The sequence below is a fragment of the Strongylocentrotus purpuratus genome, unplaced genomic scaffold, assembly GCF_000002235.5.
Source record: "Strongylocentrotus purpuratus isolate Spur 01 unplaced genomic scaffold, Spur_5.0 spur5_scaffold_3, whole genome shotgun sequence".
NCBI classification, from domain to species: Eukaryota; Metazoa; Echinodermata; class Echinoidea; order Camarodonta; family Strongylocentrotidae; genus Strongylocentrotus; species Strongylocentrotus purpuratus.
This window is the reverse complement of record NW_022145609.1, coordinates 20852999-20925087: the sequence shown is the minus strand read 5'-3', so window position 1 is coordinate 20925087 and position 72089 is coordinate 20852999. Positions and strand designations below refer to the sequence as shown.

The 72089-nt window shown below is 36.4% G+C and overlaps 1 protein-coding gene across 7 annotated transcripts; it reads right to left on the bottom strand.

Moving 5' to 3' along the window:
* Positions 1–17615: 17615 nt before the first annotated feature.
* On the bottom strand, positions 17616–65530 carry LOC584365 (ergothioneine biosynthesis protein 1). 7 transcript variants are annotated; one of them, XM_011676218.2, is made up of 19 exons: positions 65291–65526; positions 51160–51291; positions 49175–49239; positions 48771–48883; positions 44325–44393; positions 39653–39793; positions 39112–39238; positions 36294–36411; positions 31530–31693; positions 31072–31153; positions 29591–29738; positions 28882–28974; positions 27256–27420; positions 25813–25975; positions 24662–24927; positions 23922–24119; positions 23304–23382; positions 18462–18567; positions 17616–17913 (listed from the first exon to the last, which is right to left on the bottom strand). In XM_011676218.2, exons 2-19 carry the CDS (start codon positions 51249–51251, stop codon positions 17790–17792), a joined length of 2313 nt encoding a protein of 770 aa, XP_011674520.2. In that variant the 5' UTR covers positions 51252–51291; positions 65291–65526; the 3' UTR covers positions 17616–17789. The 7 variants fall into 7 exon arrangements, with proteins under 7 accessions (XP_011674520.2, XP_011674519.2, XP_011674518.2 ...); XM_011676217.2 differs by having other exon boundaries at positions 51160–51288; positions 65332–65526; XM_011676216.2 differs by having other exon boundaries at positions 65332–65525.
* Positions 65531–72089: the final 6559 nt, after the last annotated feature.

Here is a 72089-nt window from a genome sequence, read left to right as displayed (position 1 = left end):
TTATCGTTTGTGGGATGTTTAATTTCTTAAACTGAATGATTAGTTCTGACACATCCCGGTCGATACATACCAAAATAACTATTATCTCCTATCATTTACCGATATTTTTTTTCTTCTTCTTCTTTTTAATTGACTTTTTTAAAATTATCTCCAATTTTTCCCGAACAAGTACTAATCTTTTTCTCTAATTGGCTGCTTTCATTCAAAACAAGTTGTAATTAACGAAGTTTTGAAGCATTGTTCTGATGCGAATATATCTATGAATTTATATCCTCTTTCCAGTGAGCTGGTTTAGCTTTCACATCCGCTCGCCATGCACATGGAGACATGCGTACATTAACGAGACTATGACATCACTCACTCCTCTATACTCGTCACGCATTCTCTAAGTGGATCTTAATTTAGTCTCAAATTATCGGATACACACTCTTTGCCATCAGCGACGAAAAAGAAACGGAAGAAAGAAGAAGGAAAAAAAACCTGTAGACCCAGTCATACACGAAAATAACTCATGCGAAGTCAATAATTTTTTTCGGCTCAGAAGTGTTTTTAATTTGTTGCTGGGAGGCCGAGCGGTCTTATCCAAATATTGACAGAGTTATGCCCGACGCATCAATCAGAGTAAGATCAGAGGTGTTTTGTTGGATCATCATGGGTGCTTTGCTTGGAAGATGAATGGTATATTGATCTCTTATCGGGGTGGAGGAGGATGGATGGGGATGATTGAAGTTGATCGCAAGGGATGATAATGATAGGCATATGTCAGGGTTAGAGGCATGTTTGAGTTGGAGGAGAGAGAGAGGGAGAGAAAGGGAGAGAACTCAGAAAGCGAGGGGGAAATGGGAGAGAGAAGAGGGAGGGAGATGCGGAAGGGTAGAAGAGGGAGAGATAGAGAGAGAGAGAGAGAGAGAGAGAGAGAAGGAGGGGGAGAAAGAGATAGGAAGAGGGGGAGAAGGTGGGAGAAGGGGTGGGAATGTAGATGGCAAAAGAGGGGGGAGGGGTTGAAAGGAATAGAAAAAAAGGAGAACTGGCCACAGATAAAATGATGGAAATAGAGTGAGGGAAATAATTAGAAAAAGAGGAGTAGAGAGAGAGAAAGAGAGAGAGAGAGAGAGAGAGAGAGACACACACACACACACACACACACACACACCTGTAGGAAGAACAGAGCCATACAATTAATAGCTCTGAATAGAGCAATCCACCCGTTTTTTAAATATAAAAGATATGTTTTTATCAGGAAAATAAAACCAACCAACCAACCAAATGAGAGAGAGAGAGAGAGAGATAAAGAGATGCGGATTGGAATTCGTCCTACTTCCAAAGCAACACTGAAGGCGTAGCGTACCTCCCCCCCCCCCCCTTCATGCCCTCAATTCAAAGCTACATCATTTTCCCCATCTGCTATATCATTAATATGATTTTAACTTTGGTCGATATCATTTGCTAGGAGGAAAAAAATTGCTTCTCTAAAGAATTTTCGTGTTCGTTTTGAGGCGTTTTTAGAAACAAATGCCTGCACTGTGAAAGAATTATATATATATATAAAAAAATCTAATTTATTTGTTCATAATCATTGGTAATCTTCTTTATTACTATATACTTTTAAAATTGACTAGAAAGTAAATCATTGTAATCTCCAATATGGTTTCATTACCCAGGTCCTTAAGATATCAGTTACAGGAATACTTTTTTTTCGTTTGAGTTGTAATCACGTGATGTTTTGAAAGTATTATTGATTGGTGAGGTCGTGGAGGTGTGAGAACATGAGCATTTTGAGCCCAGCGGGGCTACTTGTACATGTTGCATTTCGCATGATTCCATTGTTTTCTTTTTACGCGGATCTTTTTAGATTGGCGTAACGGATTTCAAAAATGGATAGGTTTTGTTTCGATTTCATTTGTTTTTGTTGCTTTATGTCCTCCCGTTCCATTTCGTCTTTTTTTTTTTTTTATTGTTTCGATTGTGTGTTTAGCGAGTTGACTCAAAGAATTAAGTTGATTATAGTGAACTTATAAAATCGTGTTCTGGTAATTAAACATCATCACTAAAAGCTTTTTTCTTAAGTTCTTTAAATTCAAATCCGATGTTTTCTTCCAACAAGATCATTACGAGATCGTTTCACTGTTGCAGTAGAGCATAAACAGTTTTGAAAAGAGATATAGGAAGACAATCGGCAGCCTAACTTATTATTTTCACAGACTGATATGCAAAATCCCGCGAGTAAATATTAGCGTAATGTATCGAGTTACTAGCTCGAAAATGCAAAATGTCTTATCAATTAAACCAGTTTACCATAACAAAAATATTTACGATATCAACAATTGAATGTCTTCCCTAAAGAGCTGAGAGCTAAATGGGTCTTAATACTGTGTAAAAACGACGAAATTTAATATTCTTCTAGCTCTCACTAGACGGATATGCAACACTTAGGTGCAACGTATTTGTCTAAGAAGAACATGATTGAATGGCATCTCTCTTCACCAAAAAAGTTCAATCGTTCTTCTGTTGCCTACACTCAAGTTACACTATTTATAGAAAATGCTAAATGAGAAGGCAGATGTTTTCACTTGGATTTCTTAAAATGTCACATGAAACCTGGAGCTTAGGAGCATTGGAAGAAAAAAAAATTATGTGATCTATATATTTTTGTGTTTGTGGGGTTTTCTTTCAAGACATGTGAAAATCACAGTGATGCGAAACCAACGGCGTGGTGGAGAGAAAATTCCCTAAAATTCCCTAAAGAGCGCTTGAGTTGACAAAAATGTTAACGTTATTACCCTCCAATCGCTCCATTCCGGAGGACAGTGCGAAAAAACAAGAGATTTCATAATTATCTGCGCTTCGGGGTGACAGGATCTTATTACCCGTCGACGAGATGATTTTTCTGTCAAAAGCGCAGGAGTTTTCTTTCCATCAAAAGCATTGTCGTGTGCCAGCTCTCGTAACTCTCCGAGACGTTTGCGATAAGCAATAAAGACGGTGACATTTGACCCGCTATTTCCGTCTTTTAGGGTGGTGAAGGGGGTCCTCAAATGCGTTGCCATGGTAACCGGAAGATGGGACTTAAGATGAGACAGGTTATATATCATTTGTTTAAGTTTTATAATACTAAATAATCAAGAAAACATCCTGGATTATTATCAGGATTTCCCCCTACTCAAGCTAGTATACTGCATGAGATTAAAAAGCCTAAAACAACGACTGGTGAATAGAATATGAGAGTTGAAGGTTTTCATTTAGGACTTCGTCAACTGTTAACTACTTTATATGTTTTCCATTGTGAATTTTTTGTTAAAAAAGACCAAATCAAATAGATGAATATTAAAGACTAATACTAATGCACTCATTGTTATAACACAATCTCAAAGGCTCTCGAGAAATCAACTCAAGGAAAATGCCAGTACCGTGGTTTACATGTCTATCGCATTTCAAGATTCAATATATTTTATTTAACCTAACTTTAAGAACGTACAAACAATAATACACTATACGGAATGTGGAAAAGACCAGTAGAAAAGCAAATGCTTGTGAGAAATGGCACTGAGAGAGAGAGAAATGAAAAAGACAACATACAGTGTCAGATTTATCAATGGTACAAACTAGATAACACAAGGAAACACAGACACACAAAAAATTACGGGCACACACAAAGAAACAAGGACACACGCACACGCACACACCCACACGCACAAACCATGGACCTACACACATACACACACCCACAAGCCCACACACCCATACATAATCCCACACACCCACATTTACCAATCCTAAGTAACCACAATATTTGATTAAAATTTGATAAAAATCATGTACGGATCAGGCAGTTCATCATTGTCATGTTCGCGCAGGCAATAGGTGATGTACAAGGCAACTGGACTTTTCTTTAGATTTGATTCTTCGAAAGACTTGGCAATTGTGTTCGCTATATTTTCATAACCGAATATTTCCCAAATGTTGACAACTACTCATAATATATTCGGTCATTATTTTTTTCTCGAGTAACATCTTCTCAAAGGAATGGCATTTCACCTTCATAAAAAGCCAATCCTGTCTATAGCGGCGATCGAAGGGTTACTGCAAACACGGCCACTGCAGACAGGTTGTATGCTATATTATTTTTTTCCTTAACGCGAATAATTAGAGAATGTCAGAACTTTACCCATTAATTATCAATTAGGCTATTAGGCAATTAGGGTACACTTCGGGGGGGGGGGGAGGCATCTCCACCGTTCACCTCTTTGCTTAGTTGATGATATTTCAAGCCCTACGAAAATTGACCCTTGCTCTATCTCCATATCTCTCTCTCTCTCTCTCTCTATATATATATATATATATATATATTTCTCTCTTCCTCCCCCTCCTCCCTTCCTCTTTCCCTACCCCTTCTTTCGGCATTCTCCTCCAGGTTTGTTGGCGGCCATAAGCCACCCACTGACCAACCTAGACCTCACACCCCCGGGACCAGACAAGCACCCTCATATTGTGACGTGCATCATTTCCAGGGATCCTTTCATCCAATATGAGGAGGCTGGGAGGGGATGGACGAAGAGAGGATCAGATTACGCTTCTGTTCTTGACCGCCATTATGACATAAAGATGAGCCTATGATTTACTTTATCTTCACATTAGTCGAGATCCATACTCTATTCACAGACCAATAAAGAACACTTTCGTAATGTTACCGAATTTAATGCATACGTCTTCGGGAGGTGCCTCGATACTAATTATGTCATTCACCTGTCACAGATAATTGTCATATAGCTCCTTTTAGTCTCATTTCACGACGCCCCCTATCGTCAGAGTCAGCAGCCATACATGTTAGCCTTTGGAATTGTACCCCCAAAATCGTTAAAAATTCATTTATTTTTTTTGTTTAAACGAAAAGCACATCCACCCGACTTACGTTATCACTAGCTATTTCATTGGAACCCTCATGTCTCATTGACTTTTGAAGTTAATCACCCACCGTAATTTGATCAAAATAGGTTGCAAGCTCGTCATTGCCTATAATAACATGTGAAACAAGTCGACTTTGGACTCAGTTTGCCAAGCGATTTTAAGATTATAGGTCAAGCACACAAGGGATAAGAAGCATGAATTATCATAGATCACTTCTACTTGGTTCATTGTGTCCATTTCATCCAACCCCCCACCGTAATGTTTCCATTTAGTAAAAGCAAACATTTTGCCGAGGTAAGCAAAAACATGAATATTCATGAACGGTCAGACAATACAGCCTTTTAGTACGTAACGTATAGTGAATGGTAATGGGCGATGATCCGTCCAGGAGGTAGAGGTCAGTGGTTTGTGCTGGCAATGTTCCAGCGAGCGAAAATGAGACCATCGGAGCAATATGATTTCAAAACTCAGAATGCATATACAATAGCATATATTACGTGTTGTTAGGTAGAGCAAGCCATAATGTTTGTCTTACCTAGCCACAACTAATGAATTTACATGTTGATACGTTACGGAAATGGCCTATTATCATGAATATGAGTTGACATCCAACTGTATTATTATTGATCGCTTCGTATCGGAGTTGAACCATCTTAAAGAAAAAAATCCAGACCAAATTCATGTTTTATTTATCCAAGATTTTAGCTTGGATTCCATTATTTTCCATGTGGACTTTCATCGCATGTTACGATTCCCTTACTCTGCATTAAAGTAATAGTGAAAATATGTATATGTATAACGGGGTCATCTGCTCAACTGTGATATAGTACTAACACTTTAAATTCATAATCATAATCATTTGACCATTACTCCATCGGATGATTATCCAATATAACAATAATCAACCAACTTTATAAAGCACAGTACTACTGCATAAAATGTTCATTTTATTCCCCTCCTCAATGGCGTAAACCATATCGAACGCTATAGTCCTCGAAGTTGACATCTTCTTTAGATCATAGTTAGGAAATAACCCAGTGGACTCATTCGAATTCCGATTTAAAGGGAAGGTTGAGTTAAAAACAGGCGACAAGAAGATTCGAAAATCGTCTAGAAACTATATATATGGAATATTTTATTATGTTAGGACAGGCACGTACGCAGATTTTTTCAAGGGGGCGGGGGGGGGGGTTAACTTTTATAAATCGGGCCGAAAATTGACTCAATCTTGGTGAAAATCAGGAAGTGAAACGCTTTGCACTCAGAAGTGGATATTAATACTTACATAAATGTGGGCATGACGTATTTGGTTTTGTCTTTTACATTTTATTTGGCGTATGAAGACATGGTAAGAGCAATTCATTTTTATTTTACATAACATCTAATTTATCCTTCTATATAAGAATAAAAGGTGAAAGCTCATTTACCTGTACAAAAACTCACCTTCTCTTTAAGTCAAACCTGCAAAACTACATTCCCTTTATCGAACCTAACGATGCCTTACCCCTACCCCCCCCCCCCACCCTCCCTCCCCTTGCCATCAACCCCAATTTATTAACAAAAATAGTCCAATCGGCCATGGGCCTAGTTCAAGATGAATGTGCTCCTTCAAATCCGAGGTTACCGACGACAGAGCGACGGCGACTTCGCCGAGGCCCCGGGCCAACTCGAGGGTTCGGTACTGGTGTCGATTTTTGTTCTGGCATATGTCACTGTCATTTTTTTGGCAAATGCAAGACATTTGGGGAATGACTCAAACATGGGAAATCTGTCATTCTCCTGACGGGAGGGAATAAATTTTTCTTGTTTCTCCCTGTATAAGCAGATCGATAAAATATGTTGCCCCCGACGACGAGTGCTGAGGAATTTGCTGAGGGCTTTGAGTTATATTTTCTTGTGACGTGTATTGTTCAAGACCCAAATTCATTATAGCGCTGTCCTTCCCTTTTCCCTTTTCTCCCATTTTCTTTTTGGTATCATTATGTGTGCTATGTTCAGTGCAATTTAGGTATTCAGGTCATACAGTCCTGAGAATTTTAAAAAAATCTTTATTTAGCATGTTTGGGAAAAGAGGGAGGGAAGAAAAAGTACAAATAGTTACGAAAAAATAAATCGTAATGTCAATTTCACATTGACGAGTTGTCGATTTAAGGATTCATGTCGGTATAAATGGTAGTGTTTTGACAAATTAAAACAAATTTTACAATAAAACTATTTCTTTTAAATACATTTGGTCATTTTGATGTAGGCCTTGGCACATTAATTTTTATAAACCTTGATCATTTATGGCTATTATCGTCCTAATGTTAACATTTCATCTTTAATAAACTGTTCATCTTTTTCAAAAGGTATATTGGTTTCACTAAGATGTATGATACAATAACATATTTATTATTAATAAATTATTTATGATAAATGGAGCGTGGTCATTATCGAATCACTTTTTTGTTAGAGGTATAATCACTTGATGGACATTGTATGCAGACCTTGCCATAAATGAAAAGAATGTCCAGAACATGAAATGATAAACATAATAGGACTTGTTACGAATGTTAATTGTTAAAATCCTTAAATAATGATGCTTAATAATGTAATAAAGATTAATAATTAGAGACAGGATAAATAACCTAATAACTGCAAAAGGCCCTTTTTGCTTGACTCATTAAGATAAGTGGGAGCCTTTTGATATTAGCACAGCTTATTATCAGTAAGCGAGAGGGTGGCAAGAAAGTGTTAGGTTTCTAGGAAGGGGGATGAGGATTATCAAAGACAGAGTAGTTTCACTGTTTCCTATAAACAAAAACCTGATATAATGCTCAAACGCTCTAAGGTGGTGCGGGGGAAAACGCGAACGAATTATATTTTGATGCTTTGTTAAAAAGGGATGACGAAAAAATAAGTAACCTTGTGAACAAGTACTGATCTGAGTAATATAGCTTATTTGCCGTGTATTTTTCAGATATCGCACCAACAGCTGTGATAAAAGTGGCTTGCATTATGAAGCTCCAAGTACTACGTTTATTTCTAGTACCTTCTGCAATTGAAACCATAATATCAACGTGAAAAATCAATCAGTTATTCATAAATAATATATCCAAAAGTAGGTAAGAAAGTTTGCAAACTCTTCTTGTTGAATGAAGGTATTTCATTAAACGCCTAAAGCTTTATTTATTGAGTCTCAGAGGGAACTTACTTTTTTGTTGAGTATATTTCCCTACATTCATGACAATGAAACTTTGTTTACATCTAATTGAGACCATCCCTCCCCGTCATTAGATTTCCCTACACTACTGCTTGACAGAAATCGTACCAAAACCATACAGATCATACCGAGAAAAATTATCGAATTTTGAACGTCGATATGCCACAATTCAAACTGGGAGAAAACGGTAAATCAAATTTTCTAATAAAATGACATTAGAATGTCATATTTCTGAGGCAGTCTGTGGTAACATGTTTCTGACTCTACTTTCTTTTTGATCAGAATCCGTTTATCTTTTGAATTTCCTTTTCTCGTCTATTTTCAGGTTTATCTTTGGTCATGATTAGATCAAGTCGTCGCAACTTCTTTATGCGTGTGTATATCAGCGTAACATCAGCGGGCAAGGGGTTTCCCCTAAGCAGCACAGATTTCTGATCTGTGGTTTTCTTTTTCTTCTCAGGACCGGTATGAAATGTGACAGGAAAAAAAGCTGCCGGGCTATCAATGCCGGGGGACGGCATTCCAGAGACAGAACTTAGCTGCCGGACCATTAAGGCCGAAGGACGATATATATGCCAAGACATGGCTATGGATTTGAAAGTATGACATCACCCTCTCTCCCCCTCTCTCTCTCTCTCTCTCTCTCTCTCTCTCTTTCTCTCCCACGAGTAAAATCATTTTGTAATATTCAGGCCTATATCTTTTTGCGATAAACATAGAAACTTTTCATTTACGACAGCTTTTAATCACACAGTGAAATCCCAGTCATTAGTTTAAAAACATGATTTGCCTCTCTCTTTCATTCTGAATATTTTTTTTTTTTTCATTAGGCAGCTTTATATATTTTTTTTCTTCAATCTATAGAATACAGCGGCAAATCTCAGCCAACGAGATCAAATTGTAACGAGCGCAAGGTATTATTCAATTTGTGATAAACGTTTTCTTCCTTCTAGCCGATTTTGAAGTCCCTTTCGTATGTCAGCTTTCATTTTATTTCTCGCATCGTGAGCGCTACATCTTCCCTTTCATTTCGTTACAAAATGAGAAATTTAGACTGACGTATTGACGTTCCCTGTCGAAATAAAGTAAGGTAAAATAAAATAATTAAATACCACAAAACTTCGAAGTGCGAAGTATGATGAATGATATAGGTTGCTTTAAAAAGAGGGTCACGAGGCATGTAGTGTCTCTTCCATGTCACGATACCGCAATTTCAAACCCACATGTAGCTTGTGTCTTGCAATGCGTGATAATGAAATCAAACTGGTTTTCAATCAAAAGCCACATCATAGCAAGGCAACCATAGATAGATTGACTCGAGTAAAAGCAGCTCTAAAACCACATAAAAAGTACTTCGGCGAGGAGCGGATAGAGGCAAGGACAGTTGGCATACGGAGAGAAAGAGAGAGAGAGAGAGAGGGAGAGAGAGAGAGAGAGAGCAAGGGGGTCCTTGGGGGGGGGGGGGCAGCCACTATATGAGGCAAAGAAAGTGAGAGCGCGTGCGTAAAAGAATTGTCAAATTGAAGGCCAAATAATTTTGGCCTGTAGTTTCACATATAAGGAAAAGTCGTTTAATTGGGCCGTTAAAAAAAAAAGATGTTGTATTGCCCTTTGCGACCGACCGAAAAATCTTGAAATCTACGGTCGGCTTTTAATTTTGATTTTAACTGTTTTTTAATTTTAGAGAAAAAAATATTAAAGCAAATAAAAACTGAAAAATATCAGCCCAAAGAGGGAGGATAAAGTTTTTTTTTAATTTTTAATTCCGACAGACCGACCGACCGACTCATGTTTTGGCGCCTAAAGGGCAATACAACATTTTTTATTTTAGGCCTTGTCTGTGTAATCATATAACATGTTTAATTAACTGTAAGGGCTTTGCTGTCATACACAGTATTTTTCATCAGCTTTTCTGCAGGGTGAGAGCGAATCGTGGGTGTATATCTTAAGTAAGTAGACTAAAGCATGTCCTTGTTCAGAGTGATCAATTGCCGCGGCATAACCAACCTGGGGGCCCTCTCTTCTTTGAAAACATAATTAAGATAGAACCGTTTATACGACCCCCCCCCCCATAGAAAAGTAGGGAAAAGGTGATATACCCACTGTTCGCCTTTTACAATTTTTAACACGAAATTTTCCTTTAAAAAAAAATTGTTTATATATATTATATAGATAGGTTTTTTTTCTCCTGGATCTCCTGAGACTTCAGAGCGATACGGGGAACATAGATAGGAATATTGGAAAATAATCAGATTTTAAAAGGAGCTGTTTTATGGCCAGATTTTCACCCCCCCCCCCCCCGCCTTTAAAGGTACTATGTCCCATTTGCAGGCCAAAAATGAAAAAGTTAAATTCCAACTGCATTTGAAAGATAATACTTATTTAGAACTTCCCTAAAAAAGGTGGGGCTTGAAAATGTCTTCAAGTGGGAAAATAACGACTATTAGTTGTCAAATCGACTTTAGGGCTATAGAGCCCAAAAGTAATAGTCTTGATTTTCAGACAATTGTACCGAATGGTCATACGTTTTATGCTGCGCAAAGATTTAATCAGTTTAATCTTGGCCATCACAAGAAGTGGGTTATTGATGTAGACAAATGCTCATGTACCCTTTACAACTCTTTTCATGTATGTTGTTACCAAAGAAGGAAAAAAGCCAGTCAGTCACTCAATAGTGTCTGACAGTGAAGTCTAGCAAGTAAACGGGTTTCCTTGCATAATTTGAATATGAGGACGCTGCAAACGTTTAAATTTCACAGATAGGACATACATGACATATTCATAATTCCTGCAAAGTTCTACAGAATTTGAGGTTGGCTGCAAAAGGGACATAGTACCTTTAAGGGCAATGCAGTCAGACAATATATTTTCATCATCTTCCTTTAAGGTTGAGTGATTCTTTCATGAGTTTGTGACGTCAATCCCTCACATTACTTTGTTTATATATGATATGAAATCTAAACATGTAATATAATTATGTTCAAAATATAGTTTCCTCGTAATTTCCTAATAACTATATTTATAGTAATTTGTTTTGCGTCAATTCATAAATATTTAGATTGCTTTAAAAATATTAGCTACTCTCATCATCTTCCTTTAATGTTGAGTGATTCTTTCATGAGTTTGTGACGTCAATCCCTCACATTACTTTGTTTATATATGATATGAAATCTAAACATGTAATATAATTATGTTCAAAATATAGTTTCCTCGTAATTTCCTAATAACTATATTTATAGTAATTTGTTTTGCGTCAATTCATAAACATTTAGATTGCTTTAAAAATATTAGCTACTTATAATTACACATTTTGTGTTCATCAAGTAAAGAAGTCCTATTTTTATGATTTTAAAGGACAAGTCCATTCGAAAAATAACTTACTTCCAAATAAAAGCAGAAAAATCAGACAAACCAATCTAAAAAGGTTTGAGCAAAATCGGATAACTAATAAGAAAATTATGATTTTTTGAAAAGATATGTAAAACTATGGAACCATGAGAATCACAACACAAATAACCAAGATGGTTATCAGTTTGTGACGTCATATCCATATGGTTTAATCCCATTAATTTCCCTTTTTATTCCCCAAAACTTGATTTCCCCATGCCTTTGCCCAGGTTATATGATTTGTATCATATTGCGTGCATGTCGTTTCACAAAATCTTTTATGAATTTTGAAGAATTTATACTAAGTTATACTATATGGTTTAATCCCATTAATTTCCCTTTTTATTCCCCAAAACTTGATTTCCCCATGCCTTGGCCCAGGTCAGGGGCGTAGACAACGGGGGGGGGGGGGGGGGGATGAGGGGGATGCATCCCCACCTCACAAGGTGGGGGGGGGTGGCATGTACAATCATCCCCCCCCCCCCAGGTTTTGGGGAATGATATTTGCTTACTTAATAAGTCATAATGATGATAATAATAGTAATAATAATAATGATAACAATTATAATATTAATAATAATAATTATGATGATGATAATAGTAATCCTCATCATTATTGTAATTGTGTTTATTGTTATTAGCCGCATTCACACGGTGAAAGTCAATTCAGACGGTAAAAAAAGAAAATCTAACAAGTTTTTTGTGGTTATCTTGTGGTTTGGAAACCACAAGATAACCACAAGATTAAACAGGCGCGGATCTACGGGGGGGGGGGGTTAGGGGGTTTAAACCCCCCTTGGGCGGCCCAAAAAACAAACCAAAAAAAAGGGGGAAAAAAAAGGAAAAAAAAAGGAAAAAAGAACGCACGCTGGAGAGAAACCCTTTCAAGTGCAAATATTGTGAGAAGATAGTCAACTCATCTGGTAACTTAACCAAACACATGATAACTCTGGATATAACTGTGTATTTAACTGTTACTTGATTTAAAAAGACGTTATCATGCACTGCTTTTTATGGTCTCCATTGTGTTAATAGATGCCAGGAAAACATCACTTACGGGGTTCAAATAAACACCCCCAAAAAAATCGGGCCAGGTTACATGATATTGCGTGCATGACGTTTCACAAAATCTTTTTTGAATTTTGAAGAATGTATACTATTTCCTGAATATTGTTTATTCATAATTATTGATTTTTATAAAAATAGTATCAAAATTCACATTTTTCATGATTTAACTGGAAAAGATTACTCTATATTAGTGCATCCATACAAAAACGCATTACTATTAATCTAACTTGGATGCTGGTGTGGAGAGATAAGATTCTTAAGGATAAAATAGGAAAAATTTATATCATCAATATAAAGAAAATAATTAGTGGATAGTGAGGACATGATGTCACAGACCCATGAGTGAGGTGCCAATTTGTCTAGTGATTTTCAAAGTTTTTAATGTCATTAAAAATTCATAACTTTCTTATTAGTTATCCGATTTTGCTCAATTTTTTTTTGATTGGTTAGTCCGATTTTTCTGCTTATATTGAAAGTAAGTTATTTTTGGAATGGACTTTGGCTTTAAAGATAAATTCTTACTCTGTATTCGTATCTAAATGCCACATTTTTTTTTTGGGGGGGGGAGGGGAATCGTGTTCTAAGAAGAAAAAGATATAATTAAATAATTCTCACACTTCATGTTCTTTCTTTTATCTTGTTCTGTTATTTCTCTTTACCCTTCTTACTCTCTCTCCCTCTTCCCTTCTCTTGTGACGGATTTTCGGGCGATTGACCCCTGAAACTTTCAAGCCAGCCAAAGAATTCTGCATCCGCCACTGCTCAGCCGTTCCCTCATTCTCTTGGAGCTTCCGAAAACGTAGGACATTAGTATAGGTCCGTTTGCTGCAGAATAATTAACTTATTTTTTCTTCTAAAAACCGAAGCTATTTATGTAATTTTCTAATCAATTTGGCCACATTCTCTTTTCATCTTCACATCATTTTTTGTGTTCTTTTTTTCAATTCTCGTTTTAATAATGCTTCCATCATAATCTCAAACTTTTACAACATATATCATTATCATAAGTTTTTCATACATACATGAACTGTACATGTGCAACATAATATAGATTTTTACCCATCTTCTCTCATCTTAATCTTTATGGTTGGCTCAATATTGGTTATCATATTCATCCATTTCCAATTGAAAAGCTATACGTGTTGACTTTCAGAATAGTGTTGGTTATACTTAGTATTTTTGTGTAATTATATATCTCATCAATTTTATCTTTGAATGCTTTCTCGTAAGCTCCATGTAATAATGGTTTTACTATTGTTATGTTTATGTTTTCCATGTGCTTTTATGGTAAACTGAATATAATTCAGCTCTAGGGCTGTTCAGTGTCTTCAGTATTTTTAATAAACCATTTAATAATAATGACCTTCAAGTGCGATACTCCCTCCACACACACACACACACACACCAAATAAATAATAAGTCAGTTTCACAATGTTCATAGAGCTGCTTGGAGTTTAATGTAGCGAGTCCAACAGCAATCACTATTTCACATGAATCGTCATTTTTCGTTAAATGTGTATTTCTTGTTCTACAGGAGCAGATTCCGGAATATGTGATAGGGAAGAGTTATTTGAGGAACTCCATCAATACGGTTTGTTTCGATTTGAAGGAGAGGCAATGTGAAGAGATGATACACCTCCATTTACACCTGCCTTTAATTTGAGGAAGGGGGAGAGGGAGAGGGAGAGGAAGGGGGAGAGTGAGAGGAAGAGGGAGACGGAATGTTTTGAAATGTTAAATCTATACAAATCTCAAAATGTGCCATTTGGTCAGTGGATTGTGACTGTGACACAGTCACGGACAAGCCTTCCGTTTGTCATGTACGAGCCTCCTTTCTTGAGGCATATCATAAAAGGTCTTCTATAGAGAAAAGACCTGCCCGTGTAGTAATTTTTGTGGGTTGGCACAAATGGGAAAGTTTTGCAACACCTATTATAAAGTAACCATGACATTTCCAATTCAGCCAATTAGAAGTGCCCATACGTACAGTGATTACAACTTTCAAAAATTCAAAACTTTCTTTTTTGCGGGCCCGATTTTGTTCAAACTGTCACCAGCCCGCTTCTCTGATTTATCTGCTTTGTTTTAGAGTAGCTGTCTTTTAAGGTTAGTTTTTTCTTTAATGCATTTATCTTTGTGAATTTTTTTCAAGTCAGAATTCAAATTGCAACCAATACCAACAGGACCAACATGCAATTTGCATTCCAACTATTGAAATCTAATCATTTGTAACAGGTGAATAAAATAATTTGTATGGAGGCACTTCTTCAAGACGCATGCATTGAATTTGGTTTATTACGAAATATGTCCTAATGGGTTACATGTAAACATACACAAAAAGGGTTGGTTAGATGTTGGTCATAAATTATATGCATTTATGATATAATGGTAATAATAAAATGGATGCAGCGCGAGTGACACTGCCTAAATATGATAATACATGTATAATATGTCCATTTATAATATAGCGTAGCGACTGTACGAGTATATTCTACTGCGCCATAATAAGGCGGAAAAGGATTCAAGGAATTCTCTTCCTACCAGGTATGCATTTACTTCACCTGGGTGGAGAGTGGCAAATGTAGATTACTTTGGCAGCCCAGCTACAACCAGGGTCATAATGCCTCAGTGACATGAGCACTATAGAAGAAGCCATTAATGTTATATTGCAGATGTGTGATCTATACTTTCCAACGAGGAGACCAATTTTAGAGCAATTTGGAAACATCTTACCTAAAGCCGTCTGCCGTCTGGTTGCTTACTAACAAGCATTTATGCTTTCTTAGCAGTCAGGTACAATAACCACCCCCACCAGTCTGAACATCTTATAGCTCTTTGGTTTGGGTTAACATTTTACAAAATGGTCAGAACATTCTTTCTGCACAACAGTATATTGTTCATCTATTTGACCTCACATCACACCTATCATCAGTATCTAATATACAAACAAAACACAGGTTCCAAATACAAACATCAAAATAGTGTTACACAAAGCTCCTACTGGCTGTACTAATAACCTTTCTTTTAACCACAATTGCCATCAAAAATCTTAGATTATACTTGTGCATAGCACATGATAAGTATTGTATAATCATTTCTCAATACAAACATTCACACAGAACAAAACATATCGGTTGAAAAAAAAAACTAGCAAAACACCTCACGCTATCCTAGCTTCATTTTTTTATAGCAAAAACTGCTCACTGAATCTGTATACAAGAATTTTAGCGTCAACTTTAGGATTGTTTCCTGGAATAACCTCATCTAGGCATAAGGTAGAATTGACAAATGTCACTGAAATGCATATTAATATTTTGAAGCATAATTATACAAACATCACCTTCTACACATGATTTCTCTTTGAAAAAACGGTACGTAACATAAATGTAAAAAAAGAAAGAATTGCAGTTATTCATCACGCTACATGTATCTTTCATATAAATACTGATCTAGCAAAATATAAAATCCTTTTAAAACAAAGGAATCACTCTGCATTTAGTTTCTACCCGAAATTACATTTTGTAGAAATATATATATATATATATGTATATGATTTTATCAATCTAATTTACTGAGCTGCATACAAAAGGTATAACAAGAGGCATTTTAAGCCCAGTGAAAGCGCTAAACCATCCTATTATTGGTTGATGAAAGATTTCCAACACAGTTCAACGAATTATAATCAACTGGAATACAACTTCTAGATAAAAGTACTGTTGTGTTTCTAAATTTTTGAAATACACACCCTATTTTACCTATGGTAAATTAGAGTATTTCATTATACAATCAAACCTGTCTATAGCGACCGCCCAAGGGAAAAGTGGTCTTCGTAGACAAGTGGTCTTTGTAGACAGATTCCTTCAGTGCATGTTTCAATGAGAAACCATTTTCAAGGGAAACAAAAATGTGGTATTTGTAGACAGGTGGTCACTAAAGCAGGTTTGACTGCAAAAATGCATTTCTTGGAATAAAGTACATCTATGGCTAATTTTCCAAATTGGATCAGCATACATTCTGTATCTCCATGTAATTAGTCATGCTTATATTCATTAAATATTTGACACTCTGAATATATCCACACTCCATACTACTTATGACTTTATGGGGATCGCACAAACATGTTTTCTTTACAAATGTCATCTTCAATTAACTAATGCCCTTGTACCTTCATAACGGATCAAGACAGAGGGCGCTGTTTCAAATTACGCTATGAGCTTCTTTCATTGACAGCGTGCTTGTTGTTGGCCTGTCAGTACTCTTGCTTATTACAGGTCTATACTGAATGGTTTAAAACAAAATTAAGGTTGGCACAAAGGTAAAAAACTTTTTTTTCAACAAAATAATTATATTTCCATAATTATATATATACAAATACATCTACATAGTTTACTTTAAAGGCTATTTGATTGTCAATCGATGAAATATCTAAGAATCGACAAGACTGTAGATAAATTACATGTATGACTGCCGACTGATTTTAGTAGAAAATGCATAACAACGAGGTAATGATTAGAAAGATAGATTGGCATTGAAATAAACACTTGGTGTTAATAGAGAGAACAGAAACTTGGGAAAAAGAAATACAAAGGCTACAAGCATGAGAGAACTCTTGAAAAGAAACGACAAGGGTTATATGAATTTTGAATGCATACTTCAAAAAATATAAACAATATAGCTTAGTCCTCCCCATCTAAACCTATGGCTTAACTCCATGTATATACTGATTAACTTTAACCAACAGTAAACAAATTCCATTCTTTTCTTTTTCAATGAAAAGGTAAGAAATCCATTTAAAGGCCCACTGCACTACTTGTAGCTACTTGCGCCCTCTATATAACAAACAATGCTTAATCGGTGACCATTGGTCCCCCATGATCCTTTTTTTCTTATGTTAACTGAGAGCTGAGTTGATGAGATAACCACCTGTCCATTGACCTTGTAGGGCGGTCTAATCCCTCCTGTAAACTATGGCAGATAAGCTTTAATATGAACATGCATGATTGATTATCCTGTAAACATTAATATCCACCTTACAATATGTACAAGATTAATAACATCATAGAATCTGAGAATAATGCAGATCATTCACAAAAGTACCTCTTCTAAATTATCAAGGTGAGGACTCTGAGGAGCATGAACATTTTCTTTGGTGAATTTGGAACAATCGTTCCAATGGTGCACGGATCCAGCTGCCAGCTTACTGTAAGGACGGGGTAGCGGGCGTGGTCTAGGCAGACTGGACATCTTCTCTGGTCTTCAGACACCACACGGTGGCCCAGGTTTCCTTGTCCGCTTCGGTCAGCCAGTAGTCCAAGCCATAGTGCACGGCTAACGTCTCGAGGTAACGCAACCTGAAGAAAAAAGAAACAACCATGATTTGACTTTATCACCTCTGAGAACTGTATCCCACAACTACAATAGGTCATAGGTAACACTCTGTTATGTTATGTATCCCACTATTGATTCATCTATTGGTCCGTGTATATGTGACATGTCACTACAAAACCCAGCCATTCACAATGTTTGCTACTGAAGATTGCAATATGGCCACACACACAAAAAATTCTTAAGATGTTATCCCATTCGTAATCTGCGAGACCTACAATGTATGCAAAGAAATCTGCTATACAAAATGGCGTCTCTACAGATGGAATCCACTTGCACACATTAACAGTTGCTATGTCTGGCAACACTCTGGCATATTTAACAGTTGTCAAGGGAATCCTTTCTTCAAGAAGTTTGCATGAAATTATGAAACAGGCCTATAGCACTCAGATTATGCATAATGCTGTGGAAGGAAAGTCAGGGTGTTAAAAAAGGTCACTGATTAGGCATTGTTTGCTATATTGAGGGCGAAAGTAGCTATAAGCAGTGCAGTGGGGCTTTAAAAGAGACTTACTTATCTCCGACCATCGGTTCGAGTTTCTCTCTTGTCCAGTCGCCGAGTCCAGAGATGACTACAATGCCGTTAGGATTAAGAATCTCCCAAAGTCTGATCAGCCAGGCTATTAAGTAGAAAAACATTGATTCAAACATGCATTAGACATTGTGAAGTGCATGATCGGATCCATGCATGATCATGACGTGCTCATTGCATGCTGAATACGCTTTCATTTTGTACTAACCAAATGATTGTCATATCCCATGACCACCACATGGTTATGAAATGAAATACAAGAAGAAAAAGAACATTGCACTTGTTCCCAATGGAGAAAGAAGAAAGGGGATCGAAGAGTAAAGCAACAACTGATATTGGCTCGCAACGTAACTTCATTTTCAAATAGTTCACATTTATTTTTTCATGGGAATTAAACACAACAGATTCCAATAGTATGCTGTCTTTTTTTCCACAAAAATATCAGATTTTTCTTTCGATAATTTGAGGTTCAGGCTGTTATCTCCTCTGTATTGAATCATATCTAAGACTGTAAAATGTTCTGCATATACACATCCGCATGTTGCAGTGTTAAATGGTCATCTAAATCCATGTTTTACGTCAGAGCATAAACATCAATTGTTGCTTCACTATAAGATTGCAGCTTTGTCAGTAGCCTCTGGAATTCCCAGAGACAATCGACTAGGTTCATCAAAATGGCCCAGAACATCTGAAAATAATTTCCTTTCTTCTCAATGGCAACTTCTGAAACATGAACAAAACTCTGGAGTTGCCAATTCGAGGATTAATGGATTAACAGAAGAAAAAAATGTGGCAAAAGGAAAACACACGAAGTCGGTTGATAGTTTCCTGTGTTTTCCCTTTAATTAAGTATGAAATAAAATAATAGGGATTTAAAGATACCATTAAACACTTTTTTGAAAGGCTGACCACGGTTTCAGGAGATCTAATTCAACAAGCTCCAGGGCCAAGGCGTTTTTTTTTTTTTTTTAATTTTTGAAGAAAAAAACGTTCTGGATAGTTTGCAGTAGACGTCTAGTGTACCCTCGAATGTGCATTCGGCCAACATGAATTTCCAATAACAATATATTTCTGATCATACAGTGTTTATATGTTTAATAGTATCTTAGAAAGGATCCTTACTAGAATAAATGCATATAAACATGCAGGTTAAAAAAAGAAATAGGTATATAAAACATCAAAAATAAAATAAAACTGAAGAAAAAATTGAAATATTTCTTACCCTTTACCAAGCTCCATCAGTTTAGATGAGATTTTTTTTAATTTTTTAATTTTTATTATTATTATTATTATTTAAACAAATTTAGTTTTAAATTATTATTATTTATTCTGTGCTGACCCTTTTGAAACTTAAACAAAGTTTTTCAAAGGGTATCAAACTTTGTCTTGGTATTCTTTTCTCTTTTTTTCTTTCTCTCTTTAAATGTTGCAGTTCACTCCTCTTTAAAAAAAACGCTTTACTTTCTTTGGCATAAAAATGCACATTTTAAATATTGAACAAGTGGTATTTGTTGTCACAAGTTACATACAGCTGATGTTTTTATTCATAGACGAATTCATTGACCATTAAATTATTAAATAATGAATGTAATAAATTGTGTTTTTCACAAGACAAAATTTGACCAGCACAGATAGATGCAATATGGAAATGCTTTGAATAAAATAAAAACTTTAGTGTAAATCTTTTATTGAATTGAATGTAATGAATTCAAGCTTTGTTTTTCTTACTTCCCATATAGGAAGTTTATATTGCTTATTGAATACGTTTCCTATGAACACATCCAGACAGTACTACCGAACGTTATTGTGTTGCTGCTGTCGGCAATGCATCTTACAGCCAGTTCATTGAAGTGAACATTATCTATAAAAGAGACTATAACTAAATCAAACTCATCTTGGATGTGCTCATAGTACAAACCAGAGAACTTGGTTTCCCATGATCCTAATGTCTGTGTAAATGTATGATTTTTCTATTTTCATGTCATGAATTTCCATTTAAGCGTTTTTAGTTGGAACATTATTCTAGTATTGATATTTCTTTTATATCTGCATTTCCAGATTGCATTTTCATGATGATTTTAACCTTGATCTAATGTTTAAGAACTATTTTAGAGGGACGTTTAGACTTGCAGAGATGAAAGATATCCTTCACGCCATTGTCACGTCTTGCTCAGCGACTGTCAGGATCATTTGCCAGAACCCACTTCAAAACAGTTTGTATCCCCATGAAACAAACATGTATACCCTTCCTATCATTGGGTTTTTCCATTACAAAAATCCAGGAGGCTTATGAAAGAAACATAAGCCAATGAAATTCCAAGAAAATGAATGAAAATGAAACTGTGTTCTTCCTTTGCAAGTTACTTCTTTTTCCCTAATAGTAATATTTCAATATGTACACTCAAGGTTATAAAAGTGTCCTTAAAAGATCATTTTCAATTTTTGTTTCACATTTATACTATTTCCATCCCTTTCACATGACGTAAACAACTTTAAATACCCCTAATGCAAATAGCCTGGATGTAGAACAGATCTATATAAGTATATATAACTATAGAAGTATATATAACTATAGAAGTATATGGGTATAATCTAGCAATAATATATCTACATGTATATACGCTATGAAACCTACACCTAAAAAATCATTGCATGATTAAAAACATGGATTTTGGCATTAGGTTTCCGGGTAATATGTAAAATACGAAGAAAAACAAATACAATTGCAACATGAACAGGTGACTATTAGGAATTTGCAAACATTTCTTGTCTTGAAAACAGTCCTAATTAACAGCTGCAAAAGATTCGTGTTTTAAAAATTGTATACTTTTTTTCTTCTTCACTGTGTATCCCACCGCTGCTATCCAAATAGTATTCTATTTTTTGTTAAAACTAAAAAGCTAGAAAAGCACAGATAAGAACAGTAACTTGCAAAGGATGTATGATTTTGGTTCATGAGAACTCTGAATGATTTATTCAGCCATGTCTTGGAGTGGGTTCTGGTTTTGTTTAGGGGCACCTATCCTAATTTTTCATTTAAGGAATAATTAGACTTGCAGGGATGATCATGATAGACCGTGCTTTACATACATTTTGACCTGTATAAAATAGAGAGAAAAATCAGGAAAGAAAAGGAACAATTGAATTAAATGATCTTGTCGATCGGCAAATGAACACGAGTGATCTGAAATATACGCCAGACTACAGAAATGGGGAAAGAGGATACACAAAGATGTAAACACAGATATCATGATGAATGATGAATGAAAACACACTGCATTAAGAAGTATAATCACAATCAAACTTCCCTACAGTATCCAGTATGAAAAAGAACGTCCTTTGATCTTTAAAATGTAACAATTCTTGAATTGAGGAAATGCTAATTTCAATCATTGTGATATATGGCACAAAATTAAAATGCGAGTTGGTTTTGTTCCCATTTCATTATAAACCAATAGCCTGCTTTTCTTTCGAAAACTGGATACTATGACTTTTAAAAAAGGCTAAAATATTATACAAGTAATACTTTTTCCAGTCTCAATAGGAAACAAGTAATTGTTATTACCGGTACTAATTTAATTCTTTACTTATTTTTTTAATAAATATTTATGAAATCAGTAATCTCAGACTTAAATTGTATAAGATTAGAAATTGTCTGGTTTCAATCTAGACTAGGATGATTATTTTCACATTCCAATGATTTTCCACTTCAGATAATTTTAGTTATCAAATTTCAGTTATTCAAACTAATCGCAATTAATCAAATGTGAGCCTTAAATGCTGGCATTTAAGTATAAGTGAAGCTTAGTGCTAAACTCAATGTGTGTCATCCAAGAATAAAGCGTTGGAAATGTACCGTTATATCGAGATTGAAGGATTATCAAGTTGCCTCTGCTGTCATCCATTGGTATTGTGTACAGAGCTTTCACAGGACATTGGTTTAAAATCACACTACTGCATGCACTTCATTTTACACAATACAACAGTCATCTTTGCAGATCACTGACATAGACCATTGTCAGTGTGCAGAATCAAACCTGTTGGACAACCTCACATCTATCATAGAGAACCGAAGTGCCAACGTAATATTCGCTTATCGTCCTGGTTTCACGAAACCGTTATAGGTACAAGTTCACCGACATCCCATTGAAATGCATGAATTAAGTTTAACAGGTGTTTCAATAGGATGTCGGTGAACTTGTACTTATGACTGTTTCATGAAATGCTGCCCAGGTTACTGGTTCTTAACGACTGAGCCTGCAAAATCATTCAAGCAACGGGCTGGAGCAGGGCAAATTTAGTGTTTGGGGCTGGTGTGATCACCACACCATTGTTTAGCACAACATTGTTTGGAACCAGCAAACTTGACAACTTTGGTACTCTATTGGAACCTTACCACACACTCTTACCACAGACGAGATAGACAAAGAAAGACCCATATACTCACATCAATCACTGCAAAGAGAAGATTTTGTGTATGACCCTTCACCTCAGAAACTAATCATATTTCACCAGGAAACCTTCAACAACCAACGTGAAGGTAGGGATGTAAGTTATCAACAGTAATGTGGCGAAATCAACATCAGCCATCGTTGGCTAACATTGAATTGATATATCCATCGAGTGTCCACAATGTACCAACCAAAACAGAAACTTGGTGTTTTTGGGGGGGCGATGAATGAAGAATGGTGACTTGAATTGGCTCTGAGGCTGAGAGTCGATCACACTGGTAATAAAAACTGATAGCAAAGTTTATTGCGATCAATTTTCATAGAAGGATGTGAGAATGAATGAAGCAAAAGAAGCCTCGAGACTCTGTCCTACCTTTCTTGTTCTGTACTCTTTCTAAGCAATGATGTACCACCAGGTCAAACCCACTGACCTCATTGGGGATCCATGTAAACTGCAAGTAAAATATACATCAATGAAGAGGATTTGGACAAAGTTTCTAAGGAAAGGAAATGCATATTATTTGTTTAGGTTTTAAATAGCTTTGTAATAGTCTCTGCGTCAAAATTTGTCTCACAATTGAATGTATTGTGTCAATAGAATTTAAAGACAGCACAAACTATCTTTCATCCTTTATTTTAAGAATTATGAAAAGTCTATGACTAGAAATATTTCTTTAAAAGCTGTTTGGTTTTATTCTGGTTTTCATAACTCTTGTCAAATCTTGATTCTTAGTCAAGATGTCTTTGCCACTCCATACATCCAGGAGAGAAATGGGGACCTGGTAGGAGGACGAAAACCTTGGTGTTCGTAATTGCTATATGCCCTCTCAGTGACCATATGGTAGGAATACTCCCCAGGGAGTGGAGGTGGTACACATTATGCATGCATGAATTTGATGAACAGGGTAATAATACATGTAAATCGCTTAGAGATGGTGTTTCGTAATCGGAGCTATATACGAGGTACATAAATCTGGGTTATTATATTAACCTGTTTCATGGTGATCCTGGAAGGCTGGGTACCCGAGGGTAGTTTTGCAGTGATGGTGCAGCCATTGTGCGTGGACTTCTTGAGGCGTTTGGCGGGTCGTCGACAGTCATCCTTGGGACAGTAGAAAACCTTCTGTTTGTTGGAAAGAATCTCCTCAGCCGACTTCAGAAACACTTCACAGTATTCTAAACCAATCACCTGAATTAAAACAATGTGGCAGAAATTGACAGGTTTTTTTTAAAGAAAGTATACATTCGAGAAGTGTTTTACAAGCAGCATAGGAAAAAAGAGGGGAATTTAATGAGATCGGGCATATCCTATCTTTCAAATAAAAACACCTTCTGTGAAGCGAAACAAAAATAGAAATATATTTCTCACATAAGAGTACACTGTAGACAATGCAGGGAAGTTATGCATCCTCAGTTGCATAAATAATCAGTAATAGTTACAATAATCAATTAGTGATTATTCAATAATCCATTAGATCATGAAAGGAGATATGGGCAATTTCCCATGCATATGCACAATAAGATCTATTTCCAATATCTTAAAATAGTGCATCACTCCAAGGATGAGCTGCGGATGATGGGGAAGGGGATGAATTGTCAAGTTGCCGCTTTATTCCTTATGGATACCAGGACTGTACCTGTGATGAAAGTCCACTGTGGCTGTCTCTGTTTGTTTCACAAGAAGAACCTAGCCTGTAAAGCATTAACCTAGCCCCATAAAGAAGCACCTACCTGCTCAACCTCTCTCGAAAGTTCAAAGGTCAGTCTGCCACACCCGCACCCTACGTCGAGGGCACGGGACACCTTGGTTCCGTGTCTCTCGGCCACGCCCATGCACACTTTCCTCAGGGCCGAGGAGAGATTGATGTCGTCGAGGACGTACTCGTTGAAGAGGCGCTCATCGGCGCAGGTCTGGGTCTCCGTCAGAAGCTGTCGGTTGGTGGTGAGGACGAGCTTCTTGGTCGTGTCTTCCAGGGGTAGAGATACCTCTGATGGTTCATAATAAAAAACAATCTTGAGTTAAGGGTATAGAGAAAATATTTTTCAAGAGATTCTGACTTATAGTCCCTCTAAACTATGTATTATGCAGTAAGTCACTTTGGGGATACCTCTGAGGGTTCATAATAAAAGACAATCTTGAGTTTAGGGTATACAGCGAAAAAGTATTTCAAGAGATTCTGACTTAAGGGTCCTTCGAAACTGTATGTCATGCAGTAAGTCACTTTGGGGATACCTCTGAGGGTTCATAATAAAAGACAATCTTGAGTTTAGGGTATAGAGAAAAAATATTTTTCAAGAGATTCTGACTTAAAGAGACGGTTGAGTTCTGGGAAGAGGTGAAAATAATTTGCGAGCGTTATCATTGTATTACGCAGGTGTGGAAGAACATAAGATAAGAAACATTCCCTGAAATGCATGGCTCTACCAATGCCTTCATATTCTAAATATGGCAAGTAACATCATAAAAATCGGGACAGATTTGTATGCCACATGTTTGTGTAGTCCCATATACATCTTTCTGTGTACAGTGCTTGTAACTTTATCATGACTGGGCCAAATTTCTTATCATTTTGATGATTCCAGAACCTTGCAGTACACACCAATACCTAAATGCTAGATGATCAACCTTTTCTGATCGATTCCACAACGTTTCTTTCACAATGCAATCGCATAACCAGAACTCAACTTTATTTTTCAAGTCCCTCTAAACTAGATGTCATGCAGTAAATCACTTGATTGGTCATAAAGCTCAATATGTACATGCCCAGGACAAAGTATTATATGGGAGAAAAAATCAAATTAAGAATTCTTTCTATGCTTTTACCCCTTTTTTTACATTTTCAACAATCACGTTTACGGATGTCAAATAGAAAACTAAATACCGTGATCCTGTTGAGCTGGGTTGAGCACAAGTCTGACGGGCACATCTTGGTCTGGTGAAGCAGAACGAGCTAATCGGAAGCCTGCATGCTGGAAGAAATGTCTCCTGAAGGCGTAACGAGCAAACTTTGAGGCTTCGTCACCTGTCGACATCCATGACCCACCCTGATAGAGAAAGATAAAGTGACAAGGCAATCAAATCAAGCACAAATGCAAATGTATCACATCTTGGAAAAATTAAAATGCATTAAATGAAGTAGAAATGAAATGCATTAAATCAAGTAAAAATTAAAATCTATCAAATCGGGCACATGCAAGCAAACGTAAATATGTATTAAAAAGGGATGCCAGCTCAACAGGATCATGAAAATCACCTAGCATGAGCTATTTTGTACACAAACTAGATGGAATTCGACTGCGCGCAGTCGAAAATGATGCCTCCGTCATAGAGCAATTTTACAAACCAAAACAGAAGAAATTTTTCGGATTCAAGTTCAATTGTAATCCATTGACAGGTTCTCAGAATATCGTGATTACAAGCAATTTCTCTTATACATATATGACCCTTTGATCTTTGACCTCATGACCCTAAAATCTACTCAGTTCATTGGCTCTGCAAGATGTTAAATAGTAATCCATCTGTCAGTTCTAATGAGAATGCGTTCACAAGCTATTTTTGCATACATAATGAGCCCATGATCTTTGACCTTTGACCTGATGAACCAAGAATCTACTCAGTTCATTGGCTCTGCAATTAACATACATGACCTAATTTTGGCAGGAATCCATCAATCGGTTCTTGAGATAATGCGATCACAAGCTGTTATTGCATACATAATGTGTGCTGTGGCCTTTGACCTTTGACCTCATGTCCACTAAATCTAATCAGTTCATCGGCTCTGCAAGTAACATACATGACCTAAGTTTGGCAGCAATTCATCAATCGGTTCTTGAGATAACGCGATCACGAGCTTTTTTTGCATACCTAATGAGCCCTGTGACCTTTGACCTTTGACCTCGTGACCCCAAAATCTAATCAGTTCATCGGCTCTGCAAGATACATACATGACCAAAGTTTGGCAGGAATCCATCGATCGGTTCTTCAGATAACGCGATCACAAGAACGGGACGTACGTACGTACAGACGTACAGACGTACGTACGGACGGACGGACAACCCGAAAACATAATGCCTCCGGCTACTTCGTAACAGAGGCATAAAAAGCCTAAACTATGGTCTGAAAATAACTCACCAGGGCCTGAAAACTGGCATCCTTGATTAAAGCAAGTAAAAATGAAAATCTATCAAAATCAAATGCAAATAAAAATGCACGGTATAAGATACAAATGAGAATGTATCAAATTTAGCAAAGATGACAAGCAAAAAAAATATCAAACTGAGTGAAAATGAAAGAGTATTAGATCAAGTAATAAAGAAATCCTTACGAGGATGATATTGTGATGGCCATCATAGGTTGGTGAAGAGAAGTCATCATAGAGATGGTGTGTCTCGTTGCCCGGGAAGCCATTGAAGTGATCTTCCACCCATTGCCACACGTTGCCAAAGACATCATGGAAACCCTTCTCATTGGCTGGATACATGTTGACCGGCTGTGAAGGATAGAAAGATACACATGTATTAACCCTTTGACTACTGAATTCTCTCTTTCCCATAGGCACAATACGGGGACCACTCAGTTCCTTCCAGTAGGCAATGAGTTAAGAAGGGCGAATGTAATGTTTGTGGAGGTGTTGTGGTCTAGGGGATAAGTCACCAAACGGTAGATAAGGAGTATAAGGAGTGTCATGGTCGAGTGGTTTAAGGCGCTTGACTGGAGATGCGAAGGTCAAGGGTTCGAATCCTGACACACGGCATTAATATCCTTTGGCAAAAAATTATCATGCACTTGCTACTCTCCATCCAGGTGTTAAATAGGTACCCGGTAGGATGCGACCGCCATTGTTGGTCAAGCAGTTTTTGAGCGTCAAGTAACGTCTGGCTTGAATGCTCCCCAGGGAGTGGAGATTGTGCACACATTGTGTGCGGCAAGTATTGAATCCAATGACAGGGTTATATTATGTATGTAAAGTGCTTAGAGACATCATAGACGTATTAAGTGTTATATAAAAGCAGAATTATTATTATTATTATTATTAGATCACAAGGTGCAGTGTTAAAATCCTCGCCCGGCAATAGCATCTTTTGGCAGGACGGTTCTCTTTATTTGCCACTCTCCACCCACTTGTTAAATGGGGCCCTGGTAGGATTCAAACGTTAACATAGTTTGCTCAGCATTGTGAGCATCTGCAAAATGGTGCCTGGCTGGAATGCTCCCCATGGAGTACAAAACGTGCATATTTTGTGCGCGGGAAAGCCTGAATCCAATGATCAGGGTAATGATACATCTGTAAAGCGCTTACAAAAATTGTTGATGTATCAAGCAGAATATCATCATTAAAGTGAACTTGTGTATAATGACCTCTCTATGTCGACGAGAAATTTCTCTGTAGACAGGAGGTGAGTTTAAATTATCAACTGTGCTTTCTATCTTCAACTGTCTTTGTATTTAGATTGAATGAAAGTAACACTATATAAAACATTTTCAGTAAGTTTATTGGACATCACTCCATAGTTTAGAAATACATGTACTTGTATATCTCAAATTACATTTGTACTACAAATGTTGAAAAAACATGACATATTGGTTCAATTCAAATTGAAGCTTTCCACAAGTATATATATATATATATATATTCTTATAAGGCCCGTCTTCGTCAGCTTGAGTTTGCCAAATAAACCGCTATTTTAACTATCCTGATCGCAAATTAACCAGTTAATTTGCGTCTTCATCAGCCCGCAGTTGCAACTCACAGAATATTTGGTCAATAAAATATCCTGATAAATCTTGGTCTTGTTTCCAAAATATCCTGCTATTTGGGAAGTTTGTGATGAGCGTATCTGTCTGGTGAAGATACAATTTTGAGCTTTGGGATAATATCCAGAGTCTGAAAATAGCAGGTTACTCGGCAAACTCGAGCTAATGAGGACAGGCTTATGGAGTCTATACTTACTGTTGATGTGCCAAAGACAAGATTGATGTTGGATTTCTTGTGCAGCTCTTTGTCAAAAATCAGGTCTGATTCTGTTCCTTTGGAGTTGGGAGCCTGCAGTATCAAGACAAGTGTAATATATCACATAGGATTGTATATATTTCACTTGAATCTTTGTTTGGATGATGTTGTATCAGGCATTGAAACATTACTTATTTGGGGGGGGGGGGGTATATTTGCTGATTTTTATTAAATGGCATTCATACATGAATAAGCGAAGGCAGTACGCAATTATGTTTGGGGGAGGGGCGGAGGGGGGGGGGGGGCTCTCTGTGGATTATGGAATATGGGATAAAGAGTTTTGAACTACACATATATGCATGCTTTGACTTTAGGTTATGCAACAAAAGCCTTTTCATTCCTGAAATCATTCTTGTAAGGGTCCAGCTATATTTTTTCATCAAATTGCTGATGAGAATGTTGAAAAGCTATATCCCTTTTTTTATGAGCAACATCTTTCCTGGATATTCACATAATCTGATGTGTATTTCTTGTTTTATAAGATTATGTTTTATTTGTTTCATAACATGATTTGACTAATGACCAGTCATTAGCATTTGATAATGACCGGTCATTATCAAAATTAAGTGTTAGGCAAAATAAATGCCTGGTCATGTGTACGCTCTCAACCAGTCATTTGATTAGGATCCACGTCATCATCTTATATTACCTGTTGATCTCTCATGGCATTGTGCTCTGATTCAGTGGGCAGTCTGTAGTCTGGACCTTTCCAGGCTGCGTAGGCCTTCGCCTCATGGTAGTTCACTTCCACTGGCCAGTCCCAAGGAATGGCAGTCTCTTCACAGAATGATCGATACCTACGCAAGAACAAGCAGTCAAATTTAATGTTCATGAAATTCGTTTGCGCAAATTTCCTCTTGGTGGCCCATTCATTTCTTGACTAGTGGTGGTTATTTTACCTGACTGCTAAGAAAGCATAATTGCTTGTTAGTAAGCAACCAGAGGACAGAGGCTTTAGGTCCTCTCTGAGGGACCTGGTAATGAGGATTAATGCCTTACCACAGGGCATGTTCAGCCTCACTTTACAATTCAATGGCAATCCAACCTTTCTAACCAGCTGAATTAATGACAACTCTTCCAATTATTGAACATGAAATTATCTTCACCTTGTAATATTTCCTCACAAAACAAAAAGTTCTATTTTTTCAAAATTTTTGAAAAATAAGATTTTTGTCATATGTGTGATGGCACAATTGGACCAATCATATAACAGTACATCATAGTGACATTACCATTTCCTGGTTTCAAATTCTGAAATGTATAGTGACTGCATTTGTCATAAATTCAGAACTTTCCTTATCAATCCTCTGATTAGGTCAAACTTTCAACACTCCGCTCCTACATTTGTTTTCTTTCAGCACAAATTGGTTAGATTTCCCTTAACAGTGAAACTCTAAATACAGCGAAACTTATTTATCGAGACCGCTCAAGGGAGATGAGAGATGTGGTCTTTACAGGCAGGTGGCCTTTATGTTACAGGTTCCTTCAGTGCACATTTCAATGAGAAACCATTTCAGGGGGAAAAAGCGTTTTTTAAACACACATGGTTTTTCTATTTGGGTTGTCGCTAAAGCAAAACTGATTTTATTAATTTTTCATGATATCGGTGGCAGCGGTGGGATATGTCTCTCAACTATTATCAATGTTAAAATTTCCTCCATCCATTTTCTCAGGCATGTGTCTTTTAATTAACCCTTTAGCAACTAAACCGCCCAAAACCGCCTCTCCTTTTACTCATCTAACCGCCCGAAATCGCCTGCCTGTTTTCAACGCGCTGTAGTATCCTTCTATGGAGTCTACCGTAATAATTTCATACATGCGTAATCCTTACGCTGTCTACAGTAGGATTCTGCATAGAAAAATAGCGCATGTTTCATATTGTTCAGAACAGTGTCAAAATGAGAGCAATATTGCAACATCTTCCAGTGAGTAATAGGCAATTTTTACAAAATCTCTAGTTGCTAATTGGTTAAGGCAAAACTTCCATAAGTATATTTGGTTATTTCCTGTCCAATAGGTTAGCAGGAATAACAAAAGATACACAAGAAATAACATCGCAGGTTTGATTTTTCTTGTTATTTGGAATAAGGAGTTCATCTAATGGTTTTTTGTAACGCCTGGATGAATTACCTGTAAGTGGAAGTGTTTTGGTTCACGTCTGGCTGACAATGTGAGTGACCAGCCAACACTCCTCCACAGCCGGATACACAACCTACAAAACAAATAAAAACACAGCAATATGACAGCTATCAATTGTACATACTACATACCCGCAGATAGTCATTAACATGAATTCACGACAATAACAAACACTTCTGGTTCAGTTAAGGCTTGGCTCGTTTAGATATGACGAGGCAAAACAGCATCAGATTTTTGTTTGTGTGTGATAACGTTAAGTGTAATATGCTTTACATTTCTAAATCTCATAACTCAAAGCTTACTAAATATGCATAAGGCCTTTATTACACCCAATAAGCATTCATTTTTTGTAAAAAAAACCTAGTATTTTTTTTGGCCATATTTGAACAATTTTCCACTTTGGAATGTCATTTCCATGTTCATGTAGTTGTTAAAAAGGGACTACGTACCTTCATTACACACCCAGAATGACGGGTGCTTGGCCTGGCGGAACGTCCGCCACTTCCAGCCTTCCTTGCTCCAAAGCCCCTCGTTGTCATATCCTTTAGCCTGGACAAATTTCAGGAACTCTCTATTTGTGATCAGGAATTTACTAGCTTCAAAGCTTGGAACACTGCATACAGACAAACAGAAGATATCACATTACTTGCATGTACATCTATATAAAATAAGCCAGATACCCTAATAAATACCACGTGGGGAAAACGGCAGTGATATGGCATTGATTTTGAACATACAGGTACTAAAACTTGGCTTGTCCAGGTCAGAAGGGGGGCTAGAAATTTCATCCCACCGTTCATTCGCAAATAAAACATTTTATTAGAGAATATTGACGAAGTATATCACAAGCCAAACTATTGATGAAATCTTACTTTCTAAAGTCTATTGTTCTTTCAATACTGAATTTTTCCACATGTTTTCTGTCTCAAACATGTACGTTCGTGTTCATGATCATGAACATGGCCATACAGTCATGTATGATTTATATGCATGACTTAGATTATACCATTACAATCATTTTCCTTCCACTGCCCTTATGCTGCCCTTCCACAACAAAACAGCATAACTGACATTGATTTGAGTGTTTCTGAGATATAGGAAAAATCATGTATTTCAATTTGCTATTAAAAGTGTTTCAATGACTTATCAAAATAGGTAATTACAATATTTTTTTAAATCCTAAATTTCATTTTAACATGTGATAACTTGATGTTCTGAGTCGATCACCAACACTTTAATAACTCAATTTTGCAAAATATGTCAGTTATGCTGTCTTGTCATGGAAGGGCAGTATAGTGAAACATGGCCACCACAGCCCCTGAGGGGCAGAATCATGAATGTTATTCTCAAAAATGAAAATTCACATCAGAACATAATGCTTTAGCACATCGACATAGTGGTCTGCTACGTGTGACATCCTTTTAAGGCACTGGCAGTAGCAGTCTACTTTGTCGATGTGCAAATCTTAAAGTCCCTATTGAATACAACACACAAGTGCACTCAGAGTGAGCTAGTTATAAAATCATTCAGCTGCTCATTTGGATCAAAAGAGCCGCTTTTGGATCCACTACAATAAGTTTTTTGTTCTTTCTATTTGGTATTTAGCGGTGCAGAAAAATCAATACACATACTGGTAGTTACTGAAGCAATCAGTTCATGCAACCTTTAAAGAATGCTTTGATGACAATACATGTCAGCAGGCTGACTGGATAAACTCCCACTTTGTGAATGTCTGTTCCTCCCTACCACCCCTGGATCGCAGGTCTCTTCCGGCGTACTTGCCAGCTGATTCACCACCGGAAATCCAACCTTACCAAGTGTACAATAAATTGAAGAAACTGAAGATCTCAAAGTCATCTCATACTAATGATATTCCTTTGAGACTTGTTCGTGAGTTTGCTGTCGAATTATCTGTACCATTATCTATCATTTTCAATTCCTGTCTACAATCGGGTATGTTTCCAGAGTATTGGAAAATCGGTAACATCATTCCGATTCCTAAAGTAAACCCATGCAATTCTCTGGATCAGTTACGTCCTATCTCTGTAACACCAGTCTTTGCTCGTGTCTTTGAGGAGTTTCTTGTGGAGTGGATTAGACGTGATATTGCCGATCATATAGACCCCCGACAGTTTGGCAGTGTCAGAGGCTCTTCCACTGTACATTACCTCCTCAGCCTGGTTGATTGTATTTTGCGTGAAACTGACAAATCGGGAACGATTGCATCAATTTGCACAGTTGACTATGCCAAAGCATTTGATGCTATCGATCATACCGTTTTAGTAACTAAGATGATAAATATGGGTGTCTGTCAATCTATCATTTCCGTTGTGTGTGACTTCCTGAGTAACAGATCCCAAACTGTCCGCCTTGGTGGCATTACCTCTCAAGTTCAATCCATAACATGTGGTGTCCCACAGGGCACCAAGCTTGGCCCAATCCTATTTCTGATCATGATCAATGATGCTGCAGACTTCACCCCAAATAGATGGAAATATGTTGACGACCTTACCCTAGCAGAATTCAGAAAACATACTCAGCAATCACAATTGCAAGATCAGGTCTCCCAGCTAACCCAATGGTCCAGCACAAATCACATGACGCCTAAACCGTCAAAATGTAAGATCCTTAATATATGCTTCATGCGAAACCCTCCACCTTTCCCTGAAATCAAGATCGGCGATTCTGTTCTTCAGGAAGTCACACACCTGTCACTGTTAGGAGTTACTTTGCAATGTAATATGAAGTGGGGTCAACAAATTGATCTCGTCGTTCAAAAAGCTTCGAGACGATTGTTTATGTTGTGTATCTTGAAGAAATACAATGCATCCTGTAGTGATCTAGTTACCATTTACGCATCCCATATCCGTCCCATTCTAGAGTATGCCTCACCTGTCTGGTCTTCTTCAATCACTTGTCAACAGTCTGAGAAAGTTGAGAGAGTTCAGAGACGTGTGACCAAGATCATTCTCGGTTTCACCCCTCTCACCTATGATGAAAGGCTAGAGAGTCTAAATCTGCCCTCCCTTCAAGCAAGAAGAATAGAGCTTGATGCTAAGTTTGCCCACTCGTTACTGACGTCCCGACACAGAGACTTACTTCCACCATCTAAAGATTCCTTGCCCAATTTTCGCCCCCTCCGTAATAATCATGGTTTGGTCATTCCTAGGTGCAGGACTAGCCGATATCAAAATTCTGCTGTTCCTTCTCTTGTTTGTGCAATTAATAAACCTTGATTCTCTCTCTCTCTCTCTCTATCTCTATCATCTTTCTCTCTCTCTCTCTCTCTCTATCTCTCTCTCTCTCCCTCTTGCCTTATTCCTCAGAATCTTTTAATTGACACATTCACAATTTGGTGTACGTTATATTTTAATAATGGCATTGTATAACTAATTTTTAAAGTTGATTCCAATTTGTAATATATATATATTTCTGTGTGGTTATCTTATCAACTCAAACGTAATTATGTTAATTCAGGTTTTAAGGCTTTTATCGTTGCCTATCTTCAAAATATTTTTCCCCCTTTTTTCTTTGATTGTTTGGTTGCTCAACATTATTTTTGTCTGTTTATCTGCTACCATTACCATATATCAGTTTAGTAATTTGATGATCTTGACCCTACTTTCTCTTAGTTTATTTTGGTATTGTATTGATGGAATTGTATTATTTTTGTCATCTTTATTTCGTATTGTACTTGTCATACCTTTCGTTTGGCTCACTATTGTATATTTACTGTATTTATAACCGTATTGTATAATTTGTAAACATGAACAGTTTTGGTCCTTGGACCTTTGAATCATGTATATTTATATGTCTTTTTAAACCGAAATAAATAAATAAATAAATAAATAAATCCATGGTATGATCAAGGTTGCTGTGGCTTTTGGCCATTCATATTTGAGGGAATGTCATCTCACTAGTTATGACTAAATAGCTGTTTGCAGTGGAAATTGGTGGTGTTGCTGATAAAGTACTAATCAATAAATGATAGCCTCATTGAAAAAAGGTGGAATTTGAAAACAGGTGCATTTTCATCTGTTCCCATCAGGAGACAAAAGACAATTGATTAAAATTCATATTTCTGCAAGCGAATCCGCACAAAGAACTATATTCTATTTTTATCTTGTTATAAAATCTTGTTGCAAGTAATAGGGCAAGTCTGTGCTAAGGCTGTGCACAACAGTGTAATGAGGTACCCGAGTACACTCCCAGGCTTACAAGCGAATACTCAAATATTCGGACGCCATGTTTTTTTATAATTTTTTTGAATTTTTTTGAATTTTTTTGATCTTTTTTTATTTATTTATTTATTTTTTATTTATTTTATTTTTTTTGCCACCACCATACCACTGGGGCAGTATCTCACATCGCCGAAAATGCATGCAATTTTACTTTTAGTTGCAGTTGAAGGCGCCGATTTAATAATCATAATAACAGTAAACAATGCTGTTTTAAAAACCAAAGATGGCAGAATTATCCATTTTCCTCCAAGTCTAAACAGAAATCCAGACATTTGGTCCCAGTTTCTGAGTGGTGAGTTTGACAGTGCTTGAGTTGGGAAGCATTTTTACCAATGGCACCATGCCAGCGGCTGCCGCTCACCCAGGCACGGGTAAGCGTCGGCCTGGACAGTTTTTTTTTTTTTTTTTTTTGCGGCCGAATATTCGGGTACTAAAAATCGTACCCGAGTAGTTGTCAACCGTGCGGGTACTCGAGCTTTCGACTACACGTCTGGTAAGTAACCAACTCGAATATATCTAATGAATGTATGAATTTGCATGCCTTCTACAAGTAGAGCTTGAATCAGACCAAATATCCAGCTTATATTTTGTGTGTCCATGTATGCTCCCAATATGATATCTATAGATATAGGAAACCACTGTAGACTTGCCCAGTTACACATCAAGGGGTCAGTGACCCAAAGACGTAACTCCATTTGGGCCATTTTGAGAAAAAGTGGTTTATGTGTCACTGACCACTTGGGCCTTAAGAAGTTAAGTCTGTTTCACTAGCCATTGACTTCAATGGGGTGTTAGGTGGAGTTAAGTCTTTGTGTTTCCTGAAAAGCCCACTTTTTCTGAATATTTTGATATCAAATATTCATTTTGGCAAAATATGGAGTTACGTCTTTGTGTCACTGAACCCTCAGCATATTTCATTTGCTTTGCATGGCAAATAGACATGACAATCGTCAAACTTTAATTGGCTTTTACCTGGCTTTGAGTTGTGGATACTCGTTGTCCCAGCCATAGGAGGGGAAGTCCCTGGGTTTCCCCATCAGCACCTCGGTCGCCTCCACTGGTAGGAAGGGGTTCTTAACAGGACTCTCACCTGGTGGGAAGGAGAAAAAAAGATGGAAAATTAGTGCATTTCATGTTAAAACACAATGAAGAAATGAATATCAAGTGGGGTGAAAAGAGCTATGATGTAGGCCTTAAACATGCTAAGCATGCTCATTCTTATCATTAGATACAAAATGTGGGCCAATTATGCTCTAGTCATTTTATTTACTTTAAAAAAAAATTGTTTGCTTGCTTGCTGTTTTTTGGGGGTTATTTTCTCCCTTTTTTCCATTTTCTTTCTTTTCTTTTTTCTATTCTATTTATTAAAGATAGATACCGTATATCTATATAGGAGGGCAGTTACAATTATCAAATACTTAATAATAAAAGAAAATGATAGTGTCAATCTGCAATTGACACCCAAACCAATTCTGAGAGTGTCTTGTATTATTCTGATAGAAAACAAATTTTGATAGGAGGAAACTAAGACACTGTTTGGATTTGATATCATATCTCCTGGGACATAGGGACTTTTAGATTTGCACGTCGACATAGTGGACTGCTACGTGTGACGTCCTACAAGGTACTGGCAGTGTGGTTCCCGCTAATTGCAACTGCAGGCTGATGAAGACGCAGTTCAACTGGTTAATTTACGATCGGGATAGTTAAAATAGCGGGGTTATTTGGCAAACTCGAGCTGATGAGGACAGGCCTAATATGAAATTGTATACTGGGACAAAGTCCATCCCTCACACAATTTTTCATAATACATGAATTGTTTTTCATAAAGCTGTCACCAGACTATAAACTCAAAATGTCATCAAACAATCTTTGTCGGCAGATAGTAAAATATAAAGTAGAACAGGGCAATCATAGATAGGCGTTATGTACACAATATGAGATAAGGCTGTCAGACTTGACACTCTGAGATTATTACCACAGCTTTAAAATGGCTGCTATTACGGCACTCTAGCATTTCAAGGAATTAATTCCTGGCAGGTACCCATTTACCTCACCCGGGTCAAGTGCGGCAAATGAAGATTAATGTCTTGCCTAAGGAATTCAGTGCTGTGGCAGGTATTCAAACCATGTAGCCTGCTATTCACAGTCAAGTGACTTACACACTAGACCACAACACCTTTTTTAAAGGGTACATTCTTCCTCATTGAGGGTCTAAAATCCATATCAAAAGTCTTTTTATTACTGAATTTTGTGAACCTTCCAGTCCCAGAAAAGGGGGTGTTTCCATTTACTGTACCACTTCTTTCTGACCTGAGAACAAATACAAGTCAGTTTCATAACATTTAAATATTACTAAATCAACATTCATATCATGCATACCTCGGAGATCACAAAATCATTGTGTTGCTCAAAGTGTCATTTTCGGGAAATTTTTAAAAAGTTAATCGTATTTTTTCGCACGTCCAAAAGATGACCGCGCTCGTAAATTGTGCGATTTTTAATAGTTTGCATAGTGTCATGAATATTCACTAGCAAAAAAGCCAATCACAGAAACTGTCTCATGAAAATGCCTCCGTGTAGAAAATGAATAGGAAAAAAGTTGGTCAGATTTAAGTGCCAGGTGGGTCAGAAAAAAGTGATACAGTAAATGGAAACACCCCAGAAAAGGTCTAATCAGCTGTGCCAATCAACATCTTTTACACACGTCTAACCAAATACTGGGACATGTAGCTGTTGACGAAACAGCCAGGTTTGATATACCTTGCAATTTTTATATAATTATGAAATATTAAATTTATACTGGTAGTAGACCTATTCATGATCACATAATAGAGTGGCGTCTATTTGATGTTACAACACAATTGCCTTGAACTTCATTGATGCATTAATTGATGAAGTATTTATCATGCTTCAGCAAAACTGGGCCAAAAAGTGAACGCACTGGCATTGTTTGGGTATTGCAAAACGCAAATGAATAAAGGGTATATGTAGGTCACAATCTGGAATGGATTTTCATAATGCTCTCCTGATGCAATATCAAAGAAGCATTCATAGCACAAATACCATAAAATTCAAATCGTTAAATCATGCTGCAGCAAAATGGGGCCAAAAAAGGGGACCCATGGCCTACAGCGCATTAGAGTGAGGAATCTTAGTGAATGAGAAGAATGGCCCGTACTCTACTAAAAATTCAAACCCGACAGTGGGTTTAGGCTTTTTTTCAAAATAAGGATTAACGGAAATTAGTAAATTTTGTAAAGGCATTGTTTCACAATGTTTCCAGTTTTAGAAAATCGGAGATGCATGGCCCTATGTGTTATCAGTGTCTATGATGTGGTGTAATATTGAAGTCTTTAAAAAATTGCGCATCAAAATGATCATGAAGTGCTTCAAAAAAGTAAATATCTTTGAGTGACCGGTTTTACCATACTCATTTCCCCCTATAGATGGTAGTGTTGTTCAAAACTGTTTGGCAAACGGTTTTTGACATTTCTAATTCCAATCATGAATATCTTGATAATCAGACAGGCGATCGTCTTGTAAAAGTCACAGAATTCATGCCTGACCTAAAGGTTCATGATTATGATAGCAGCATGAGCTAATTAAATCCAGGATTTAGTTTAGAATCTGAGACAAATTAAGATACCCAATCCCTTTAAACATGATATTCGACCCGCGATCGGGCTAAGGCGAATCAGCAGAATATAGACCAACAAGTCAAAACAAGTCCACCAGTTTACAATAAGAGGAAAGAAAAGAGGGGTCTGTCGTCAACAAATATTCTTACCGAAGGTGAATGGTCCAGAGACCCACTCATCAGGCTTTCTGACCAAGGAGACTGGCAACTGACGGATCAGGACAGATGAGGTCTCGATGTGGATGCGCTCATGCTCGAAGCCCATAAAGAGGGCCCACTGTAACGAGATGGATAATGAAAGGTATTGGTTTAGAGGTTCAACTTCATTTTAGTTCCAAATACTTTACCCTGTCTTTGCCATCATTCAGTTCTACCAGATATAACTCCCCATACCAAAAAGATCCTTCTTGATCATTAATTCTGAATAATCATATTGCTCATTTCATGTATCAGACTTAATCATTACCGGTAAATAAATTGTTGTCTGACACTACATCACAGTGACATTATCAACTTGCCAATTGATAATTCCCAAACACAGAGTGCTTACAGCTTCAAAACTTTGTCACTCTTTATCCAAGTTCCTTCAAATTTTTAAGCAATCTGCTCCTCTTATCTTTAGACTGATTAAATTCCCTCAAAGCAACTTATTACCATTTGAAATATAAGCCAAATCTTGGTATATACTCACCCATTTACTTTCTTGCGTAACAGGAAGTTCAAGGGGTGTGTCTTCGATGACCTTACGGATGACATTGCGAACTTTGAGCCTGAACTGGACAACGTTTTCCAAGGATGGCCACTGGTAGCTTCCGCCCATGCGGTAGTTCTCCTGCATAAAATTAATACGATTTGTCCTAGTTTAAACAAACTAGACAATTTTTTTTCTTTCTTTTTAAAAAGTATTTATTGAAACAATTCTCATACATAATAATAACATGTTCGTATAGACACAATATCTGCCATTTCTTATTATGAAGATCGAGACAATTTTCTTAAAAGCAATTATACGTTCCATATTTTCTAAATGTTTAAGAGCTCGTAGAAAAGAAGGGATTAGTGGAATAACGTTTTGCTTTCTACAAGTAAATATAAAATATTTTGCAAAAATGATAACTGTATTGACAAAATAGAGATGATTGGTTATAATAGTATCAAAAATATATAACTGGACTTGCGCAATAGAGTTGGCAATAAACGTTGTTCATATCTGTCACGTAGGAGTCAGATAGTATCTACTTTAGTGTTCTTAACCAAATACTCAATGACCTAGATTACAATTATGAAGACATTGCAAACAGATTACGGATTCATGCAAGGTTACACTTCGGTCTCATCACTGCAAAAAGTGCAATCCTTGCATAACCCAAGAAAACCAACAAGGGATATTCAGGACGCCACACCTACTTTTGTACATAGGCAAGTCCGGTGCACGTGGAGGATACAGGATTTTTTTATGGGGGGGGGGGGGCGAAATTCCGAAGAAATTGCAGAACTTTGATTTGGAATATTTGTGTCTCCTAAAAAGGTACCGGTACACATATGCTCATTGGATTCAAAAGTGAGCCACCTACTGGTTGCCCCCCTCCCCTAATATCTGCAACTAGTGGGGACTTTATATTTTGTGCGCACTGAGCTCCTGTTAGAGTTAAAGTGACTCAGTAACATTGCCTCAGATTCGAAAAACAAAATTCTGGATTTAGCTTATGCTGCAATCATAATTATAAACCTTTAGGTCAGTCAGGAATCTCATGAATTTCACAAGCCGATCGCATGTCTGCTTATCAAGATATTTATGATTAGAAATCGAAATTTAAAAATTTGGTTTCCTAACGGTTTTTATTACACTACAGTATATTGGGGATAATGAGTATAGTAATACCGGTCACTCAAAGCTTTTTACTTTTTGAGGCATTTCATGATCATTTTGAAGCGCAATTTTTTCAGGGCCTCAATATTACCTTATATCACATACACTGATAACATTCAGGGCCATGTATCTCAGATTTAACATTGTTAAAAGATACCTTTAAAGCCGTAGTAGGCCATACATCATTCAGACAACCAATGACTACAGAATATGAATTATCTGTGTTGTTACATGTACAGGTAGTCAACCCCTTTGTGATTTTATAAATTAAATTCCAAGAACTTTTATAAATGATTTTTATGGCCTTGTTTCATCATAGCATTATGTAATTCTCTTCAGTCATAAAAATGTAAAAATTGCAGGCATAACATTCAAGAATATGAAAGCCAGCTTTTGCTGTTGGGGTGATCCTACTACTCATGAAAAATGAAATAAATTACTTAATAAATGAATACATGCATGTATTGCATCAAAAATAAAGTCAAAATCAATCTTACAACTACAGGGTGACGTATGAAAGTTGATTCTTTTGTTGCCTTTACAATTTAAAAAATTGACACTGATTTTTTTCTTCCCACAGAGCCTTGGGAAAGGGGATACACGATTTCACATTTTAGGAGCCACAGTCCGTATATACAAAATGGATCTATAACCATATGCCTTCGCAATCTACAATGGTTGAAGTGATTGGTACCTAAAATATGCAATTACATCAATACATGTGAAAACAGTGACTTGAAACTACATGAGCCACGACTTCAAGGAGTTTAAAAAAGGATAAAAAGTAATATCTCTATTTAGAAATGACTAAAAATGGACTGATTAATTTGTCACTTTCATTTTCAACAAGTAACTTTCATTTTCATTAAGCTATTTATATTTTCCTTCCTTGTAACTTTAAAAAGCCCTGTCAGACATGATACTTTATATAGTATAAACTCAGTAAAAACTGATCTAGGGCAAAAATTAATGTGTAAATGTACCACTTGAAGCGAATTTGGAGGCAGAAATATAATGGATTTGCACAACAATGGCCTGTGTAATTTCTTACATTATATACAGATTCTATAAACATAGAAAAATTTGCAACATGAAACATTTGCAAATTATAAACTGTGAATTTCACTGCAAGAAACTTTTCATAAATCATAAACAAATGTGGTGTTGTGTTTCAATAGTTGATTTCATTCTTAATCACCAGTTAAATTAATGAACATTTCATGCAGATTAGAGAGTTACCCACTATTAAAGATACAGTGTGTGGTGTGCTTATCTCATTTTACTTTCATACAGCAGTTTGTTTTTCCTGGAAGGTGGTTTACCATCTCCTGTCTAAATGGGCCGTGAAAGAGAGTTTCTATTCTATTGCAGACCAACCTTTTTTTCCTTCCACTCATGCGAAGAAGTAAAGGGAAAAGGTTCGGCTGTAGCTGGTATGTACATGAACTTTATACAGACATTACAATTTACATATTTATGACAAAAGTGTTGACGAAACTCAGAGGAATAGAAAAAACATCCCTGGGGCTGGGGTTAATAAAAGTTGATCAACTTTTAAGTAATAAAAGAGATGTGGAAATTCAAAAAGAATTCCCACTTCTGTTACCATTGTTATCGCTTTGCTTCCCACAACCTTTTAGGTTAAAATTCCTGTGTCAATTTGAGAAGTTTAATAGACCACAGGGAGACAACATACCCATTCCCCCCCCCCCCCCCAAAGAAAAATAAATCTTCAAATTTCTTTGCTTTATATTCGAAACAATGCATATTCATACATGCCAACATTTGAAAATCAGAAATCTGTACAAATTATGCTATTTTCAAAAAAAAGAGGAACAATCCTAACTCTCCTATTCAATCCTACAGACAAATTTGTACAGGAAGAGGAACACCTGCATTAAAATGATAATTATCTTCTCCCAAAAAGAGGAATGTTCCTCTTTAATCTGAACAGTTGGCATGTATGCATATTGCAGGGAACAAATTTATCAAAACACTGATAATGGTTATTTCATTGATGTTAAGTGGGGAAAAATAGTAAATCAAATTGTGTTTCAAAATATAAATCCCCATAGGTTGACAAAAATATTACCTAAATTTCCTTACATGTATTTTTTTTTAAACTTTTCAGGGAATCTGTGCATGTGTGGGAGAAAGGAGGTGCGATAGCTCAGTCGGTAGAGCAATGGTCCCGTAATCCTGTGACCCGGGTTCGAAACCAAGGTGATGCGCTAGTGTCCTTTGGTAAGGCATTAATCCTCATTACCAGGTCCCTCGGAATGGACCTAAAGACATCGGCCGTCTGGTTGCTTACTTATATTAAAGCATTTATGCTTTCTTAGCAGTCAGTTAAAATAACCACCCAACCAATTACTTCTTAGATAAACATATGTTTTAACCTGCATTCTGTCCGTTTGGAGCCAGAAGGGCGATAACTCATATACAACAGTACTTCACGACAGAGTTAATGCACATCTTGCTCTGAACAGAATACTTCCTCAATTGTTTCCTCACTCTGGCACAGAATGCCAGCTTAGGGAAATTATTCAACTTCTGATTGAGCATTATCATTCCAGTCAAATGGCAACGACTTCCTATACGTATCTGTTGACTCTTGACTAGAGGCCCTATTCACACTCAAGTAAGCCGGGTCAGCCGACGACTCAAGACCATGGATAAGTATCAGAAAAAGAAGACAGTGGAACATTTGGGAAAGGAAAGGTATCTTTTCTGAACAGCTGTTGTTATCGATCTTAGTACACGCATTAGTACCGGTAGTATTAGTGCTATTTACATGTTACTCCAAGACATCCATCCCCCCAAAACTACTCTCTAGGACAAACTATCCCCATGACAACCACTTCTTTCTCCGATGAACTACCCCATAGTATTTAGTTATCTTCTAGATAGTTGTTTGAGGTAAAAAGGGCTCCTAACCCCATGTTTTTATATTTCCATGAATAATTGTATTTGTATTTTCATGGTTGAAATAAATTGAATTGAATTGAATTTAAGCAGTTTTGAGGGGTTTTTGTCGTCAATGTCAGAAACAGGCAGTGAGAAAATCTAATAAGCGAATCAGAGTCTTATCAAAAAGCTTTCAGCCATCTATAGAATCTTTGGGGCCTTTAAGAACACTATGATCATGAATCTACAATGTAAACAAATGACAAGTTGGGAATTCAATACCACAATTGCCATAAATCATGTCACTATGCTCACATAAACCTCACTTGACTGATCACACTGTTCTCTTCACTGCTCAAGCAGAAGTATTTGCAGTACAATTTATATGATTCCTAAAATATTGTTGTATAAAACGACACTAAAAATGTTTTATAATGGGGAGGTGAAGCACAGTGTGTGATATGTGACAAGCTAACTTTTCGTAGAACAGGCCAACAAGTCTGCATAACAATTTATCGGACAGGTTATAGGGAAAAACATTCAAATTAAGGATTTTTGGGAAAACTTTAGTTGTATATATACTTACAGTGTCGTCCCAGGACATCTCATCAACACCGGTCTCAAACAACGTCTCATATTCAAAGTTCACTCTCTCCTGTATTGAAAGAAAACAAGAGTAAAAACAAAAGGGTTAATTTACAAGTATAACTTGCAAAACAAATTTGAATTAAAGTCCTTAATTATTGCATTGTTTATCTTGAAAAAAAAACAATTCTTTGATACTGAACTTCCAAAAGTTGGTTCTTGCACAAAGTTAATTGATATCAAAATTTCAACCTTCAAGTTACACAATCAAATTCCCTATAGTAATGTAAAGGATATAAACAGGGGTGATAGTGAGCACTCCCCCCCCCCCCTCTTTTGAGTAAGAAAATTGGAGGAAAATAGGGAAAAATAGAGAAAATAAGGTGAAATTCAGGGAAATAGGGATAAAATCAAGGAATAAAAAATAAAAAATCAGGAAACCAATTTAAATAAGGTAATTATCAGGCCTGTATAAAAGAAATGATTGATGATTAGTAGGCTGTCATATCATCTTCTGAAAACAAAAAGGATTTGTTGTTGATACATTTGATCAGTCAAAGGATTTTTTTTCTTTAAAAAAGACTCTTCTTGAATTCAACAGAAGTACATGTTTGTATATATAAGAGGGGAAAAAATATTTCAGGGCACAAGGTTGGGAAACAGATTCTTTGTTTATACCGTAATTAACATTGTATAAACCGCCCTCGTGTAATTAACCGCACCCCTCTTTTTCGCCCTTAAATTATTATTATTTTTTGTTTTGTTTTTGTTTTTGTGTGTACCGTGTATAAGCCGCACCCCCGACTTTGAATTTTTTTCGGCGGCGAAAAGGTGCGGTTAATACACCGTTAATTACGGTAAGTCAGTGAAATACATTTATGTCTTTGTGAGGAGTATGACTCAGAAATTGAACCATAGAGTTGGCAATATGTTTTATAGGATCTCCAAATTGTCAAAAAGCCATAATGTCCATATTCTGAAGGTTCAGATTGTGTTTATCATTGAATACATTCTCTCTTCTTTCATAATTCCACAGGGTAAAAATCTGTCCATCTGTTTAAGAGATGAATAGAGGCCTTAGAATTCACCAATATTTGTTAATGTGATTGAAAAAGAAATAAAATTTCTTTGGCCTGTGTCATGGTCTTTTCTTCTTTTATTGCAAAGTATGATTTTCAGTAGAACTTGATCGGATACTGTCAAGTTAAAACTCTTTTAGCATTTGCACTTGAGCTATTTTAATACTAAGCAAATATTGGGCATGGAACAAGGTGGCACGTAAGCATAATAAGCAAATAAACATGACCACATGCGAACATGACTTGACATAATTCATATCTTGAAAAAATCATGCTCCATATGGAATTAGGTCATCAGCATAAAAGGTGTGTTCTAGAACAAACTTTTCCCAAGTCTTTTACATGTACACACAAAAAGTGGGAGTGACTTGGGAAGGACCGATTTGTTATAGTTATCTTATTGTTATCAGAGACGTCTTAAGCATAATAAGCAAATAAACATGACCACGTGCGAACATGACTTGACATAATTCATATCTTGAAAAAAAATCATGCTCCATATAGTCATCAGCATAAAAGGTGTGTTCTAGAACAAACTTTTCCTCAAGTCTTTTACATGTACACACAAAAAGTGGGAGTGACTTGGGAAGGACCGATTTGTTATAGTTATCTTATTGTTATCAGAGACGTCTTAAGCATAATAAGCAAATAAACATGACCACGTGCGAACATGACTTGACATAATTCATATCTTGAAAAAAAATCATGCTCCATATAGTCATCAGCATAAAAGGTGTGTTCTAGAACAAACTTTTCCTCAAGTCTTTTACATGTACACACAAAAGTGGGAGTGACTTGGGAAGGACCTATTTGTTATAGTTATCTTATTGTTATCAGAGACGTCTGAAGCATAATAAGCAAATAAACATGACCACATGCGAACATGACTTGACATAATTCATATCTTGAAAAAAAATCATGCTCCATATAGTCATCAGCATAAAAGGTGTGTTCTAGAACAAACTTTTCCTCAAGTCTTTTACATGTACACAAAAAGTGGGAGTGACTTGGGAAGGACCTATTTGTTATAGTTATCTTATTGTTATCAGAGACGTCTCGCTAGCCTTAACGCTGGAAGGAGGGCAGAGTAGAATTCTGACAGAGCAAATATTGCAGAAAAAAAACCAGCAAAACAAACATTCAACAGAGTTTATCAAAGGGCTTTGTTATGCAACAGGGCACAGCCCGGCACTTTGCATATGAGCATGATTTTGTTAGGAGTGGTATAGAATGATAACTGAATATATCTATACACATTTCAAGAAAAATAAACAATCCATGATGCACTTGACGGCATTGCTAAGCAACAACATGGACGTGACTATGTACATGTAGCATGAATCAGCACTTTTTATAATAACTTGGAAGGGAAGTGACATATAGCACTAAATCAAAACATTTGCACCGAAAATTAATATAAATGAATTACCATATGGAATAGACAGAATTGCTAGACAATAACATGCACGTATACATGGACACGTAGCATGATTCAGCACTTTCTCTTTTGTTAATAACTGGGAAGGGAAGTGACATAGCACCAAAACATCACATTAACACCAAGAATTACCATAAATGAATACTTTATAAACGAAATGGAGAGCATTGCTAAGGCAACAAGAAATGTGAATCAGATAAACATAAAATTTCACCATAAACGTATATTTATACACGGAATGGAGGGCATCGCTAAGGCAACAAGAAATGAGGTACATGCACATGTAGCACTATGTATAATGTAGAAATACGAAGCACTCCATCTCTCAATGTTTTCAAATCCAATTTAAAAACTTATTTGTTCAACTGAGAGATCTTTTTGTAGAATTTAGTAAAAAGGAGCTCTTAACCAGCGCAGCTGAATATATTTTGTATAAAAGCTGCGCTGTATAAATTTATTATTATTATTATTATAATAATATTAATGAGAATAGGATCAACACTAACATTCACCATCAATGAATATTTTATCAACGGAATGGAGGTGATCGCGAAGCAAAAATTAACTGTACAGCACCTAATTAATGAGATTAACTTAGATACAATAGCATATTGCTGCTTCCCTGCATAGGCTATTTACACAATGTACACAATCAATCAACTTGAAAATGGAACAAATTGGTAACACATACCGTATAGGATTATCTGGATTAGGATCTCTTTAATATGAGTAATAAACCTCTCAAAACTACTTAGGCAACATTTCGTGTACACAATTAATAACTTGAAAAGTGAACAAATTGGTAACACATACCGTATAGGATTATCTGGATTAGGATCTCTTTAATATGAGTAATAAACCTCTCAAAATGTCTCCATTTGAATACTTTTTAATCCCTAGGAATGATGTGCTCAATTCAAGATGCATAATAATAAAAGAATCAAGCACCTTGCGTTATAAGTCTACTGACTGATGTTTAAAAATCAATAGACATTTCTTTTTCGTAACTTAACTACTTTTAGGTATATGGCTTTGTGAAGCTCCTCTTACAAATTAGTTAATTTACCTGTTAAGAATGAATGCATCTCAATAATCAGAATTCAAATTGCATACATGGGGTTGTTGCTAAGTAGGACAAACATTATGGCTTGTGGGTAAGTGTCACCAACAACGGCAAAATAGACCGAAGCCCAGGAAGAGCAAATCCTTCATGTTGTAATTATTTCAAATGAAAGAATCCCCTGTACAAGGACAGACAATATATAAATATACATAAAGAATTAAAAAAGTGGCTACTGAATGTGATCGATCAATTTCTTAAGCTTTTAAAAGAACTGCATATAGCTGGTCCCTGTGGGCAACAAAACACCTTACATGATGATCATTTTGGGTATTGAATAGGAAAGGGCAGTGGGCTTCATGCAAAATCTGTCAACAAAAGGTTGCTACTGACAGCAGTGACAGTTGCATGAGGCTTGCGTAAGTGTTTACTCAGAGTCTTGTAGTACAAACAAGATTCGATCATGAGGTTTCTATATATAGACTACGGGCTCTGCAAATAATGTAGCACCATCCTGCTAACAAATCTCACCATATTCATTGTGGATCTAGGGGGCGCAGAGGGCACGTGTCACCCTCTCCTATTGTTCATAGGTTGTGAGTGAATACAGGAGCATGTAGGCTAACGAAGCTTGATATAGCCATATGCAGGGGCACTGAGGGCACCCCTCCCCTCCCCGTCCTCAACCAGCCCCACAAAACACAACTTGGCATATTACTCTTTGACAAAACAGACCAATACATGTAGGCACACATTTTGGACTTGTTTTTTAGACATGCATCTCCCTCAACCGCCCCCTCTCCCAAATAAAAAGATATTCCCTGATCTGCCAATGATGTACCGCAACTAGGAAAGAAGAAGATATCATACCTTGATAAGGCCGGCCAACATGAGCTTGTTGATGTATACGCAGGCTGTGTGGGCATAGTAGAAGATGAGGGGGAGGCGGAGCCTGTCGGGTGCTCTATAGAATGCATCTTTCGCTAGTGGGGAAGAAAATACATAGTATTGAGATGCATTCAAAGATACCATACTGTTGTGGCATTATAAGCATCTTCAAGTTCAAGTTCACTTTATTCATTTCTTTCATTAAAAAATGTGCGTTAGAGGGTCGGTACAGTAGAAGGAATATAATAAGTAGCATTTCATACCCAAATTACAGTTTTTCATCAACCTTCAACAATGTTACATAGTCACTTTAACTCAATACTTATTACAATTTGTTTAAGGTGATTGGTACACTTTCAGTTCCATTATTAAAACCAGAAACTTACTTTTCAATGCAGCAAAGATGCTCTCATTGAGACTGTAGCTGTTCTCAAAGTAATCTAAGATCTGCCTGCAATGACAAACAAATATAAAACATTGAACATTAATTCCACCATGTACATGTATATGTCCGAACTGGAGATGGGTTATTTATGCAGGTACATGTATGTAATGACCGTTATCATTTTGAATGACCGCTATCATACACAATTTAATATTATAGTCTAGATCCAATATAGTCCGATCAACAAAAACATACATTCAGTGCAAGCTGTTTTCTAGGTAAAATTTGGAGAAAAAAAAACATTTTGAAAAAATGCTTTTAAAATTGATACCAGGGACAAATGTAATATTTTATTTGAAGCCATTTAGAGAATTGCAATATTTCATAACTCATTCTAATTTAATGCCTATTACCTCTTTAGAAGAAAAACAAATGCAATAACACAACTAATCCATAAAGCTGTTGCAAAGTAATGCTTTAACAAGTCAGAATACAGAGTGCATGCAATGATTGTTGCTAGGTCAGACAAGCCTAAATGTTCACCTGACATAACACCGCCTAATATATGCCGTCAGAATTTTCACATTGAAAAACAATAACAGGACGTCGCATTTAATATATGTACATGTATTTCTTCAAAAGACAAGCATAAATAATATCATCAATATATATAATATCATTAATGGCGCTTTCATAATTGTGTGAATGGTTCTCGTGCATGAGTGCATCTGCAAGTTGAATTATTGACCTAGATAGTATTCCTGTAAATAAATGTGCCGACTACTTCCTCGTTCTGAGAGTGTGGCAAAATATTATTTCAAACTTCCTGCATTTCAGGGCGATACTGATAGTCCATACAAACAAGGATACAAACATTTATTGGGCTGATTTACGATTTCAAAGAACCAAAGAACCAAAAGGTCAAATACGGTATTCAACAAATTTAACATACCGGTATATAGATCTACATGTATGTATAGGCAAGTGAATGTCTATGAAAATATATCAATCACATCTAAGATTTCATCATATCTGATGAGTTTATCAAGCTGGTAGCACTTACTAGAACTTGGATCAGCCCCCCCCCCCCCCCGAAAAAAAAAATTATAATAATAATAATAATGATACTTAAATATATGTTTCAGTTAAGTTCACAATGCCATTCAATCATACCTGGTAACATATACAGTGCTTCCCAGAAGAAAACGAAACAGAGAATTATCCATGTTTTATCATTACTTAATCACAATTATAATTAATAAATGACACATATTCGTAAAGCTTAGATCCTACTTCTTCATTTGATGCAACTTAAATGATGCACATTCCAAACATCAGTGGTTGAAAACAATTTGAAGAAAGGGTACCAAAAAAAGTCATTTGGCGAACAGTATCTGAATTTCAAAGAGAAAATCACATTTCTAGAACGTCACTTTCTGCCCTTTCATATGACACCTCAATCAGGACAAAGGAGCTAGGAATAACAAATTTCTGTTTGTTTAAAGTAGTGTTTGCATTTCCAAAATTTTATAAAAAGAATTCGCTTTCACTGGCTGCCTACCTACCATAGCAACAAACAGAGTTGACAAAAGAATCAACTATGTTTCAATGAGGATCAGCCATGCATATAGTCTTTCATCTTCTTTGTTTGTTGGTAGGGGAGGCAGCCAGTGGAAAGGATTCGTTTAATAATATTATGGAAATTCAAGCATTACTTTAAACAAACGGAACTTTGTTATTCCTGGCTCATTTTTTCCTGATTGAGGTGTCATATAAAAGGGCAGAAAATGAACTTTGTAGAATTGTGATTTTTTTTCTTTAAAATATGGGGGAATCTAGTAAAAAGCTAAGCTTGTACATTGTAGATTCTCTTTTATAAATAAGAGCAGTTTATTGAGCGTGAGATGTTAAAAAATAATTTGAGGAAAAAAAACAAAAACAAAAACACAAGAGGTGAAAACATGACAAAGGAAAAAAAAAACTTACTTTTTGGTGCAATTGGAGAGGTCACAAGGTCGCATGGACTTCCAGGTGTAAGGACCCGAGAGGAAATCTTCTCGGCTCAGTTCAGTTGCCATGGTTTATACTTGATGCTACAGATGCAGGATCGGGTGACTTCTGGAGGAAAACGAGGAAGGAACAGTGACTCGGCATTAATGACAGGGCAAAAAGCACGTAGGTATGACAACAGCTTGGAGCCAGAAGGGCATTGAATGGTTAACTCAGACAGTGTTAGCATAGAGTTAACGACCCTGTGGCTCTAAATATTGATGCGTCATCCTCTGATCTTACCAAATCTTTGTGTGGGATTGTCTGGCAATGGCGAGCTCCTCAAATAAACTGTAGTAAACATGCATCTACTCTTCCCGTGGGTCTTTGCTTTGATCTATGAAAGCGATTGGTTGACACAGTCTATAGAAGCTAGCCAAGCGTCAGAATGAAAATATGAATTACATGATGTGGTTCTTATAAGAAAAATGAGAAAAATGATTTAACATTCCTACATGTTGATGCACATCCCGTTGTTTTTTTTTCTTTCTACAAGACACGCCCTCAATATTTATGAGTTTCATAATGCTTTTGCTAGTCTGAAGGCGCAGACTGTAATTCGACACTCAAACACAAATCCATAAAGTCTAGAGGTTAGCCTAGCTCTGTAAGTCTCTGGCTGTTACATGAGCAGCTAAAGCACAGAGCCTACAGTGTGCAGCACTGAGACAGTGCACTCGACATAGTCTTACACTCCAGACACACTGTTATGTATTATGATGACAAGGGTCTGTGCTTGCAGACTAGGCTGAACTTGTACAGTACAGGTGATTTAGTCTAGTGAGAGATGTCAATTGGTCTGGTGGTAATGAAAACATGGTTCGGTCAGCTCTCCATCTTCCATTACCAACTGACACAGCGGCCAGCAGACCCTAGTTCGAGACTGTGTCATGTGTTTCTGATGGTGACGTTTAAGGTCGGTCCCCAGACATAAATTTGATACACGTCTGTAAAAACCCAAATTACACACACACACACACAAAGATGATATTGATCCCCGAGGAGAGTGACGTCACCTCAGAGTAGAACATATTTCATCAATGTTAGAAGGAAAATGACATAAGAGAATAATCGTGTCAGACTCTACCAACCAGACGTTTTTTTTCTGTCTAAATCCACTGTTATCCTTGATCGAGATAGTGAGGTGTCTGTCTCGTTCTATTTCTTTCGATATTTGGCACCCGGCGTTCCCCGAACAATAATACTGATTATGTGTGATATGGAGCATGGTCACAAAATGGATATTGAACAATACAATCAGATGTTCATGTACAGAACATGACCGACTGAGGGTATAATTGAATTCAATATTACAATGGTTTGGGTACAATGCATGTACTAGAGTAAACCCTTAGTTGTTAAACTGTTTGCACAGACTATTTCTCACAAATTTTCTGAAGAAAAAATATAGTTAAAGTTAAATGAATATGGTAACAGGATATACATGGAACATGTACACACAACAATTCAGTTTACATCATTCTAGTTTTAACAGGACATGTTTAATAGTTTGGAATACCCGTACTAAATTTACAGAATATTACATTTAGGGAAATTCCCTTTTTAAGTAATAAAATTCAATACAAATTTGCTTTATCATCATTTGCTTTCAGAAGTTTCAGCATGACTAGGGAGAAAAGTAATTGTTTATTGTGTGTTCTCTATTACCTCAACAATGGCAAATTGTTAGATTAAATCGGCTGAAATTTCTCCTGGGAAAACAAAATATTACTCTAATGGTATAGACCAGGCCTTCTCAACTGGCGGTGCGCGTCAGTCAAAACAAAATACAGAAAGAAAGAAAATATATTTTAGTAAAATAATATTTAAAGTAAAATTTTAGCCCAAAATGCCTGCAAACAGGAAAAATGGGGGAATTTATGTTTTTAACCATTTTATACAAATCTAAACCTAAGGTCTGAACAACAATTAGCTTTACAATGGGATGCTAATTTTAACATTGCCAATCTCTGGAAACATCTTGTTTTTGTTTGTTTGATTTTCACTTTATTTTGACATTTCCCATGTTTATTGCACACAAAAAACTACGCATTATCACAGAATCAAAAGCTTTCCGTTCCCGGCCCCCCCACTCAGGGGTCGGAATGACCGCATGCTTGTTGCCAAAATGTCCGGTAAAGGGGTACTTTTCGTGCGACAAAGTCCGGCCCGAGAATTGTAAAAAAAGGGGTGTATTTGACTTTTCACCCGAAGATTTCTTTAAAAAGGGGTGTTTTTTCTTTTTTTCTCTCATCTCTTTGTACTCCTGAGAAATTATTCCGAATTTAGGGGGGTACATTGAGCATTTTTCCTGATTTAGGGGGGTCTCCAAGGCAGGAAAAGCCGTGAAAAGCCCGCGAAAGGGGGGTTCGAAAATGTTGGCAGTCCTCAGATAGGGGGTGCTTTCAAAAAGAGGGAACGAGCATATGCGTACCCTAAATAACACTGAGTAGGGGGGCCGGGTTTCCGTTGAGGGATAGATACAACCGATAAGTTTGGCACAAAGAGAACATGCCTGATTGATGGTGATAATTATTCTTTTTGTCCATTTATGTTTCAGACAAGGAGAGATAATGGAACTTCTCTGTGATGCATGGCTTCCATTAAGTAGAGACCATAGAAAAAGGTACAAATTTAAAAATACATTTTGGTTCATATGGGAGCTATCACTGGATTCACTATTGAATAGAGAGTGAGATTTTGGCAGAGAATTTCATAATTATTCATAATTTTTCATAAGCTCCCATGTATCTTTTTCAGTGCTGTAAGGTACATATCGCCAAAAATACTTTGTACATTTTGTTATAAGACACAGATTCACATAAAAATAAATGAGACACTGAAATTCTTACGACTAACGTGCATAAGAGATTTGTTTGTTTTTACTTTGCGTGGAAACAAATTTAACAAACTATTTTAGTTTGCATCTTCTCTGGCTTTTCAAACAGTCTGCTCAAAAAAGGCTTTCTTGAATGAGATTTCAATAACTTCCAATATATATTTTAAGAAGGCATATCTGAAACTGATATTTTGAAATTTGAATAAAGTACATGTATATACCAGTATGGAACACGAGATATAGAGAGCAAATTCAGCAAAATGTATAAATCTCTGCAAATGGTTCCCCTTAATTTCTCTCTTGTTTGTTTGTGAGTGTGTGAGAGAGAGAAAAAGAGCGAGAAAGAGAGAGAGGGAGTTTGAGGGAGAGAGAGGAAAAGGGAAAGGAAGGGAGAGAGAGAGAGAAAGGGGAGGGAGAGAGAGAAAAAGAGTCTGAGGGAGAGAGAGAGAGAGAGAGGAGGGAAGAGAGAGCAAGAGAGAGCAAGAGAGAGAGAGAGAGAGCGAAAGAGAGAGAGAGAGAGTGAGAGAAAGGAGAGAGCGGAGAGCATGTGTAACCACAATAAAACCAACAATACAAAAATTAGGTGGTATGTTTCTAAAGAATAAAGATGATTCTCATTTCTGTTTCGCAGAACAATTATGAGAAGACATATCTTGAGGAATGAAACTGTCATATGGCACTGGTTTTTTTAACTATGACCAAATACCTAAATGGCCCTTTGAGAGCCTGAAACTTTTCAAAGATAAAGAATTAGAAATCAATTACAATTTTTTCTTGTAGCATGGACCTAGATTGACCTCCCATAGCTTAATGAAAAATTTTCAACATTGCTTTATGTGCATCAGCTATCCCTGAACAGCCAATTGTTTACGGAATTTTGTAACAAAATTGACATACCTTTTTGGTTAGAGCCGAAAAAAATATGTACCCACTAACAATATGTTTTTTTTCTATTGATGATTAATGAGTATGGGTGGATCTTAAAGAAAGTTAACAGTAATCTGAATTAACTCCTGTATTTTGATGGAACAGTGCAATTGAAAATGGTGTTTCGGACGTTACATCTTCCGTAAACAATGTAGACCCTCATTTAACCCACTAGAACAATAAATTAATGAGATTGTTTATGGTTTGAATAAGCTTATTAGTTACTCCAAGTCATTAAATTAAAAGTAAATATAATTTAATTGTAGTAGCGCTTATACTAGAAATATACTCAAAATTTGAAAAAGTTGTCTCATTTTCCGTAAACAATTTTGTAACGTCCGAAACAACTTTCAATTTGAAGTAGCAGAAAATATATGAACTGCACGACCTTTTTCTTATAACATTTGTTGAACATTTCATGGCGGCTACCCACCCCGAAAAAGAAATTTGCAATACATCATTACAATACTATTTTATAGTTAAAACCAATTTTCCGTTAACAGTTGTAACGTCCGAAACAAATGTAACGTCCGAAACAAAAAATACCAAATAAATGATGATAATCCATATTTGAGGGTATCTGGAGTGAATAAATTATTATGAAATATGTTATTATAAGTCTTAACATAAGTCAAGACACAAATCAGGTCTTTCAGATCCAATAATTTTGTGTAAGCTCAAGAAGGGCGTTTCGGACGTTACACTATTTGTTTGTTAACACATAGTTTGCAAATTTCAACTAATTATCGATCATATGTGCAAGTAACGGTTTCACAATGCACACTCCTGTTAAAAACACTATTTTGAGAATTTCATTTAGATCTAAATATAAAAATATGAAGAAATATGATGCAAAATATGAAATTTTCCGTAAAATATCTGAATTTTCTGCAAATTGACTTATAAAACATCAAATATTGAAGCCACACATTGTGATGCAAGGCATGGCTGGCTGCTTTAGTATATCCTTAATTGTAATTTATCAGAAAAAATCTCAATAAAAGTGACTCATAAAAAATATTCAGCCATTTTAACAGCACTTTCTGGTATGCTGTTAGCACGTTTCGGACGTTACATTAAACTGTTAACAGACATTTTCATACTTTAACTAGTTCGAATGAGGGTCAAAGATAGATGAGAAAATAGCAAATTTCAATTTTTCAACCTCTCTTGCTATTTACATTGCTGTGTGTTTGCAAATCATCAGGTTTTCATTTTTACAGAGGTTGTTTCAAACTATGTCATATAACCAAAGATTGTATGGTCAATCTAAACTATTTGGTAGGTTACAAAAGCTCAAAATCACCCACTTAAGCAATACCCAGTGTACATGTACATGACACGGGTATTGATACAGGTACATAAAGTTGATAAAATCAAGCAAATTAAAATGTTTGTCTAAAAATTTATGGGAAATATGGATTTTCATTTGAAAATACCTTTTAAAAAGGGCACTCAGTACACGTAACTAATCTATGTAGAAAGTACATATCTATAAAAGAATAAGACATTACATTAATAACTTATTTCATGATCCTAAACATATAGTCAGGGACGGATCCAGGAATTTCTTCCCGGGGGGGGGGGGGGGGGGGGGGGGGGGGGGGGGGGGGGGGGGGGGGGGGGGGGGGGGGGGGGGGGGCGCAGGGGGGGGGGGGGGGGTACACACGAGGGGTGAGAGGACATATAAATATTTTTTTATTGGTCCCAAAAAATCGCAACGACTCAGCCAGCCGCTGAATAAGCGGGGGAGGGGGGGATTGGTAAGAGTACATTTTTTTTGTTTTTTTTTTGCTCCCAAATATTTGAAAATCGCGCTGGCCGCAAATTCGCTCAGTGGGGCAGGTGGGGGAGGAGTGCGGACTAATTTATTTTATTTTTTATTTTGGGGGGCCCGGGGGGAGGGGGGAACGTCCCTGTTTGCCAGTACATTTTGGGTGAATTTGGGGCTGATTTCAACATTTTTGTTTTGGCGGGGGGGGGGGGGGGGGGGGGGGGGGGGGGGGGGGGGGTACATGCCTCCTGAGGCCCCCCCCCCCCCTGGATCCACCACTGGTAGTATCTTCCTCAAATGTATGCATACATACAAAATGTATAAGCTAGTGTAAAATATAAATGGGCTGTCCGTTTTTATTTTCTCTCTACGAAATGTCAAAGTTGGGGGTGCGGCGCTGCGGCCTTATCGCCGGTAAATACGGTACATGTTTAACCTACACTGTATACTGTTTGTCACCTGTGATATCGGCACAGCAAGAGTTAAGATCTATCAACCAACCAACCAACCAACCAACCAACCAATCAATCAATCCATTCATCAATCGGTCATCAAGTAAATAAATAAATAAATACTTATTTAAGAGCATTACAAAATGTTGTCGTTTGAAACAGCCTCCTAATACAAATAGTGGTAAAGGATGATTGTTACTACAGTAGTATTATAACCTAAAACATACACAATTTGAAAATACATCTGAAATGTCTCATTCTTGAGATGTACATACATTAGGATTCACCTATTTCTTATTACTTACACATGTACAGGGACTGGGGGTACTTTTTTTTTTATAGTTTTACTTTAAAAAAGATTTGTCAATGTTTTGCTTACATGTACATGTATGTGTTAGTGATATTATTGAATGACACACTATATAGTTGAAGGACATTAGCAAGCTGATTAAACATCTATTGTAGAGTTTATAGAAATTGATGATCTCATTGAAATGTTAACATGGTGTAACATCCGAAACAAAACATAGCATGCATGTACATTTCACACTGTTGTTCATAACATGCAATAAAGAGTATGTTTCTAAGTGAATTTTCTAAGGAGTTTTGATGACGACAATTGCTATTAGCTTCATATTTCACTGTTAGATCACATAAGCACTTTTAAATACTGGTACACGTTCTTGAAATGAATATATACCGTACATAAATTGAGTGGTCGATGAAGACAAACTTGGTATACATGTACGGTATGTGATAAACTAATTAAAACTGAAGAAAAAAATCCATAAATGTTACAGAAGTATTATTCTGCAAACAATTAATGTAAATGAGGTCAATAATACCTAAAGAAAAGCAATTAACTTGGATAAAGTTATGATGTTAACAGTGTGTAACGTCCGAAACATCAGTGGTGTGACATATGAAAATTATTATGCAATGCACTGGTTCCCAATTTTTTTGCATGTATTTACCTTATATCATCAGTTGTTATAATAAAATAAGTTTGACCTAAGAAAAAGTATTTTACCTATTGAAATTAAAACTTTTTATTGTCAAAACCCAAATTTAGAGCTATTTTTCACTTTCAAGGTATACATAATCTGTATTTTTTAAGATAAAAACTCAAAAATTTGCATGAATAATCTCTGAAACATATTCTTAAAGACCCAACATATTTAAAGGTGTAGTTAATAGCAAATGAGTTTTATATCACAGTCATAAGATATGCTATAGTTCACAATAAAATTGTAAGAACTCATAGTATTCATATCTGGTGAATAAATAAGGAGATAGATTAAGCTCCAAAATTTGCATTTCTCATAAATATGAATAGTCCTGATCCTAAAAATACACGTTTGAAGTAAGCAAACATAATTTCATTTTTGACCCTTTTGTGGACACATTTGGTATATGTTAAAAAAACCAGTGCCTATATACACTATTCCACTGCCCCCTCCCCCCCCCCCCCCCAACGAAAACAAAAAAAATGCAGAGTCACGACTGTTTTGCTTCTGTAACTATTGACTATTGATCCTAGGCTTCAGTCACATCTAGGCAGCCATTCATATAGAAACGGCTCTATTGTATTACAGAAATAGCTCTATTGTGCTTTCTGTGTGACAAGAACCGCAACAAATTTAATTTGCCCAATGGCTGAAAATCCTTGTAAGTTATGTCATTAACCAGTAGAAAATTAAAATAGGGGTGTTCCATGCATTCTTTACTTCAAAATTCTCTGACAAGCACAGAGAAAAGGTGTTTTTTTCAAGCCATCAGGATTTTTCAATCCTTGTATAACTCTTAAATTCTCTACCAATCTAAACGGGACACCATCTTAAAAGCAGGGGGGCACATTCTGAGTATGCCACTTAGGTTTCAATGGGGGGGGGGGCATGGGCCAGTATTGCCCCCTCCCCCTTCCTTACTCCACCAGTGAGATATACATTACTGCACATGAAGGAAGACAAAAGATGGCCATTAATTAGTCACAATGACAATGGGAGGGTCGCCAAGAATAAAAGATGCAAACTTGTTCTACATTGTTCTGAACAGGAAGATGTCTTTGGAATCTACTTTCATCAATGTTACAAAAATCTAAATTTCATTTGATTTGTTTAAAGATAAACTTGAGTTCTGGTAAAAGAAGAAAATTAATTCTCACAGAATCTAAAGAAACTTACACTGAATGTCCAAGATTACAAATAAATGTCATGTGCCAAACAATTTTGGAAGAAAATGTACATGTATACTGGCTGAGTAATGAGCATAGAAAGATAAGGAAATCAGGGTAGTACTAGCCCCGACACCATGTGTGTTGTCCCATATACATCTTTCTGTGTAAGTGATTGTTACTTTACCAAGACTCTGCCAAATTTATGATGATTTTGATGACTCCAGAACCTTGCATTACACACCATTACTTACATGATATATGATCAACTTTTCTGATCAATTCCACACCTTTTCTTTTACAATGCAATCGCATTACCAGAACTCAAGTTTATCTTTAATTACCAAGAAGCGATAGAAAACCTGTATATTACTAATTAAATTACAAGTAAGATTTTGATTATGCATTTATAGTTATTGTGTAATAAATGCTAGCTTTAGGGATCCTTTGGGGGGGGGGCTGTCAATTTGTTTTGTTTAGATTTAGATGTTTTTTGTTGGTTGGTTGCCTGTTTTCTTGTTTGCCTTGCATGTTTTAAAATTTTACCTTTCTTATATTTGTGTACCTTTTATATTCAAGATAGATCTTTAAGATTTGTTTAATAAGTAGTAAATAGACAGAAAAGTGTGATTTACAGCACAATTTGTACAATCTCATCAGAATGATACATTGTTCCTGTACAGAACCTGCTCAAACACACTACAGTACATGCATTACTTTTAAAGAAAACTACATTCCAATATTAATGCTTATAAGGGGAGAAACAAGAATGGGGTTTCTAAGTCTAACATGACAAAACTGTTAGTCTCAAAACACCTAACTAGATGTACAGCATCTTCAAGCCGTGGGCTATAGTCTCCTCAGTTACTGCTGTTGTTGTTTGCTTCTCTGTCTTCATAATCGTTTATATGTTAGGAAAGAGTAACAAAAAAATTAAGGAAGCCTTACACAATGACAATAAACATTACACTGTTGTCTTTAACACGTTTACTTATACAATACAATAAATTAATTTAGTAATCAGCAAATGATGTAAGGATTAGTGTCTGCACTGAGCCTTATGAAGTACATTTATATGTTTTACCGAAGATATAGCTAAAACTGCTGTGGCATTATTTCCAGGGCCTGGTGTAACGTAACGTAATGCAAAGCTTAGCAATTGACTTGTGCGATCGTTTGCACATACAACTTGAATAGTACGATCAGATCGTTCGCTAAGCTTTGTGTCACAGGGCTCAGGTCTGCTCTGCAATCCCCTTGTGTCATTTAATTTCTAAACCCCTTTTACTGACCACGCAGGTACAGGTAGTGCCTGCTTTGATTGTTTGCAGAAACCACACAAGATGTGTGAGTCTGTGGCTGCTAACTACCAAGCTCAAGCATCTATCAAAACGTATGGAGCTAAATGGACCCTATTGAAATTGAAGAAAATGCATCAGTCATGCTCTGTGCAAACAAGGTATTACATCTATATCCTATATCTCTGTGCAGCCGGTATCGTTCCACCACTGTGCATTGAATTAAGTGTGTGGACCGTAACAGAGCTGAAAATGACAGTGAATTGACTACCGGTACTTTAGCAAATAAAACAGAGATCTAGTAAATCATAATGATATAGTAATTTCTTTGCTTTACTAGAAAGAACATACTGGTAGTCTTTGTTGTATTATACTAGTCTAACTAGGCAAAATATGTGGTACTTTAGCAGAGTTAAGGTGGGTGTAAAAAAAAAGGTGTTTTTACGTCATTCTCCATAGAACATTTTGGGGTATTAGAACACGCACTGTTCAGTGACCCAAACGTTTTGATATGAGACTTGTTTTAATAGTTCCAACATATTTTCTGTTTGGTGCCACAAGGGCATTAGCTCTGTGTAAAAGGAGTGTAACCAATGCCCTACTTGCTCCAAACAGATGTTTCAAATAGAATTCCATTTTCTATACCTGTTTGACAATTGATATTTGACATTATTAGCGGTTAGGTAAAAACAAACAAATAAAAAACAATCAATCAGCTTTATCATACTATCCACACAAAATAGGATCATGAGTGGCAAAGCTACCGGTATATGGAAGGGGGAGGGATGGACCAGGGTGTAGCACCCTCGCTCCCCCTCCCCCACCCCGTCTGAATGGCACAAACAACAAGATATCGGTAAAATATGTTTTTGTTAAATCGAGGTGTTATCACTAACAATGTCCTATGATCTAAACTTTGTACTACGGACTGGTCAAATGTCCAGACCGACCCTTAGAGCAATCTAATCTAATCTATAAGACAGAACCAGTGACCACAAAATAAACAGCAATGGGCAATGGACTTGCCATAGATAGATATCAATGGTGCCTGCAAAGAAATATGCCCTATTCTGGTTCTCATGGAAACCTCAAAATATTTCTTCAACTTGTCGTTTAATTTTCAACTTTAGCTAAGCTATGAAAGCTTATCAAGTATTTGAAGATACCAGTACTACAGTACATTGTACTGTAGGCTTTTCTGTTTATTTTTCTAAAATATTTGGATGTCTATGTCTCTATGAACTAAACAACCTGGAATGTAGGCCTATAGAATTTCTACTGAAAATATAATTATACATATAGAAGTATATATTTTCTTTGCTATGTACAGTATTATGCCTCCATTTCAAAAGTCAACTGGAATGGACAGGAAGGGATTAATTTTTGTGATCCCTCAAATGTGTTTTACACGGTTGAGGCACATAATTAATAACTAGTTAACCCTTTATATGCCACACAAATAATTTCCCTGTGCTACATTGTATTTATCTAAGGATAACTGGGTACCAAAGGCTTCTAGATGAACTGTTTCCAGTGCAAGTATTATCTATAAGTGTTAAAAGGGTTGTCATGACCAGAAATGGGTACTTTTGCTTATCATGATATACAAAACAATTCTTTCACTCTGCACAGTAGCGCTTCATTTCAACTATGGCCTTGCATGGTGTCTTGTTTCCAGCTTCTTATCTCGGTATCTTGTCATTCTGGTGATGCCAGCAACAACCAAAGGAGATGATTACTGTGGCACATTATATGTATGCTATATAGCAGCATCAGTATACTTTTTGTGTATTAACATTTTTCAGACGACCTCTATTGATTCTCAACATTTCAAACACCACTGTACAAACTGAACCCAGTTCACTCACAATCGGTACTTTAATTAGTGACAATTGATGACACCTAAATAGCAGTAAAATACAATCTTTTCAAATTATTTGAAAATCCATATCGTGAGTCTTATGTCAAACTTGCCAATCAGCCACTTCGTATTCATTTTGTGCAATTTTTTTTGTCTACGCGCATGCGCGCTGAATCTCCATGTAAAATCGTATACACAAATTCGGTCGTAATGCGTAACAGAGGAGAATCAGCGGCAATATCTTCGGTTTTTCTACATGATTTTGTGCTGCGAATCGGCTGGAAATTACAAAACTGAATTATTACAGTCAGGCATTAACGATAAGAGTATGATTTTGGAGCATATCGCATTTAAAAGAAGTTAGGCCTGTACAATACGATAGATAGTCACTGTAAAACAATGTATTTTAACAATAATTTTCATTTCTGCCCATTTTGTTTTGTACACGTGTGTTAAAAATTGATGCCTCTCAGCACATCGGCTGGATGAGGTCCATCGCGTTTACAGTTAGACTTCATGCATTGGCGGAGTGATTGTATGCAGGTGTCGTAGGCGAGAATCAGGCCATGAAGGTCTTTCGACCATGAATAGAGCTGTGCATTTTCGGACGAATTGTAGTCTCAACTTGCAGACTTCAGATTTTTATTCATAATATTTATTTTACTTCCAAAATTGATGAAGAAAAGACAATACAGAGAAATAACAAAAATAGATAATAAATGATTTCATGTCGATAGATACATGCATGTATGCCACCAGAGAATCTGAGTTACAGTTTGTACATCTAATGTGTTTTTTAGGACAATTAATACGGCCAGAGATTCTTGGATGTGAACGCAACTGCACATTAATGACAAGTGGTTTCCTTCTCAAAAAAACGAGCCATGAATTTAGAATTATAATTTATACCCTGGTATCAGGCTATCAGCGACAAAGGAGGCGTACCATGGATTTATCAGGTGGTGTTGTAGGCCATTAGGTACAAAATTATGCAAAAAAATCAAAATCTCAAAAATTGAGATACAAGGTTTTGTTACCCCACCGACGATATGTCTTTTTTGAAATGCCTCAAATTATTTCATTCATTAGTTACAAATAATTGTATTTCAAGAGAATACGAATTGAATCATAAGTTGTTGCTTTCTAGGACAACATTCTGGCATAATTTCTCTACCTAACAACTTGAAATATTTAATTTTCATTCCGACTTGAAATACAATTTTTTTCAGGTAAATGTAATAATTTGTATCAAAGCTAGCACTAAAGTGCAAGTATTTGTTTGATCTGTAATCTGTCTGCAATTCTTGCTATCGCCAATAGAGTAAAATAACCTGTGTGTTACGTTTAGGCGCCATTTCAAATGCACTCTCGGTCTTCTCGAATAATTTGGTGACCAAGTCGTCCCTATTTTCACGAAGTGACAGTAGTGAATGAAAATCGCATACAATTTGCGTGCGGATTTTGCTTTCGGATTTTGCTCACTACCGTCACTTCGTGAAAATAGGAACGAAGTGCGAAAACTAACAGACTACAGAACTAGCTGCAATAAAGAGTTCGTTGGTTTGTTGGAGGACATTGTTTCAATCTGGTTGTCGATTAGACCGAATTTTCCGTCTCTTTCGTTCGTTAGCCTCTTATTGGGGTAGGGTCGGCTCTCTCTTTAGAGACGGAAGCCGTTTATACACATGTCCTTGCTAACGCCACGGCCAGTTCTGGTCGTAGCGTTTTGCCCCCAAAATCCCCCAAAATGTCATTTTACCTCGAGCATGTTTATTGTAAATTAGGCCTAGGCTATAATAAATCAGTTCCACTTACCAACTTGACTGAAATAATCAGTTTAATAGTCCCTTTTTAGGAAATTATGGGTCAAAATCGAAATCCATTTTGAAAATCTTTTTCAACATGGATTCCGATTTTGACCCATAATTTCCTAAAAGGGACTATTAAACTGATTATTTCAGTCAAGTTGGTAAGTGGAACTGATTTATTATAGCCTAGGCCTAATTTACAATATAACATGCTCGAGGTAAAATGACATTTTGGGGGATTTTGGGGGCAAAACGCTACGACCAGAACTGGCCGTGGCGTTAGCAAGGACATGTGTATAAACGGCTTCCGTCTCTAAAGAGAGAGCCGACCCTACCCCAATAAGAGGCTAACGAACGAAAGAGACGGAAAATTCGGTCTAGTTGTCGATATGATTTGGAGTGTCGATCTTTCTCTCGTTTTTTTGTTGCTACCAATTACCATCACAAAAATTGAAGAACCTAGAAATAACACATTGCACATGCATAATACGTATACCAGTAGAATGCAAGTTCTGGAAGTGGCTCCAAATTACAATGATCCAGGCATTTCGGGTGTATTGATATGGTGGGAAAGACTTCCTTTTGCGACAGCCACCCGAATTGAATACCAGACTGCAGTGTCACCCGCACCCATGCACTAACTCCAGATCCAGGGAGCTCCGCCGCCGAAGCTCCTTGAATTACCCATGCACCTGCCGCAGCAGGGTGCTGAGAGCTGAGCGTTGGTAGCGGAATTCGAAAGTCAAGAAAAAGTCACACATAGGAGCATCACTATCCTGGCTGTGTAGTAAAAGCTGTGCTTTTGATTCTCATCATTTCAAACACCACCACTGCACAAAACTCAACTGATTTCACTCAAAATACGCATTAGCATTGACTCTCTAGCTTTGCTGGAGTGGAAAAAGTCGGTGAAATTACCAAAATAAATGCGCTTACCGCTGTAACACTATTGTGTAAAGATCTACAGTAACACATACCAGGTGAAAGAGAAGAGGTAAATGCTGACTTGCCGGGGTGCAATCTTGAGTAGTTTTGTCGATAAAACGAGCATTTGAGAGCATTATCTTCTAGACTCCCCTTACCCGGTGAGAGATAACATACACACAGCTGTTCTCGCACGCTGAAGCTAGCCGGTTACGTTGGCGAGGGCACGTACCTCGCCGTTACACGTGCAGCTAGATCGGTCAGCCAATCAGAGACCGGCGTAGGTGGAATTTCCCCCAAACCCTCGCACCACCCTCGCCGATCCCTAGAAATCTTAAACAAACAATGACGTAGGGTTTATTTAATTTATATAAGATTAGTCATTTGTGCCAAAGTGCGCATGAGCGTCATAGAGGAAATTGCAGTCATCGTTATTATTATGTTATGTGTGCATATTTTGTAGACCCATATTTTAGGTGTCTATTATCAGAAATATTTTGACAAGCTCATCTGTTCGATAATGTTTAATATTCCTTTGTCTTTTCATTATTATAGGTTTTCCCGTGCAATTTAATCAGAGTTGCATTCGAATTCATGAAAAGGTGTACAATTTTAAACGATTTTCGTCTAATCTCTGCTCTCAATGTTATTCTTTGAGCATTTAATTTTGTGTTATATCATTGCTTTTAAATCTTATTTCATGTAATTTAGAGAGAAATCCATTCAATTTGATGACGCGTAGTTGTCATTCAATTTCGTTCCAGCTGGATAGACGTTGAATTTCAATTTAATTTTTGTTTTGATTTTATTTTATTTCTGCATTTTTTCCATATAGGCACACACTTTCGCACTTTGAACGTTCGAATTAAATAAACATAAACAAGTTCTGTAGTTCTATTTGTTCATTTAATCTATTTCTCTGTTTTTAACTTTATTATTTCATTTCATTTTTAAAGTTTCATAATGTTTATTTTAATCATATTTTAAACATTTCTTTTCTTTCTTTTCGAGACATTCATGTACTCTCCTCGAACCGCCGTCACAGTCGTGATTATACGAGCTCTTGTTTCAATGACGGTTTGTCAGAGGAATGATATATTTCAATAAAAGGCAAAGGTCCCACTTCAAGGTACATACAACTTGCGTTATTTATTCAAAAAGAAGCAAATTGCAAAAAACATAAAAAGTGAAAAATGCTAAAAATGCTACAAATGCTTGCCTTTTCTTGATTTTGAACACCTAAACGTTCATCAGGGCGTTGCAGGTGCGGGTTTAATGGAGTTACGTGCATTCTTCAATTTGAATCCTGGGGGATAAAATAAAAACGTAAATTTGAAAAATTTGAATTGAAGGCCCAGGAAGAAAAAAAACACACAGGCTATGAGTACACAGCATGCAAGACTAGACAGACACAAATCTCCACGTCAACACCCCCCCCCCCCCGGCATAAAAACGTAACCCCAACCGCCAATGTAAAGAAGGCTGCAAAATCCTGTTTAGGCCATCAAATGCCTTAAAGATGCAAAATTTTCCAACTAAGTTTGTAAGTAAAATTTGAATTGAAGTCCCGGGGAGAAAAAAAATCACAGGCTATGAGTACACAGCACGCAAGGCTAGCCGGACACAAATCTTCACCTCAACAGCCCGCCCCCCCCCCGGGCCCCCTCTCTCCCTTTTCTCTCTCTCTCTCTCTTTCTCTTTCTCTTTCTCTCTAGGCCAGTACGCACAAACTGCGCCGTGACTATGAGGAAGGTCAATATAAATTGTAGTAATAATCGGTTCAATGTTGTTGTTGTTACAGTTTTTAATTTTGTATTTTGCTTGTCTTTTTATATAGATTCGTTTATTGTTATGCACTGAATGGCTGATTATTTTATTTGTTTAGTCTTTGATTTTTTAAAATCTATTCATTCATTTATTTATTTGTAGGCCTATACTAGTTTGTTATGCATTTATCGTTACAAACAAAAGACCTGAAATGGGATAGGGGAATCCCCCCCCCCCCCCCACTCCGAGAACGGACGGACCCCATGCGTGTTACGCTCTTTGAACGTTCGAATTTAATAAACATAAACAAGTTCTGTAGTTCTATTTGTTCAAGTTGTATTTAATCTATTTCACTGTTTTTAAATTTATTATTTCATTTTATTTTAAAGTTTTATAATGTTTATTTTAATAATATTTTAAAAATTTCTTTTCTTTCTATTCGAGATATTCATGTACTCTCCTCGAACCGCCGCCATAGTCATGTATAAATGAAAGTATGCGTATGAAAGTAGAGTTATACGAGCTCTTGTTTCAATGACGGTTTGTCAGAGGTATGAGATATTTCAATAAATTAAGGCAAAGGTCCCATTTCAAGGTACATAAAACTTGCGTTATTTATTCAAACAGAAGCAAATTGCAAAAAACATAACAGTAAAAAATGCTAAAAATGCTACAAATGCTTGCCTTTTCGTGATTTTGAACACCTAAACGTTCATCAGGGCGTTGCAGGTGCGGGTTTAATGGAGTTATACGTGCATTCTTCAATTTGAATCCTGAAATCGCATGCTAATATAATTAATTAGCTTTCTGGGCGGGAAAAACTATAATAAGCTATGACAATGCAGCTACCAACAGTCGGTTTTTACACAATTTGAAGAGACTATTCCCCCCCCCCCCCAGGAGGGGGGGGGGGTAAAATAAAAACGTACATTTGAAAAATTTGAATTGAAGGCCCAGGAAGAAAAAAACACACAGGCTATGAGTAAACAGCATGCAAGGCTAGACAGACACAAATCTCCACGTCAACACCCCCCCCCCCCCCGGCATAAAAACGTAACCCCAACCGCCAATGTAAAGAAGGCTGCAACATCCTGTTTAGGCCATCAAATGCTTTTAAGATGCAAAATTTTCCAACTAAGTTTGTAAGTAAAATTTGAATTGAAGTCCCAGGGAGAAAAAAAATCACAGGCTATGAGTACACAGCACGCAAGGCTAGCTGGACACAAATCTTCACCTCAACAGCCCGCCCCCCCCCCCCCCCCGGGGCCCCCTCTCTCCCTTTCTCTCTCTCTCTCTCTCTCATTCTCTTTCTCTTTCTCTCTAGGCCAGTACGCACAAACTGCGCCATGACTATGAGGAAGGTCAATACAAATTGTAGTAATAATCGGTTCAATGTTGTTGTTGTTACAATTTTTAATTTTGTATTTTGCTTGTCTTTTTATATAGATTCGTTTATTGTTATGCACTGAATGACTGATTATTTTATTTGTTTAGTCTTTGATTTTTTTAATCATTTTTTTACATTTATTTATTTGTTGGCCTATACTAGTTTGTAATGCATTTATCGTTACAAACAAAAGACCTGAAATGGGATAGGGGCCTTAAGGGGAATCCCGCCCCCCCCCCCACTCCGAGAACGGACGGGCCCCAAGCGTGTTACGCACTTTGAACGTTCGGATTAAATAAACATAAACAAGTTATGTAGTTCTATTTGTTCACGTTGTATTTAATCTATTTCACTGTTTTTAACTTTATTATTTCATTTCATTTTTAAAGTTTCATAATGTTTATTTTAATCATATTTTAAACATTTCTTTTCTTTCTGTTCGAGATATTCATGTACTCTCCTCGAACGGTCGGTTTTTTACACAATTTGAAGAGACTTCCCCCCCCCCCCCCTTAGGGAGCAAACGCCCCTGGGATAATATAGAAACGTAAATTTGAAAACTTTAAATTGAAGGCCCAGGAAGAAAAAAAATCACAGGCTATGAGTAAACAGCACGCAAGGCTAGCCAGACACAAATCTTCACCTCAACACCCCCCCCCCCGCCCCCCCCCCCCCCGCCCACCCCCTCTCTCTCTCTCTCTTTCTCTCTCTCTCTCTTTCTCTTTCTCTTTCTCTCTAGGCCAGTACGCACAAACTGCGCCATGACTATGAGAAAGGTCAATACAAATTGTAGTAATAATCGCCTCAATGTTGTTGTTGTTATAGTTTTTAATTGTGTATTTTGTTTGTATGTTTACATGTTTATATATTCGTTTATTGTTATGCACTGAATGCCTGATTATTTTATTTGTTTAGTCTTTGATTTTATCTTTCAATTTTTAAATCTATTCATTTATTTATTTATTTGTAGGCCTATACTATTTTGTTATGCATTTATCGTTACAAACAAAAGACATGAAATGGGATAGGGGAATAATGAATATATTTGTCTGCAATAAAAATAATAATGAGATACTAAACAAATTTCCTTTGAGTTTGAAAGTGTCTAAAAAAATAAAAGATCGAAGTATCGTTACTCCAACATTTTGGAAAGAGTTGGTTAGTGTATCTTTCTGTTTTTTTTTTTAAAAGAAAGTAACGAGGAATCAACAACAAAACCATTTATAATGAAAAGGGAATGGTCATTCGAATAGCTCTTGCCCGGGGGGGGGGGAGACACCACTCTGAAATTGAATTAGCAAAACGAAAATGATCATCAGATTTTTTGAGGGCATTTTTTCCTTCAAGTTCACTAAACAACAAGTATCAATTAGATTCATTGCAATAGGATGTTACACTGTTCGGTCCCATTCGAACTTATTTACTAAAATTTTAAGAAGCTACGAATTCCCTTTAAGTCATTAAAACTTGCATGCCGAATTATCTTGGGAAGAAATTATACCAAATGGCCTTACAAAAATGTGACCTGCTAACCCTTTAGGCGAAAAAGAAGAAGTTATGTTTGGCATTTGATTTGCACACAATTTGGGAAAAGAGTCAGTTCGCGATCCCTAAAACGAGAAACCCACCACCACTTGAGAAATAGCCTACCAGCGAAGAGCACATTGTCATATCTCAAAGACTTACTAAATACTGCATGACTTCTATTTAGTCATATTGCATGTGGGTGATTGAGCAATTCATCGTTATTAATTAGTTGTGTGCATGTAATGTGTGTAACTCAACTTACCAATCAATGGAAAAAACAGCAATAAATTGTTTTTCAAGATAATTCAAAATTATTGTTGTTTTCTTTTTGTGTTGTTGTTTGTTCTGTTTTGTCTCTCTGTTTATTTTTGTCTGCACTTTGTAAACCACGGTTCGAGTTTTTTTTTTTTTCTATAATTGAATGACATGTGATTCTTTTTTTGTAATGCAAATATTGTTTTTGATGTAAACGATTTGTTATTAAATTGTAGGCACTGTATGTTGACAATTTATGTTTTACCATGTTCAGTTTGTTCACAAAAAATATGTTAACGTTGATTTTAGATTATTCATATAATTTGTATAATACGGTTTCAAATAGTTAAAAGAAAAAGAGAAAAAAATATTGATTTATTTTTTATTTTTTATTTCATGGCCAACAAAATCACCAATAAAATAAATACCCTTCCCCCCCCCCCCTCCAAAAAAAAAGACGACAATTGAATATATACTTCCTAGTTATAACGGCTCTAAGTTAATGTTATTATCGACATGGAAATGTAACGTACCCTTCATACGGACAACTTGATGTCTATTTAGCCAATTTGTATTTCATTCGAGAGTATTAATAATAATACAAAACTCTTTGTAATACTAAAATTTTCGAGATTATGCTTTTTTCAGACGCATATGGAAACGTTTGCTTGGATATGTCTCATAAAAGAAGTTGATCATGCCTGCACAATTAACTCCCACACAGTATTGGGTGCATGCACTGCATGGGTCCCGGGCCACTGGCTTCATCGGGCAGGTTAATGATTAAATTCCGACAACAATATACTGTAATATCGAAATTATCATTCCCCGTTTGTTATGTATTTTTATTGTCAAACATAGGCTGGTATGTGTCCTATAATTATTTTGTAATAATATCATTTATCACTGTATGTACAAGCTACATTTTTAATTGTTAATTTGCGATTACTCGCGAAACTTTACCACTTGATGATTTTTCTTGTTTAAATAATTTGTTTATTTATGTATTGTGGAAAAAATATTCATGTATAGGTATGATGTTTACTAATAAAATTCAAAAAATTCAAAATTTAGAAAAATTCACTTGTTCATGCAAAAAATGCTAATTTGTTCTATGCACGCAAGTCAGATTAAGTGGATGATAGAGCGTTTCCATATTACTATATGAGATTAGGGCAATATATATATATATATATATATATATATATTTGTTTATCATTTTCAAGTAGCTTAATCTGCAATATTCACTTGTTCTTATTACTCGGATTTATTTAATGCCTGATGCTAAAAGTATTAATTACAAACTTTTAAAAATATTATATTGGCCATACAGGACGCAAGTAAAAACACATGTATGCATGCTTAAGAATGACATTTTTGTGTATCACCAATAAATATATGAACACGAACAAATTGTTTTATTTGATGCAATTTGTGTTTCTGTACAACGTGAAAATGCCGAATTCAGCAAAATGGCTATGATTCAATGTTTGTAATAAAAACATTTATTGAACTAAATTTAACATTTTCTGACAAGCTGTCTATATTAAATAATGATTTATTACATTAAATCAAGAAAGAAAGTAACACATAAACATGGAAAGAATGAAAGAACGGAGGGGATGAAGAATAAAGAGAGAGAGAGAGGGGGGGGGGGGGGGAGAAAGATAATAAATACAGAACGAACTTGGTTGACTGATATAGATACCGTATAAACATACCGCATAGATAGATAGAAAGATTAGACAAATACATATATATATATATATATATATATAGAGAGAGAGAGAGAGAGAGAGAGAGAGAGAGAGAGAGAGAGAGAGAGAGAGAGAGAGAGAGAGAGAGAGAGAGATTATTATTCATCTGCCATTTTTT

Coding starts and splice junctions, on each gene's coding strand:
- LOC584365 (XM_011676218.2), bottom strand. CDS start 51,251: ATGGCAACTGAACTGAGCCGAGAAGATTTCCTCTCGGGTCCTTACACC. Junction 39,794..44,324: donor AGATGTCCTGGGACGACACT/GTAAGTATATAT, acceptor AATTTTATGCAG/GAGAACTACCGCATGGGCGG. Junction 31,154..31,529: donor ATTCTGGGTGTGTAATGAAG/GTACGTAGTCCC, acceptor TTTGTTTTGTAG/GTTGTGTATCCGGCTGTGGA.